General features: G+C 40.2%; 1 protein-coding gene, 1 long non-coding RNA gene and 1 other non-coding gene across 3 annotated transcripts; 2 read left to right on the forward strand and 1 right to left on the reverse strand.

Moving 5' to 3' along the window:
* Positions 1–14386: 14386 nt before the first annotated feature.
* On the forward strand, positions 14387–14458 carry TRNAD-GUC (transfer RNA aspartic acid (anticodon GUC)). Its single transcript has one exon. It is a non-coding gene; the product is annotated as a tRNA-Asp (tRNA).
* Positions 14459–16038: 1580 nt separating this feature from the next.
* Positions 16039–17880, reverse strand: LOC133817847 (probable UDP-arabinopyranose mutase 2). The gene is made up of 4 exons (XM_062250468.1): positions 17475–17880; positions 16952–17202; positions 16688–16856; positions 16039–16586 (listed from the first exon to the last, which is right to left on the reverse strand). The coding sequence occupies exons 1-4, from the start codon at positions 17799–17801 to the stop codon at positions 16251–16253; spliced, it is 1083 nt and encodes a 360-aa protein (XP_062106452.1). The 5' UTR covers positions 17802–17880; the 3' UTR covers positions 16039–16250.
* An 8372-nt stretch (positions 17881–26252) lies between these two features.
* On the forward strand, positions 26253–27174 carry LOC133816042 (uncharacterized). Its single transcript, XR_009884975.1, has 3 exons — positions 26253–26331; positions 26423–26907; positions 26982–27174. It is a non-coding gene; the product is annotated as an uncharacterized LOC133816042 (long non-coding RNA).
* Positions 27175–72089: the final 44915 nt, after the last annotated feature.

A 72089-nucleotide genomic window follows, 5' to 3' on the forward strand; every position in this document is an offset into this window, starting at 1 on the left:
TAGTAATTTTAAATAAAACACCAATGAAAATTGATAAATATTTAATTAGTGTATTTATGTTATTTTCTATTGAATCAAATAAAAAATATTAAATATTTAAATTATTAATTTAATAAATTTTATATGTTTTTATTAAAAAATGATATGTTATCTTAAAATTTTAGTCAATTTGGGCAAAAATAATATTTTATAATTTGAGGAGGAATGAAAATGTCAATCTCAATCTCATGGATTGCTAATTTCATTCCTCAATCCAAAATGGGTGTGGGGCACACATATTTCATTATTATTCTTAACAAAAAAATTAGATAAATAAACAATGGTAATGATAACTCATTCTCCATTTTTTTCCTTAATCTCGTAAGTAAACACACCAAGTGGCATTTGTGTTATTATAATTAAAATAATACTCGTTTAAAAATAAATAAATAAATAAAAATGTTAAACTATATCTTACTCTCTACGTAAACGAAAGTGATATATATATTGCTTAATTTACCTCATGGTTATGATTTTGATAATTACAGTTTTACATTTAATTGTGTTTTTTTTTCAATCTTTTTGTTAATGATTGTGGCATCATCCAATAATGAAACATGTATGTATTAGTTCTGATACAAATTATATCCACTGCAATACTTTTATTCTTAAATTTTACACTATAATATCCTAAATCATTCAATTATTTCAAACCAATATCCATGTATAAAACAATAAAATATGTGCTCACTAACAATGTATAATAAAATTTCATAACAAATCTTTTTATTGAATCATCTCTCACACTATTTTATTATGGTTGAGAAATGACAAATGTATGGGATACATTTATTCGTCATTTTGCTTTAATCGCCCAAAACAATATGAAAATTGAGTTAAGATTGTAAATACGTACAATTTTCTTTTTTTTTTTAAATGAAACGTTTTGGGTTTAGCTTTCGCAAAACGACGGAATGTTGTTGAAATTTTTACTGGCTTAATTTTTAGGGTTTATATCTTTTTGGACCCTGTGTTTTTTTTCATTACCTATTTGGACCCTGTGTTTTGAAAAATTACTTTTTAGACCCTATGTTTTGTAAAATGGTTAAAATAGAACCCTAAACTCAATTTTGATGAAGAAAAAATTGAATATAAGAGCACAGTTTTTAAACAGAATGATTTTATTTTTCTTTTGAATTGTTAGTTTGGTAAATTATTTGTGATTTTAGTTGAGAAAATATTGTCCAAAATTGGGTTTAAGGTTCTATTTTAATAATTTTACAAAACATAGGTGTTGACGCGGTTCTTCGGCAACAGATAATTAAGAGAAGAAGAGAAAGAGATTAGTACTAAAAGTAGAACCGTCACAGATAGGAAATCTTTGGGGAAAGAACTAGGTGACTCGAGACACGTTTTTAAGTGGTTCGAAGGTTAAAATCCTTCTACTCCACTAGTCAATATTATTGATATTCTCTGGGTAATTGGTTTATAAAGTATATATCTCTTCAAAGACTATTTTTTCCAACCCCTATCAACTCCCAGGGTCTCCATATTTATAGGAGAAGGCACCTGGAAGTTGGTAGGGAGGTCATCCCGTGACCTTACCATTTGTCATATCAAGTCTGTGATATTCATGATTAATTCCTAAACCTGACACATAAGTGTGGTCTAATCAGTATGGAAGGAGATAATGGGCCGCACGGCCCAACTCGTCCGTGGGTGTCTGAATACACACGTTCCTGCTGCGTGTCCGAGAAGTCAGGGGGATATCGGACACGTGATGGCGGGAATATGCACGTTTATCTTGCGTGTTGACTTCCCATAGGGTCAGAGCTTCCTGAGAAGCTCGCTACCGGAGCAGTCCATAACCCGAGCTTATCCGTCCGTGGCCGTCGGATGTTATTCCCAGCTCCTGGGGCAACAAGTGCGAGCTGGAAACAGGACCCCCTCGAGCTAGCAAGGGCCCGTCCTGGAAATAGAGCCTCTGGCCTGTGGGAGCCTCGGACTAAATCATGTTTAGTCCGAGGCTCGTCCTGCTAAACAGCCCGTGGGAAAACCAGGGTGTACATCTGCCCCCCAAGCTCCTGCTCGTGGTCCATGACGTCAGATATGGGAGACCACAGTAGGGGCTTTTAGACTTCTCCCACAACCCTTCGTATTCCATGCTTTTCGCAGGCGTCTGATATGTGGAACGCCGTGGGTGGCGACGGTACACTCTACGAGAACCGCATTAAATGGCCTAGCCTACTGTCCAGCCGTCGTTTCACATTTCGAGTGGAGGGTCTCCCAAGAGCCTTTTGCACGTGATCCTTCCCTTGTATAAAAAGGGGGTGGTCATCCCACGCACAGGCCACCTTACCATTCAAAACCTCTCAAATTTCCTCCTTTTCTCTTTGATCTTCTGAAGAACGAAACCCTCATTTCCATTGCTCTCATCTTCTCCGTTGACGAAGTTCAAGTGTACGAGTTCCTTCAAAGCCTTGGAGACCACTGTACCAACGAAGCTCCTACCAGCGCAGCAACCTCGCTCACCATCTAACCATATACTGTAAGTCTTCTGTCCCTGTTTATCTTTGAAAGCATGCCACTATAGCTTAGGTAAAAAATTTTACTGTAGCCACATGCAGAGGTTTTCTGGGTCGCGCGGATATGGAGGGTGACAGCCCTTCTTAGATTAGGGCACACTTGCCGTGGGACATCGTCTTAGAATATGGGTTCCATGGTTCTCTCTTAGGAACAATTTCTGGGTAGGATCCTTAGGAATTTTGGGTGCAAAAACCGGGTAGCTTAGGGAATACGCCTTAAAAGCGGTTTTGCCACGCCTTGCCTGTTGAAACTTTCCCCCCAAGGCAATTTTTTACTCTGAGTCCTCTGACACACGAATTCTGAGTAATCTGGGATCTGTTGAGGGCATAGGCGCGTGTTCCTTGGAACGCGTGGCACCACTCTCCACGGGCTGGGCTTACCCCAGCTCGTGTACTTAATATTTGCTTCACTCTCCTGCTTGGGTCGCCTTTTCTAAAGTGTTTTCTTTTGTTCGATAGGCGACCAGATGGCTCCAAAGAGAAATCTGCCACAGAAGAACGTGGGAAGTTCGTCTTCCCAACAGGATAAAGGAAAGGCGGTGGTGCCCAGCTCGCCAATTCCTCACTTTGGGCCCGCGGTGGAGAAGCAAGCCGAGGTGGCCCCTGACGCGTTTTTCGAGGCGGAGAGAATTGTCTCGAAGATAACCGACCAGGCAAAGATCACCAAAATCTTCCTCAACCACAACATTCCCCTGGGGGTGGCCTCCGTGATCGCCCGACCTGCTGCGGATGGGGAGCGGAGCTGCACGCCGCTCGACGAGTCGTTCGCGGCCTGGAGCGGCGAACACTTCAAGGCAGGGGCCTTCCTCCCCCTGGATCAGTATTTTGCTGATTTTTTGAACTATGTGGGGTTGGCCCCATTTCAGCTCCCCCCCAACTCATACCGTCTGCTGGCGGGATTGAGGTATTTGTTCCAAAAGCATGAGTGGGAGGTCCCCACTCCGGCTGATATTCTATATTTCTTTTGCCTCAAAGCCAGCCCGGACCAGCGGGGGCGAGGCGACGGGTTCTATTACTTAACCCGCTTCCCTAACACAGCAGCAGTCATCGAGCTACCGAGCCATCCAAACGACTTCAAAGACCAGTTTTTCATGTCAACTGGGTTTCGCAATTGCGACCATCACTACTCCAACCGTCCTCGTAAGTGATCCTTGATTTAGCTCGCTTTTTAAAGGTTATCTTGTTTTAGCTCCTCCCTTATTCCAAATCTGATTTCAACCAACCTTGCAGCCATTTACGCGAGGACCGGAAAGTCTGTGACCCTCGGGGGTCAATATGATACATTGGCGAACTTGCCCCCCAGTGAGAAAGACTACCGCGTGCTCGTGACGGACGAGACGATGGTATTCTGCAAGCTGATTTTCCCAAATCAGACTTTGAATTTAAAAAGGCCCCGGGGGCCTCCCCCAGCTCGCGACAACAGACCGATCGTCGCGGAGGAGGTCGCAGACGAAGAAGGCGAGGAGGAAGGTGAGGAAGTTCCTCTGGTGATGAACAGGAAGAGGACCTTGGAGGTCGCCCAAGGTATGGGCGAGGAGAGGGTCCAATCGGGAGCAGCCGCGGGTCCTTCAGGTCAAGGTAACCCTTACTTGTTTAAGAATGTAGATAGGGCCACTGCAGACCCCCGGCTGGTTAGGTTCAACCCTAGGCAGCTAGTCCATCGTCACCCAAGGAATCCGGACCTGGACACGCTCTTGCTTCACTGCGTTGACCAGCTCGTGCTGGACAACCAAGAGAGTCGGCCTAAGGGTACCGTAGTAGTAGATAATACCCTAGCCTTTAGGTCGGTCCTTTTTGAGGAGTACGGGACCAACTTGCGCATGTGGCCTGCGCTCCAAGGGGGCATCTATGCTCCGGGGATTAGGCAGTACGTAGGAGAGTCCAGTCCCGAGTCAGAGCCGGACCTAGAACCTGCGACAGATCGCGAGATAATCGTCTTAGGTTCCTCCAGCTCGGGGGGTAGGGCTCCCTTAGTATTTGCTTACTTATTGCCTTTGAAACTTTGGCCTCTATTTCTGCATGATTGCTACCATGTAATAACCATGTTTTTTGTTCTTAGCAGAAGAGATGTCTCAGCCCGGAAATAGTCTGCGGGGCGTTGTGTTCGGTGGGAACCCCCCAGCAGGGCCGAGGTTAAAGAGGCTCCGTGAGTCCAAGAGCTCGGCTGGGGCCTCCACCAAATCCCCGGCTAAGGAGAAGGAGAAAGCCCCGCCATCCCAGGTCGCGGGGGTGATCCTCCCTGTTACCAGGACAGGGCTCATGCACCCGCCACCCCAACGATCTCCCTTAGCCGCCCAGGACGGGGTAACAGAGGTCGGGAATCTGGCCGCGGCAGCCCCGGATGTGCGTATCCCGGTCGACCCTCGGGCTCTGGAGAAGATGCCCGAAGCATTCCGGGGTACGGTGTATGAGTCGGCTAGCTACGCCGTTAGCCATTTCTACAATATCAGGGAGAAGGAGCTCTGGGCCATCGAAACAACGAGCCCGGTCCGAGTTATAGAGTCTGCGATGGACATGACCTTAACGGTAAAGTGCCCCTTTATTCTAAGGCTTTATCACTCACACGCCGCCTTTTTCCTTCCAGTTTGTTAATTTATCATTCTTTTCTTGCAGGGCATTGCTGCCGCATACAGAGGCATTGTTAGGACCAAGGCCCAGCTCGAGGGTTTGGAAGCTGATCGCCAGACCGCCCTCCAGGAGTCTCAGGAGGCGAGGGACGCGCTGGCGGCCTCTAAAGCCGAGCTAGAGAAGATCCGCTCCGAGAACCAAGAGCTTAAAAACTCCCTGGCCGCATCGCGGACAGATCTTGAGGCGGCGAAGGCCGAAGCCCAGGCCGCCCTGAAAGCCGAGCGGGTCGTCTCGGAGCAGTCCTTACAAGACCTGTTCTATCACTGCTGGTCCCACAATCCGGACGCGGACTTTTCTTTCATGCCGCCGGACCTCTGGGCATTCTTGTTGCCGCAGCTCCAAGCCCGCCTAAATAACGAGGTTCCTCCATCGAAGATTGGAGAGGCCTCTGTCGCGGCGGAGCAGGATGAGACCGCGACCTCCAAAGGGCCAACTGATGGGGCTTAGGACACTTCTCGTCTAAGTATTTTGAATTCTCTTTCTATTGTAATTCTCTTTTTATTGTAATTCTCTTTTTTATGTGAGGCGTTTCCACCTCGAGACAATGTGCTCAGCCAGTTTGACAGATATATATATATATCTTTATGCATTTGGTTACCACTCATCTCTTTATTTTTATGAACTTAGTTCGAGTTAACTTTATTCGTATCCCGGGTTCTTTAAAGAAGAACCGCGTTCAACAAATTTTAGTTCACTTCTAAGTTTTGCGACCTGGTCAAGACCAGGAACTTATTTTTAAAAAACTTAGTTCGCGTCAACTTTTATCCGTATCCCGGGCTCTTTAAAGAAGAACCACGGTCAACAAATTTTAGTTAACTTCTAAGTTTTGTGACCTGGTTAAGACCAGGAACTTATTTTGAAAAACTTAGTTCGCGTCAACTTTTATCCGTATCCCGGGCTCTTTAAAGAAGAACCACGGTCAACAAATTTTAGTTAACTTCTAAGTTTTGTGACTTGGTTAAGACCAGGAACTTATTTTGAAAAACTTAGTTCGCGTCAACTTTTATCCGTATCCCGGGTTCTTTAAAGAAGAACCACGGTCAACAAATTTTAGTTAACTTCTAAGTTTTGTGACCTGGTTAAGACCAGGAACTTATTTTGAAAAACTTAGTTCGCGTCAACTTTTATCCGTATCCCGGGCTCTTTAAAGAAGAACCACGGTCAACAAATTTTAGTTAGCTTCTAAGTTTTTTGACCTGGTTAAGACCAGGATAGGACTTAGTTTGTGATAACTCTTATCCGTAGATAAAAATTAACACCTAAGTCGTTAAGGAGACCTGGTTATATCCAGGTACCATATGCCCCCCAAGTAACTGGGAAATGGTCTTTCGTGGTTACTTTAAAATTACACTTGCAAATAACGAGAAACATTTTATTTTTATTTATACATGGAAGGTGACCTTCTAGGCCTTACAAATGGCTCATTGATAGTATTTCTTTAGGTGGATAGCCTTCCAAGTCCGCGGGACCGCCCCTCCACCAAATCGAGCTAACTTATAAGTTCCCTCTTTGATGACTTCGATGACCTGGTATGGTCCTTCCCAACTTGGTCCCAAAACCCCATCTTTGGGATCTTTCCCGGCCAGGAAAACTCTCCTCAAGACCAAATCACCGACGCTAAAGGCACGTCTTTTGACCTTAGTGTTGAAGTAGCGAGTGATTTTCTGTTGATAATGGGCGAGCTGGAGTTGTGAATCCTCTCGCCTTTCATCCACTAAGTCTAAGGAGTGGCATAGGAGCTCGTGGTTCCCGTCTTGGTCGTAGGACCGGACCCTGTGCGACAGGACCTTCACCTCCACGGGGAGGACTGCTTCACTTCCAAAGGTTAGGGAGAAAGGAGTGTGACCCGTGGGAGTCCGATGTGAGGTCCTATAGGCCCATAGAACTTGGGGGAGCTGTTCTGGCCAGATCCCCTTTGCCTCATCTAGCCTCTTCTTGAGGCTTGCCTTCAGAGTTTTATTGACAGCCTCGACCTGGCCGTTCGCCTGGGGATAGGCCACGGACGAGAAGCTTTTCACAATTCCGTGCCTCTCGCAAAATTCGGTGAACAGATCGCTGTCAAATTGAGTACCATTGTCGGAGACGATCTTTTTAGGTAGGCCAAATCGACATACGATGCTTTTAACCACGAAGTCTAGCACCTTTTTCGATGTTATTGTCGCCAACGGTTCTGCTTTGGCCCACTTGGTGAAGTAGTCAATGGCTACCACGGCGTAACGGACCCCGCCCTTTCCGATGGGCAGGGCGCCTATTAGATCTATCCCCCAAATGGCGAAGGGCCAGGGAGACGAAATCATTTTTAGCTCGGTCGGAGGAGCTCGTGCCACAGCAGCGAACCGCTGACACTTGTCGCACTTTTTTACATATGAGATCGAGTCTTTGGACAGAGTCGGCCAGTAATAACCTTGCCGGAGGATCTTCAAGGCCAGGCTTTGCCCCCCAGTGTGATCTCCGCAGAATCTGTCATGAACTTCTTGCAGGATGGCCTTCGCTTCACTTGGAAGAACGCACCGGAGGAGAGGTAAGGAATGTCCACGTCGGTACAACACCCCCTCGACTAGCGTATACCTCGAAGCTTGATAAAGGACTCGTCGTGCGTCGTTGCGCCCTTCGGGTAACTTACCCTCGACGAGATACTCAATAAGGTGAGACATCCAGGTCGCCCTGATGTCAATCATTTCAATATCTGCTCGATCTCCATCTATGCTAGGTTTCTCCAAGAACTCAACTGGCACCAACCCCAGGGTTTCTGTCTCTCCCGAGGTGGCGAGCTTGGCGAGAGCGTCTGCGTTGGCGTTCTGCTCCCGAGGTATCTGTTCGATCGACCCCCGCCCAAACGCAGACATTTCGGACTTTACCTTTGCCAAATAGGCGGCCATCTTGGGACCCCGCGCCTGATACTCGCCTAGAACCTGATTCACCACGAGCTGGGAGTCGCTGAAGCATTGGACAGAGCTCGCCTTTAGCTCGCTAGCTATCCTAAGTCCAGCTAACAAGGCCTCGTACTCTGCCTCGTTGTTAGATGCCTTGAACCCAAACCTTAGCGCCGAGTGGAATCTATGCCCCTCTGGGGATATCAGAATGATTCCGGCCCCGGAGCCGTTCTCGTTAGATGAGCCATCAACGAAGATCTTCCATGATGAACCTGAGGAGGCGAGCTGATGTGAGTCTTCTGATGGGATCTCATGGAATCCCGCGCATTCTGCCACGAAGTCGGCCAAGGCTTGACTTTTTATGGTAGTTCAGGGAGTATAGAAAATCTCGAACTGACTGAGTTCGACCGCCCACTTTAGCAAGCGTCCTGAGGCTTCAGGCTTTTGCAAAACCTGCCTTAGAGGCTGATCGGTCATGACGTGTACAGAGTGGGAATGGAAGTATGGCCTGAGTTTTCGTGAGGCCGTGATTAGGCAGAACGCCAGTTTTTCCATCAATGGGTACCTTGACTCAGCTCCGAGGAGTCTCTTGCTGATGTAATAAACCAGTTTCTGAGTCTAGTCCTCTTCTCGCACCAGAACGGCACTAGCTGCGTCCTCAGTTACGGCCATGTAGAGGAAAAGAGGTTCTCCTACCTTAGGCTTTGACAGCACAGGTGGTTCAGCCAGGTGCATTTTTAGGTCGAGGAATGCGCCTTCGCATTCTACTGTCCATTCGAACTTCTTGTTTCCCCGGAGCAGGTTGTAGAAGGGTAAGCACTTATCAATCGATTTGGAAATGAACCGGTTCAGTGCTGCCACTCTTCCTGTGAGGCCTTGGACATCTTTCCGCGACCTGGGGGAAGGAAGCTCGAGCAGTGACCTGATCTTGTCGGGGTTTGCCTCGATTCCTCGGGTATTGACTATGAAACCCAAGAATTTCCCCGATGCGACACCGAAAGTGCACTTCTGAGGATTGAGCCTCATGCCATATTCTCGCAGTATGTTAAAGTATTCTTCCAGATCGGTGACGTGGTTGCTGGCAATCTTAGACTTGACAAGCATATCATCAACGTACACTTCAATGTTTTTCCCGATCTGGTTCGCGAACATTCTGTTTACTAGCCTTTGGTAGGTAGCTCCGGCGTTCTTCAGACCGAACGGCATGACCTTATAGCAATAGACATTAGTCGGGGTCATGAAGCTGGTATGATCCTGGTCTGCTGGATTCATCGCGATCTGATTGTAGCCCGAGTACGCGTCCATGAAGGACATAAGCTCGTGCCCCGCCGTGGCATCCACTAGCTGATCGATCCTTGGCAATGGAAAGCAATCCTTGGGGCAGGCTTTATTCAGGTCGGAAAAGTCGATACAGGTCCGCCACTTCCCATTGGGCTTTGGAACTAACACGGGATTGGCAACCCAAACAGGAAATTTGGCTTCGCGGATAAAGCCACATTTTTTGAGCCGGGCCACTTCTTCTTCAAGGGCTTCGGCTCAGGTTGTCCCTAAACGCCTCTGCTTTTGAGACTTGTCAGGGACGCTTTTGTCTATGTGGAGCGTGTGCATGATTACGCTCGGACTGATCCCTATCATGTCCTCGTGCGACCATGCGAACACGTCCAGGTTCTTCTTCAGAAACGTAGTTAGCTCCGCCTTTCTTCCATCGCAGAGGTTCTTTCCGAGCTTAACCGTCCGTGACGGGTTTTGTTCATCGATGCTTACCTCCTCGAGCTCTTCAATAGCTTGGAGCTCGGACCTGTCCTCGCCTACTCGGGGGTCAATGTCCTCGCTTAGGGCGAGCTCTTCGCCTTCGGAAATCTGAGGTTTTTCAATCTCGGGAGCCGCCTTGGGTCCCCGAGATTCCTCTTCGTCCCGAACGGCCATCGTCACCTGCCCGGGTTTAGATTTTCCCTTCATGGAAATGCTGTAGCATTCCCTGGCAGCGAGCTGATCGCCCTTGATAGTGCAGATCCCTGTTGGAGTAGGAAATTTCATGGCGAGGTGCCGGACGGAAGTGATAGCCTCGAAAGCAATGAGCGTAGGTCGGCCTAAAATGGCGTTGTAAGCAGCGGAGCAGTCAATGACTACGAATTCGAGTAGTTTGGACACTGTTCGGGACTCGTCTCCAAGGGTGATCACTAGCTCAATCGTCCCTATCGCTGCTGATCCTTCTCCTGAAAAACCATACAGCATCATCGAGGTTGCCTTAAGCTCGGAGACTGTCAGACCCATTTTTTCTAAGGTGGACCGGAATAGGAGGTTCACCGAGCTCCCATTGTCCACCAACACTCTCCTTACTCTCCGATTGGCGAGCTGGACTGCTACGACCAAGGGATCGTTATGAGGGAATTGGACATGGCTTGCGTCTTCCTCCGCGAAGATAATCGGTTGTTTCTCTAATCTTTGTTGTTTTGATTGACGCTGTTCCGGGACGAACTCCGCTCCATTGTGGGCCTTTAATTCATTCACATACCTCTTCTGGGCGCCTCTACTCATGCCAGCCATGTGTGGTCCTCCAGAGATGGTGGAAATCTCCCCCTCGACCGCGGGGGGAAGGACGTCCTGATCTTCCCGAGGTCCGGGTCGATTGACTGGGGCATCCGGAGCGGGTCGACTTGCCGGGACCCTATTCCGCGAGTATTGCGCCAATGGACCTGCTCGGATTAGAGTCTCGATTTCATCTTTGAGGTGCCTGCAGTCGTCGGTATTGTGCCCGACGTCGTTATGAAAATGGCAGAATTTGGAGGCGTCTCTCTTTCCCTTAGGGTGTTTTATTGGCTCCGGCCTTTTCCAGGGGACTCGCGTAGCGTTGGCCAGGAAAATATTCTCTCTGGTTTGGGTGAGCTTGGTATACGTTGTGAACACGGGCTTGAATTTATCCACGGACTTATTCTTCTTTTGACCGTGCTGGCTGTTTTCACCATTTCCTTTTCTTTTGCCGCCACCGGGCTGGTTACTCTGCGTGACGTCGGGAGTCGCCACTACGATCTCTGTTCCCGTCCCAGCGGGCTTCTCGAGGACCTGGCTGGTCCCTGCGGCTGAAGCTTCAGCTTCTTCCAAGTTTATCCACTCTTGGGCTCTGTTAAGGAATTCACTAACCGTGCTGACCCCCCCTCCTTTGAATATCCTTCCACAGATCTCCGCCGACTAGGATCCCGGTCCTCATAGCCATGAGTTTGGAGCTGTCGTCGGCGTCTCTGGCTCGAGCAGCGACATTTGCAAATCTGCTCAAGTAGGCTTTTAGCATCTCTCTAGGTTGCTGTCTCACGTTAGCTAGGGAGTCGGCCTGGACCCTGGCGGCCTGAGAGGCGCGGAATGCCCTCTTGAAGTCAGCCGAAAAGGTCTTCCAGGAGCTGATTGACTGCCTTTTACTTTGTTTGAACCATTGCCTGGCAGGTCCAGTTAGGGTGGAAGGAAAGATCAAGCAACGAGGCTCTGGCCCGATGTTATGAGCCATCATTAGGGTGTTGAACATCCCTAAGTGGTCAGATGGGTCTCCATCCCCGTTGAACTTTGACAAGTGAGGCATACGAAAGCCAGAAGGGTATGCCGTTGCTGCTATATTGGGGGCGAAGAGTTCCATCTCATCCCCTGAATCATATTCGTCTTTTTCTTTCTCTGACAGGAGCTTCTTCATCAGCTCCTCCATCTGAGTTAAGCGCTCTAGGGTTTTGTCCTGAGATCCTGGGTTATTCCGGGGCTGTTCAACAGCTCCGGACCCGTTGTACATATTAGGCGGGTTGTTGCCCCTCCTATCTTGAGATAGGTCATTTGGGGCATTCCCACCGTTACGTACTTCGGATCGGACCCCAACTGAGCGGGCCTGGCTACCATCCCTAACTCGATCCTCTCTGTGAGAGTTGAGGCGATCTCGAAGGTCGCTTCCCTGGGTAGTATGGTGACTTTGTGCTGAACTTAGCCGCTGGCGCAGGTCTCCTCCCGAAAGATCACTCCGTGCACTGCCGGTCCAATGACTCCTGCTGGACAGACTCGGAGTGCGTCTTTGGCGGCCACGACCTGATCCTTCCTCCAGCACCCTGTCGCGCCAGGAGGGTCCAGCTGACGGCGGGCCCCTCCTGCTATTCCCGTAGGTCAGGATGTCTCGGATGGGCTGAGGAGACGGATATCTGATGGGAGAAGGAGGATGCCTGACCGGAGAGGCGATCCTAGTGCCGTCAGGACGGACTAAATTAGGTGGGGGCCTCTCGGCCCTGCCAGCTTGCTGGTTTCGCGCTGGGCGAGCTGGACGAGGAACTGGACGTTCTTCGGGGACGGGCTGACATCTCCGGATCTCCTCGGCCCTCCTTTGGGAACTTCTTCGATCTCTTCTGGGCGTCCTCGAGGAAGGCTGAGAGCTAGGGGTTGACGTCCTAACCGAACGGCTGTACTGCTGCTATTCGGTCCGAGGCATTTCCCTGAAGTTCGCCTCTTGATGGTGTGGTGAAGGGGTGGAGTTGGCTGCAGGGAGTCTACCCGAACGGCTATGCCTGGATCGATTACTCCGGTGAGACTTAGGAGCCTCGCCTTGCCTTTCTCCAACGTTACCGTTGGTTGTGAGAGGGGGTAGTCGACTCAGAATATCCTGGATTTGCTGACCAGCTGCTGCTAGCTGGCTCCTCAGCTGAGCGTTCTCCATCTCCACCGCAGTGTAATAACATGGATTCGGATTAGGCGGTCGGGGCGCCGAACTACCAGTGTCGTCTTGGCCCGCCGGCTGCTTTCCTGGCCTCTGCTGGACTTCAGGAACTTGCTCATCGGGGAGGGCAACATGGCGGGCCTCCTGCCCATCATGCTGTTCTGTCTCGTTGCCATGTTTGGATCGAGTGGTCACCATAGTTGGGGTAGTACTAATCGGACTTGCTCTCAATGAAAGCACCAAACTGTTGACGCGGTTCTTCGGCAACAGATAATTAAGAGAAGAAGAGAAAGAGATTAGTACTAAAAGTAGAACCGTCACAGATAGGAAATCTTTGGGGAAAGAACTAGGTGACTCGAGACACGTTTTTAAGTGGTTCGAAGGTTAAAATCCTTCTACTCCACTAGTCAATATTATTGATATTCTCTGGGTAATTGGTTTACAAAGTATATATCTCTTCAAAGACTATTTTTTCCAACCCCTATCAACTCCCAGGGTCTCCATATTTATAGGAGAAGGCACCTAGAAGTTGGTAGGGAGGTCATCCCGTGACCTTACCATTTGTCATATCAAGTCTGTGATATTCATGATTAATTCCTAAACCTGACACACAAGTATGGTCTAATCAGTATGGAAGGAGATAATGGGCCGCACGGCCCAACTCGTCCGTGGGTGTCTGAATACGCAGCTGCGTGTCCGAGAAGTCAGGGGGATATCGGACACGTGATGGCGGGAATATGCACGTTTATCTTGCGTGTTGACTTCCCATAGGGTCAGAGCTTCCTGAGAAGCTCGCTACCGGAGCAGTCCATAACCCGAGCTTATCCGTCCGTGGCCGTCGGATGTTATTCCCAGCTCCTGGGGCAACAAGTGCGAGCTGGAAACGAGACCCCCTCGAGCTAGCAAGGGCCCGTCCTGGAAATAGAGCCTCTGGCCTGTGGGAGCCTCGGACTAAATCATGTTTAGTCCGAGGCTCGTCCTACTAAACAGCCCGTGGGAAAACCAGGGCGTACAATAGGGTCTAAAATGTAATTTGTCAAAATACATGGTCCAAACATGTAATGGAAAAAAACACAGGGTCCAAAAAGATATAAACCCTAATTTTTATGTTATATCTCAGCTATTTTATAAGAACTTGTATAATTTGTACAAAAGCATGAGAAATGAAATAAAAATAAAAATGTAAAAATTACACCTAGTACCCAATTTAAGTTAACCTCTTTAATTTTTACCCACTTTTTAAAACTCTTTGATTAATACCCAAACTATTAATGACTCTACCCATTATACAGTGGTCTAGTGGAACTGACAGTGGAATATTATTTAAAGAGGGAAGTAAATGACACGACAGAGGCAAAGATTGAGATTTTTACATTGGACTTCTAGTAGTGTTTTAAGGGTAATATGGAAAATGTGCTTAAAAAAGTGGGTAATATTCAACTAAATATTATTAGTAGCTATTTTTAGTTAACTAATCCTAAAACTAGGTATTTTTTAAGTTATCCCCATGAGAAATCTGTTGCCCAAGCCTATGTAGATGTTTAATTATATTATTATTTGCGACAAAATAAATAGGAAAAATAGTAAATATAATTTAAAAGAAAACAATTATATATTTATTAGGGTACAACAAAAACAACAAGGTCGTTGTAGTATAGTGGTAAGTATTCCCGCCTGTCACGCGGGTGACCCGGGTTCGATCCCCGGCAACGGCGAATTGTTCCTTTTTTTTTCGCTTTTACTGTAAATTTTATTTTCTTTTTATAAATGCATAATTATAGACACTGGATTCCCCTTCATCAACTGAAATAACATTTTTCTTAATCTTCAACTTTTTTTTTTATTATTTCTTTAACTTAAATGGATTTCTTCCTTATAAATTGTCAAATTAGAGGCCTATGATGATAAGTTTCTAAATTCACGTTTCAGTTCAAATTTTGAAAACTTGCTATAAAAAGGTTTTCTAACTAACAAAGATTATATCAAAAGATGAAATCTTTCAGAGGCAAAAGCTTTATGCCTCTCATGGGACACCTTTTGTTACTTTATATAAATCCCATCAAACGAATCAATTCTAACAATAGGAGCAAAGTGTAGATTTTTTTTTGCTCTTATTTGCTGAGCGAGCGTCATATTAAGAAACCTAACTATTTAAGTGATCTTTTAGAACCAGTTGGAGGGAAACTCATAGAATTAATTTGGGAGGTCATACACATACAAATAGGATGTGGAGAATAAATTTTAGGTTGAGAAAAACACAAGAAAAAACGAATCTTGAAGATGAATCTACAACTCAAATCTTCATCTACTCGTTTTTTTCTTTTTGTATGGCAAACCATTACTTGTGATTCTTGTTTGATATTTCTCAATAAGATTATGAACTAGATTACTCTTTCTAAGTGAAATCCTATATTTATAAATATATTTTTTTAAATCTTTATTTTTTATTGTTCTTCTTAATTGTTTATATACTAACTTTGGAATTGATTCCCTGAATTCTTAATTTTAAGTATTTCTCCAACCTTTTCTCTTTCCTTTAACTTGGATTTTTTACTTGGTAAACTATGAAAGTAGAGGCTATTATACTAAATTTTCAAGTTAATAGAACGAACAGGATATGAACAATCAAGATGCAAAGTTGGTCTAGTCAGTCAACTTAATATGTAGTATTCGAGCAACTTATTTCAAATGTAATAAGCCTATTTGTATTTTGATGCTAATTAATAATGTATTTTAATGATTAAAATTTAAAATCCTTTACATGTTTTTAGAAGTTATGATAACAGTAGTCACTAAGCCTACAGTTTATTGGGATGCACTTACTGGTATACAAAAACTCTTTTAAATTGTAAAGAAAGTTGAGACTTAAGAAAATCAAATAATGTACAAAAACTCTGTCAAATTGTACAGAAAGTTGAGACTTATGAAACGTAAATTATTACCAATCTTTCGAGCCAAACCAATTATAAAATAATTTGCTCTTTCTTTGTGTTCATTTTTTCTTGAGATTCACCGTTTGCTACTGCAGTCCTTTTCATATCAATTTGTATTTCTGTGGTTAACAGAGGCCAATGATGATAAGTTTTAAAATCCACGTTTCAGTTCAAATTTTGAAAACCAACTAAAAAAAGTTAAAACAATGATTATATCGGAAGATGAAAAGAACAATACAAAAGATCCACAATCTATCAAAGGCAAAAGCTTTGAGCCTCTCGTTGGACACCTTTTGTTACTTTAGAATTTAGATCCCATCAAACGAAGCAAATCTAACAATACGACACTAGTATTCAAAACATCATAACAACTATATATTTTTTTATTATTGCTGTAAGCTCACAAGATTGAAGCTAATAAACAAAATTACACCCCCACCAAAATGCAAATTCAATAGTTGGCCACGTGGGTCCAGTACAATATAGAAAAAAGAGATACATGACTGTGTAATAATTCAAATAAACTAATGTGAAATAAGAATGATGGGATTTAAGTTAACCAAAAACATGTCAATTATGCACTTCCATTGGCCACTTTAGCTGAATCTCCAGCTGGGTTAAGCTCATCCCAAGCCTCAATCCATGTGACCATGGCATCTGCCAGCTTGTCAAAGTAAGGATCGACCTTGCTGAGTTTCTCCTTAACCTGCTTAGACAGTTCAATGTAGCACTGTTGGACAGTGGTGCATTCTTTTGAAAGAGTAGCAGCTTGGAAGAATGGAATAATATCTTCCTGCCAGAAGATGCCCTTGTATTCCTTCTTCAGGTTAACAAATGGGTTACTCGCTTTACTGTGCCAGATGTATGGTAGACCTGTCTTCACTCCCAATCCCAAATGGTCACATATCACCTGATACAGCCATTAATCATAAGATCTATCACTGTCAGTACTTGCATAAAGAAAATCAATCTTACTTTGAATGAAGGGAAAAAAAAAGATCAGATTTCGACCTTGACACACCACCCGGCCCACATATCATCGTAACGTCCAATTGGCTGGCCATCACCCATGAGACCAAAGTACATTGCAGGGCCAATGAGCTCACGGTCGAAGGCCAAATTCATACCACACATGGGGAAAAGGGTGCCCTTTGGTATGGTAAGAACTGCATCAACGTACCTGATAAGTCAAAGCAAAACATAGAATTGAGACACAGCATTAAGTGAAAATGGATGTTATTTCGTTGGTTTTAAGAACTGTTTGTGTTTATTTACCTGGAGTTTCTCTCTCGAGGTTTCACTAGCTGAGTGGGAGCATCATAATCCGGGATGTTGAGCCAGAGGCCATGAGAAACGGCAGTAGGGACTCCTTCACGGAGACTGAAAGGGTAGCCACGAACAAAGTCTGCACCTTCCCTGTAAGGGTCATAAAGGGTGTTGTAGAAAAATGGGGTTGATGGGCAGAGAAGGTTCTTGATGTGCTGCTCAAGTGCGTTGATATCTTTGCCTGTTGGGTCTTTCGCAACCTATTTATATGTATTATAAATCAGATCCTATCAAAACAAGTTATTCATTTTCAAGAAACAATGATATGAACAAATCCGGCTCAGGCTTCGATTTAAAAAAGCAGACTAAATAACCATTGAAGCATAAACTCAAACAGAGAGAAAACTCTCGTATTCACAAATAGTCTAAATAAGGCACCTAATCATGAAACGGTGAGATCGAAACCAAGAAAACACGAAATGATCTCAAGATTTGGATCCCAAAAAAACAAGGGGAAATAAAAACAACTTACAAAGCAGTCATCGTCAATTGTGTAGATGTACTTCTTCTTGGAGACCATGTAACCAAAGCAACGACAAGCAGAGTCCTTGAAGGAAATGCAGGAGGACCTAGGACCCAGAATCCTGTTAATGTCGTTGCGGTTGTAGAGCTCGTAGTCGAAGCCTTCTGGGACATGAATGGTCTTGGTGGGATCACCATCTTGGACGATGATGAGGTGGTACTGCTCAAAGAAGGGTCTCCACATCTCAAGGAAATCAAGGTTTCTAATGGTGGGAATCACAATATCAAGCTCATCTTTCAAAAGGGGTGTTGCAGCAGTGGACGCTGCGGCAGCCATTGCAGGAGCAGAGCAAGAAAGAGAAGGAGAGAGGGTGAGAAGAGAGAAGGTGGAATGGTGTGTTTGGAGGTGGAGATTGAGAATGGGAGATGGACATATATACGGTAGAGTTCGTGGTGGCACGTGCGAATGCGGTGAGACCGGCACGAGTGAGGGTTGAGGTTAAGACGTGTCCAAAAATTGAAGGTTCACGAGACTTTTTCCAAAAAAGCTATAACCAATTAAGTTGGCACATTATCAATCAATTGTTAAATCAACGTGATATTATTTTATCCCAAAAATAATATAAAATCCATCCCAAATCCCCAAAAAAAAGAGAGAAAAAGATTTTTTTCTATTTATTTTTTATTTTTTGAAATGGTGAGGAGAAGATATTTTTTTTAGTCACTACTCTCTAGTAGGATGTAAATATATGCTTTGGGTGCAATTGGGATGGAAATATAGTATATTGATTCTTTTTAATTAGTTAATTTGGTCAGCTTCACGAAGATGGTAAATTAGGAAATAAATAAATAAAATTAAAGTATGATTGATATTGAGATTTTATTGCTGTTTGCATTAATTGTTTTTGAAAAATTAGTCTCGGATTTCGGTTACCATATTAACATACATAAATGTGTTAAAGTGAGAATGTAGCAAAGTTATAGTGCTTAAGCACGTGATAGGAAGATGTGAAAGAAACGAAAAGGTTAGATAGATCTAAAGAATTTATTAGAATACTTAGTTCTATTTTTTTATTAATTAATTTAAATAAAGTTGTTCGTTAAAGTGTTACACTTGACTGGTATAGTAGTACAATGTTAGAGAATAATAAAAATGAAGTTGTTTTTTTGTATGAATATTTTGGTGCGGAGAGAATAGCGGAGGAAGAGAAAGAAGAAAGCGTAGTGAATTAGAAAGTTACATGTGGAAATGGCACAAAGTAAGTAAAGGTAGTTTATTTTAGTTTAGTTTTTCATCTTTAGATTAGTTTAGGCTTTTTGCGATTGATACGATGCTTTTTTTGACCGTGTATGGTAATTCAACCAAACCTTAATTTCCGCAAGTGATCTTGGTCTTGGTCTTGGGGACTGCTCCACGTCCTTTTTCTCTTTGGGCCTCTACTACTCTTTCTTTGCTCAATCTGTTCTGGGCCTTAAGCCTTTCTTTGACAATAAGAACTCAACACATCTCTACATACCCTTTTCTTCCTTTTTTTTTTTTTTGAAGTTTACATAAATTTTGGGAAAAATAAACATAATTTTTATAGGGTAGTTTATATAAATATGGGAAAAATATATATAGTTTCTAAATTTATGAAAAAAATAATAATTATACAAAATATGATAAGTTTTGAAATTATTTTTTAAAATATGGTAAATAAATTATCATAAACTTAATTCTTTTATTTTTTCTTCTCTCCCTCATGATCTCTCTCTTATCATTTCTTTCTTTCTCCTCTCCCATTCAGTGTCCATCTCAGATATCTTCCGGTGATGCCACCTCCATCACTACCTCCGACGACGATGATGACGACCTGGTTTTTTTTCTTCTTCTTCATCTTCTTCTTTCTTTCTTTCCTTCTTCTTCTTCTTCTTCTTCTTCTTCTTTCTTTCTTTCTTCTTCTTCTTCTTCTTCTCTTTCTTATTCTTCTTTTTCTTTCTTCAAATCTAGTTTTATTATTCTTCTTCTTTTTCACATCTGATTTTGAACTTCATATTTGATTTTTCTGGGTTTTTTTTTTTCCAAATCTGTTTAAGTAACCAGGCACTTGACTTCATATTTGATTTGATTTAAGAAATGTACTCAATGAAAGTTGACTGCTATTATTTGGTGTAGACTAGGGTAGTATAAGAAGCTAGTTAGTTGAATATTTTAGGGTACTTTTAACATATGAAAGCTTAGGTTAGCTGATTAGTTTTTTTGTTGGAAAATGGCAAAAGTTGTCAAAAGGTTTTTCCCTGTGATGTTTAGATCAATTGGATATAGGTTTAGTAGCCAAACGTTCACCAAATAAGGTTCTAACATAAATATTTATGTGTTTATTAATTATTTAAAAAAATAGAACTAGAACGTTTGCTCAAAAAATGTATCGATAGGTTTACAAAATTTATTCAGAATACAAGTATAGGAAATAAAAAAAAAAAAACAAGCAAACAAAACTTAGAGAAGTATTCGGCCCAAATTATTATGTCATCATTCATCCTCATTATCTTTGGTCTCAAATTATTTATTTAGTACCTAGTTAATGGAGAAAATTCTGAAGCTATCGTTGGAGATTATTCCATCTAAATCTGTTGAATATTGATCGTGATCAGTCTCAAGATGGCTGTTGTTTCGAGGTATATTTGTTGTCAAACACTCCTGCAAATCAACTTCATATTTGATTTTTCTAGGTTTTTTTTTCCAAATCTGTTTAAGTAACCAGGTACCATGACGCCTGATTCATTTTATTCATATTAGATTTTTTTTAGACCTAGGTGTAACTAGTTACAATAATGATTAATTTAGATTCTGTTGTTTAGATTTGATTTTGTTTTTACACCTGAATAAGTAACCAGGTACCATAGCAATCGGTTCTTTTTTTTAGATTTGATTTTTTTTCAAACCTCGCTGTAACCAGTTACGATTATTAATAGTTTAGATTTTTTTGTTTGAATCTTATTTTTTTCCAAGTCTGGCTAAGTAATTGTTTACTATTGCAACTGTCTCTGTTTTTTTTCATTTTTTTTCAGACCTAGTTCTAAACAATTACCTTTAAGATCAATTTAGTTTATTTTTTTCATATCAGTTTTTTTTTTCTTCCAAATCTCACTAAGTAGCCAGTTACAATTCAGTTGATATTTTGATAATGGTACATTACTTAAAAAAATAAAAATTATTTGTATAGTTGTAACCAGTTACTACAATACCTCTTAAATAATAAAACTGATTTTTATTGCTGTAACCGGTTACCACACATCATTAAAAAAAATGGACAGTGGCATACGGTTATTATCACAAAAAAAATCAAAATTATTTTGATAATGGTAACCAGTTACTGTGGATAAAATGTTAATTAAAGAAGATAAAAAATGGAAGAAAAGAAGAAATGAGAAAAAAAAGTAACTGGTTACACCTAGGTCTAAAAAAAATCAGATATGAATAAAATGAATCATGCATCATGGTACCTGGTTACTTAAACAGATTTGGAAAAAAAAACCTAAAAAATCAAATATGAAGTTCAAAATCAGATGTGAAAGAACAAAACTAGATTTGAGCTTTACAAACTTCCATCATTTTCAACATGTACTTCAAGATCCCATCTTAAGCTCTTGACATCTTCTTCCTCCGAGCTTGCTCCTGGGATTGACGCTGCTTTGCATTGTCGACTCCTTGCTTTCCCTTGCTCTGCTCTTTCAGTCGCCTCAGTAACATCATGTCCCTCCACATCCACCTCTCTAGCTCATCCACATCCATCTCTTTAAGAAGCACTTCTTTAACTTGCGTTGAGGACGGTGAGATAGTGAAAGTTGCTGTCAAACAACTAAAAGAAAAGTATCACTGAGGCATGCAATGAAGTGAATAAAATTATGTAATTGTTATAATCAGAGAGGGAACCATACCAGTAGACCTGTTTGGTCATTTCTGAAAGGGAAACCAACTTCAATACTTTTTTGTATAGATGTTATAACTGTTGGCAACAGTTCAACAGTCATTCTTGAATATCTGTTACACAAAATAGCAATAAGTAAAGATAGGATTTAGTGAAAATATAAAAAAGCAGGATAAAGCAGGAAGTCACTTTGATTAAAGAAGATAAAAAAAGGGTAGAAAAGAAGAAGAAATGAGAATAAAAAGTATGGTGATGAATGTCTCAGTTTTTTCTTTCAAAGAATAATGTAAAAAAAATATTTTATCAAATATAAATGATAAAAATTAACACAAATAGATTAAAATTAAAAAAATAATCTCAAAATAATAAAAAATAGGTACTAAAAAAGTATAAAAGATAAAATATGATATACACATAAAGTTTTACAAATATATGGGAAAAAAACTCCCATAAAAATGTAAACAAAAAAAATATGCCATAAAAAACTTTAAAAAAAAAACGGCCATATTTTCAAAGTTTATAAAAAAATTCCATATTTGGTGTAATTTCCTCATTTTTATATGAGAAATTGGTGGAAATAAACCATTTTTATAGTACATTTTGCACAATAACCTACTTTCAAAACATTTTAGCTAAATGACCTCTTTTTTAAAGGGAAATTTCAGTTTGCATGCTTGATAAATGCTATAATTTTAAAAAAATGTTATGCATATTAAAGATTTCAAAATAATACTACTTTTTGGCACTTTACCCAAAATACCCTTACTATTTCTCCCCTCACTTTTCACTTCCCATTTCTATCTTCTCTCTTCCCTCTCTCTCTCTCTCTCTCTCTCTCTCTTATTTCACTCTCTCTCACCTCACAGCACCACCAACACCACCACCACACTAAATATTGTATTTCGAACGGATCTGGGCATGATTTTTGAGTTTTTTTTGCGATTTTTTTTCAGATCTGAAACTCTGAAATTTGCAGAAAATTGACCTTATTCGATGGTGCTCGATGGGACCTTCAAAATCATGATTTTTCATGAAAAAATGACTTTGCTCGATGGTGGTTCGATGATAGCTCGATAGTGGCTCGATGGTGCTCGATGCAATTCTTGCAAGAGACATAATTTTTTACTCGGGTGTTCGTTTGGGGTGATTTTTTTTATTTTGGGTATTTTTTCAAGATCTACACATTTGACATGTTCATATGCACATTTGTGAAGTGTAACACTTGTAAAAAATACAAAAGTGCAAACATACCTCATGTTTAAGACATCTTTTGGTATATTTTTAAGTTTTAAACTTCCCAAATGTGTATATGAGTATGTTAAACGTGTAGATCTTGAAAAAAATACCCAAAATAAAAAAAAATCACCCCAAACGGAGACCCAAGTGAAAAATGATGTCTCTTGCAAGAATCACATCGAGCATCATCGAGCACCATCTAGCCATAATCGAACCACCATCGAGCAAAGTCGTTTTTTTATGAACAATCTCAATTTTGAAGGCCCCATCGAGCTAGCATCGAGCAATATCGAGCAACCATTCGTTGGGGCCTTCAAGATTGAGATTTTCACGAAAAAACGACTTTGCTCGATAGTGGTTCGATGGTGCTCGATGATGCTTGATGGTGCTCGATGCGATTCTTGCAAGAGACATAATTTTTCACTCGGGTGTCCGTTTGGGGTGATTTTTTTTATTTATTTTGGGCATTTTTTAAAGATCTACACGTTTGATATGCTTATATGGACATTTGAGAAATTTAAAACTTGAAAATATACCAAAAGATGTCGTAAACATGAGGTATGTTTGCACTTTTGTATTTTTTACAAGTGTTACAGTTTACAAATGTGCATATGAACATGTCAAACGTGTAGATCTTGAAAAAATACCAAAAATAAAAAAAAAACACCCCGAACGGACACCTGAGTGAAAAATTATGTCTATTGCAAGAATCGCATCGAGCCACTATCGAGCTACCATCGAACCACTATCGAGCAAAGTCATTTTTTCATGAAAAATCATGATTTTGAAGGTCCCATCGAGCTGGCATCGAGCACCATCGAACCACCATCGAGCAATGTCGATTTTCTGCAGATTTTAGAGTTTTAGATCTGAAAAAAATCGCAAAAAAAAAAAATCTAAAAATCATGCCCAAATCTAAAAATACAATATTTAGTGTGGTGGTGGTGTTGTGAGGTGAAATAAGAGAAATAGAGAGAGAGGGAAGAGAGAAGAGAGAAGAGAGAAGAGAGAAGAGAGAAGTAAGAAGGAAATGGTAAGAACATTTTAGGTAAAGTACCAAAAAATAATATTATTTTGAAATCTTTAATATACCTAGCATCTTTTTTAATTTTAGCATTTATCAAGCATCGAATTGAAATTTCCCTTTTTAAATAAGTAGGTATAATTTTACCCATTTCCTCTTTCATTTACTTTGAGAGAAAAAAGCCTAAAACAAAAATCCCTTCTCCTGCACGGTTACTCACGCACGGCTCCTTCTCCCTCACGGCGGCACCGTCTCCTTCACGGTCACTCACGGAGGCTCACGGCGGCTCCTTCATGCATGACTCCTTCTCCTTCAGGGTCACTCACGGCGACGCAGCTCGGCTCATCACCGGCCTGCTCTGCTCATGGCGCCGACCCAAGTATGCGACCCATCCCTCCACCTCTTCTCTTTGTTCTCTCACTGACCCGAGCCACCCATCCCTCCCTCTCCTTTGTTCTTTGTTTTGCCCGACCTTCATCTTCTCCCTCACTCACGGCAAGCCACCCGACCCTACTCTTCTCCCTCCCTCCCGTCTCTCTATTACTCTCTCTATATATATATGTGTGTGTTTATGTATTTTTTTTTTAATTTATGTTTTGTTTTCCTAAGTGCATAGATGGAAGTCTAAAAACTCAGATTTTACAGTAGCACTATCCAATGATTACATAGAAATATGAAATGTGATAATTGACAACAGTAGTATATAATAGATAAGAGAGAATCGATCAATCAAGAGAGATAAGAGTACTAGGAAAAGAAAATCCTTGGCAGCCAAAAAGAAATATACAAGAACAAGGTTGATGCAAAATGTTTGATAAAATGACTGAGAGAAGCATAGTATTAGATTGGTTGTCAAAAGACTAACGAGGTACATATTAATTTCCTCCATTGACTAATGATGGTGATATATGTATATATATACCCAAATTTTCAATACACATATACAATAAAGAATGTTACTCAATTAGGAAATTATCATAATATATGATTAAGATGACGATGAAGATGATGAGGCAACTATTATGGGTGACTTTACGCTTATTCTGTCTTGTTCTTATTCTCTTCCAATATCCCTCCTTTGCTCAACGCGGTCCCTCATCGTATGTCTTTGATCTATTTAGAAAATTAACAAATTAATCATAATTGTAATTGTAATTGTAATTAGTCCATAAGATCATATAGTGATTTAAATATTATTATTGTGTTCATAAAATTAATACTTCAACATGAATATATATATTTATATATACATCCATCTTTATTTTGTTAAGAACTAATATGTGATCACTCTTAAGTTTGCGTTATTAATGTCTGATTTCTTCTTTCCAACAATTATAATATGATATGTTTTGACCACTACTTTCAAACCCTTCGAGTTGTTTTATATATAGATTTTCTCATCAAGTTTTTTCCATGTAGAAAGGTTATCCTCACTTCCATTTTATTCACCTCAAGATCAAATCTAGCTACCTTTGAGATTATATATAATTCAGATCGATTAATGTTTGCTTAACCATATAAGAAAATATGCATGTTAAGGTGATCACATTTTGGAGCATGATGACCAGGGCACTTTTCTTGAGTGTCGAAAAATCCAATCCTGTCTAATAGAATTATATTCATTCTCTTTGCTAGGCCGTTCTGTTGAAGTGTACTTGTACTTGCTATTGTATAATGCTTTCCAATACCTTCCTTGCTACAATAATCATTGAATTTCTTCAAGCAAAATTCTAAGCTTTTTGATTCTCTTAATTTCCTACATATTTGTATTAAGTCAGTTTCTTAACCAATTAAATTACAGATAGACCCTTATCATTAAAGTCTACTGTTACATAATAAGGATAATGTTTTCTAAACTAATATTTTCTTAAATGATATTATTTGCAAATGAAACTTATTTTAATAAATTATTTATAAAACGACAACAAAGTATCGAGTGTGTTAAAAAAATAAAGATTTTCCAAAAAAAATTATTAATATAGACTATTGTTCTCTCTAAAATATTATATTAAGATTTTTAATTTTACTAATTACTCTTTATAATAAGATTTTTTTTGTTAGTTGTAAATTGTTTGTCTCATTTTTTTGTAATAGGTATTTAGTTTTGGACTGTCAAATTGTAAATTACTTGTCCTCAATATTTTTACAGGAAGTATTATTACAAGGAAAATGGTGTCTGGATGTTCAAGCACTTCATTAGTGGCATCTCCTAAAAAACAATCAATAAAAGAAGTAACAGAAAAATCTCCAATGACATCAACCTCTCTAACTCAAGCAATAGAAGAAGCAATTAGAAAGTCTCCCCAGATATCATCTTCTCTTCCAATACATACAAGACGAGACAAATGAAAAATATTCATTAAAACCATCACCGCTATTATCTAAGGTATATAAATAAATAATAGAATAATATCATTGTTGGATAAGTAAGAAAATTTAGAAAATGTGAAGGGTTCAAAGTTGATCCATTTCGTAAGACTGACGAGCACAAGGAAAAGACTTTTATGAAGTGGTTCAATAAGAACAACACAAGGCACTTTAATTTATTATTTTTCCTTGCATTATGATTGTCTTTACACGCCTAACACAATTTTAAAATTGATGTGTGCAACATGTTAATTAACTGTGGAACCGATAGCTACCAAAGGAAATACTTCGAACAATTATTTACCCCAGCAACATGGTTGTCTACTGATGTTAGTATAATTGTCTTTTAATTTTACTTGTTCAAATATTATAAATGAAAGTTTGCTTACGCTACCCTTTATAATGATATTACTAATGCAGCATATAGATGAGGCTTTATGGGGCATGAGAAAAAGGTCACAAAAGTATCATGACCTCTTTGATCAAAATGTTGCCATTCTTCATGAATTATTTTCTCAGTGGCTTAGCGGACATTGGGAGAAGTTCAATTTAGGTAACAATTACAAGGAGTTTGTATTTGATGATGTTTTTATTAAGTATGTTAATGGTGAGAAACCACTTAAAGGAAAGACTTGAGAGAATGTTTGCGCACTTTACACACCACTAAATATCGAAGGCAAACATTGGGTGTCTTTGGCAGTTAAGTTGGAGAAGTGGGAGATTGTAGTGTTCGATAGTATTATAAACCTCACATCTGATCGAAAATTGGCCAAACACTTGGAGCCTTTCTAGTGCATGCTACCGTACTTGCTTCGTTAAAGTGGTAAGTTTATGGGTCGTCTTCAAAAAATTCCTGAGCCAGTTACTTGTCGAAGGTTGTGCGACATTCCTCAAGACCAATCCAGGTACTTCATCCGAACATTTGTGTGTGGTTTGATTAATTTTGAACAAGTTATATAATTGTAATTGCTTTATGCAGCGGAGATTGTGGAATATTTTCCATCAAGCATATCGAGTTCGACATGTGCGGGCTAAACATGTATTATGTTCATGATGACAATATTGTCTTCTTTCGAATAAAAATGTCATGTGAAATCTACAATAGAGATTGAGATCCATAGTAAAGGAAAATATGGAATAGTATTTTGTTTATGTATCAAACTCTTATAGAATGACTTGTATTGGATATTTATTAGCAAATGCAATTGAATGGTATTTTGTTTATGTATCAAACTCTTATAGTATGACTTGCATTGGTTATTTATTAGCAAAGGCAATTGAATGGTATTTTATTTATGTATAAAATTGTTCTGGTATACCACAAACTGTTATAAACTATTTGCGTTGGATGTTTCTATTTTAGATCTCTTTGTGTTATATTTTGACAGCCTGTCTAAAACTTTCGACAGCTAGTATCGAATTTTGACGGCCTGTCTAAAACTTTCGACAGCTAGTTTAAAATTTCGACTGCCTGTCTAAAACTTTTGACAGTTAGTCTAAAATTTCGATTGCCTGTCTAAAAATTTCGACAGCTAGTCTAAAATTTTGACTGCCTGTCTAAAACTTTCGACAGCTAGTCTTAAATTTCGATAGGTTGTCTAAAATGTTTGAAATGTCTAAAAATGTTCTAATAACACAATAAAAGAACATATATCTCAATTATCATTTTATAAAGTTAAACAAAACTTAATTTTTATGAGATTATGATGATTACAGATTGAGTGGTACATATTTCAATCAAACTACTATGATGATCAAGTATTGAGTGGTAGATAATCTATTGATGTACTATTATGATGATTATGTTTATAGTATAAGAACAACACTTTATCATGTAGAATTTGATCTTAATTCATTATACCTTTTTGAGAATTAGCCATGAGTTTCGACAACTTTTCTAACATTTTATAAAGTTAAACAAAACTTAATCTTTATGAGATTATGATGATTACAGATTGAGTGGTACAATTTTCAATCAAACTAATATGGTGATCAAAGATTGAGTGGTAGATAATCTATTGAGGTACTATTATGATGATTATGTTTATAGTATTAGAACAACACTTTATCATGTGGAATTTGATCTTAACTCATTATACCTTTTTGACAATTAGCCATGAGTTTCAACAACTTGTCATAAATTTTGACGACCTGTCTAAAACTTTCGACAGCTAGTCTAAAATTTCGACTGCCTGCCTAAAACTTTCGACAACTAGTCTAAAATTTTGTCTGCCTGTCTAAAAATTTTGATAGCTAGTCTCAAATTTGACTGTCTGTTTAAAACTTTTGACAACTAGTCTTAAATATCGACAACCTGTCTAAAACTTTTGACAGCTAGTCTCAAATTTTGACAACCCGTCAAAAACGTTCGACACCTCATCTGAAATTTTGACAGATTGTCTGAAATGTTTGAAATGTCCAAAAAGGTTCTAATAACACAATAAAGCAGCATAGTTAAAACTATCAACAACCAGTTTCAATACTCGAACAACCTAGTTAAAACATTACATATCAAACAAAGTCCAAAATATGAAATCACACAATATTATCAAAACATTAAACAACAAGCCAAGTCCAAAATAAATCGAAAAATAATCACTTCTTGCATGTGGTTTTGTTGTGCCCATAACATCCACAATTAGAACACTTCTGCTGCTTTTTCACCCATCAACATCAGAAACCATACCCTTTACTTTCTTTGATGACGATTCAGGTGAAAAATTACTCTTCTCCTTGGGAAACTCTCCTCTCGGAGGAATTCGTTTATTCTTTGGTCTCCCTGGGAGAATTAACTTAACTGGTTTGATAACGACTTGAGACTTAACCTCTTCTGGAAGAAGTCATTCTATTTCAGGTGGTAAAAGGTAAATAGATTCTGCATAAGCCATCCTCCAAAATTCAGTCGTGTAGAATTTGAGCTTGGTGTACTACTAACATCTTCATCAATACTTGTTGCATTTGAGCTTGGTGTACTACTAACATGACTTCTTTCATTACAATGATCACTAGGGGATACACGAGGAAGTGGTAAATGATTATCTTCAAGAGTGTGAGGTGCATAACTAGCATCAAGAACATTACATATGTATGCATCGTCAAAGTAATCATCAAAAGTTCTATTTACAGGACATGGGACATTCAAATTTACCTCAACAAAATCATCATCAATATTGTTTCTTTCCCCCTCTTCATCGTCACTATCTTTGTCATCATCATCATCATCATCATCATCATCATCTTCTTCTTCGTCGTTGTCGTCGTCGTCATCATCTAAATCAACATTGTTATCATTGTTTAAACCAGCATCATCAAAATCATCATCAGTAGAAATGTTTGCAATAGAATTAACATTTGTAGTAGAATCAATATTAGTAACAAGTTTATCCTTAATGGTTATATTTTCCATCTTCTTGATCAAACCCACACATAATGGAACCAAATCACGCTCTTGCCATGTAAAGAAACTAACAATGTCTCTACTATTTTTTATTGCAATTGGTTCAATCTCCACCATTGTTGTTATCTTGTAAGTTAATTCTATATTGAAGAGGTTGCGATCGGTTTCTGTAACTTCATAAATATGTTCAACTAACTCCTCATAAGTTAGGTTAGTTTGTACCAAACTTGATCTTGATCGTGAGCCATTTGAAATCCATTTCCACGAGTCCTCATTCTTTTTCCACATTCCATCACATAATATTACAATATTTTTGAATGACATCTAAAAAAATAATACAATAAACAAATATAAATTATTGGTATTACTTTGATTAAAAAGTTATATAAAAAAATGAAAAATCAAGTTGAAAATCTAGAAATTCGACAACCTGTCTAAAAATTAGACAACATGTCTGAAAATTAGACATCCTGTCTGATAATTCGACAACTCGTCTAAAAATTCAACAGGTGGTTGAAAATATATGACGACTTGTCTAAAAATTAGACTACCTGTCTAAATTTGACAGATGGTCTAAAATTTAGACAGGTGGTCGAAAAAATACGACTATTGGTCTGAAATTTAGACAACTGGTCTGAAATTTAGACTCCTTGTCGAAAAATTAGACAAGCTGTCAAAAAATTATGGATTTCTCTATCTCGAAAATAGCCAAAACCACCATTAATTTTTTCATATTTTCAAGCTTTAACCTCCATAAAACTCCAGAAATAAACCTAAATCCTTACTTATACTTTCAATATACTAAAACAATCATTTTGCATTTCAAATCTACAAAAACAATATAAAAAATCTCATATTTTATATATAAAAAAAGCTTTATAAACCAACCTTTTGAATGAGTAGTGGCCAGATTTGTGGAGAAATGGCGGCAGCCGGTGATGAGTAGTGTTCGCCGGCGATAGGGGGCAGTGGTCGCCGGTGGTGGTGGTGGCGGCGGCGAGGGATGATAGTAGGTGGTTGTGGATGGGTGAGAGAAAGAAGATGATAGTTATTATGGTTTTTGTTTTAATTTATTATTATTTTATTTTAAGGGTAAAATGGGTAATACAAAAAATTCATTAATAAAAGATGCCATTTAGCTAAAAACTATTGAAACTAGGCCAAAGTGCAAATTGCACTATAAAAAGATGTCATTTTTCCAAGGACCCCTTTTTATATTTATAGAAAAAAAATATACAAAATATAATAAGTTTTGTAAAAAAAAAAATTAAATATGGTAATTCTATATAATATAAAAAATAGATTACCATAATCATAAATACACAAAATTCTCTCTCACCCTCTCTTTTATTTCCCTCACGATATATCTCTCTCTTTTCTCTTTTCTTCCTCTCTGCTCCCCCATTTGGTTTTTTCATCTAAGCCCTCTGCCGATGATGCTACCTCCGCCCTCCCCCCTCTGGTCCTTCTTCTTCTTGTTCTTCTTATTCTTCAGATCTAATTTTATTTTTATTTTATTTGTTCTTCTTCTCCTTCTTTTTCACATCTGGTTTTGTTATTTCAAATATGTTTTTGCACTTCATTTTTAATTTTTTTTTCCTTCTAAACGTGACTGTAACCGGTTACAGTCACGATCTGTTCTGATTTCTGGGTTTTTTTTTTCGGGTCTGTTTAAGTAACCGGGCACAATGACGTCTGATTGATTTTATTCATATATGATTTTTTTAGATATAGCTGTAACCAGTTACAATAAAGATTAATTTAGATTTGTTTGTTTAGATCTCATTTTGTTTTCACACCTAACTAAGTAACCAGGTATCACGACGATTAATTTTTTTTAGATATGAATCTGTAACCAGTTACGATTATGATCAATTTAACTTTTTTGTTTGTAATCCTATTTGTTTCCAAGTTTGGCAAAGTAACCGGTTACCATCACAACTGAGTTTTTTTTCATATCTATTTTGTTTTTCAGACCTAGTTGTAACCAGTTACCTTAATTATCAATTTAGTTTATTTTTTTCATGTCAGATTTTTTTTCTTTCCAAATCTCATTAAGTAACCAGTTACAATTCAGTTGATATTTTGATAATGGTCTATTACTAAAAAAAATTAAAATTATTTTTATAGTTGTAACTAGTTACTACAACACCACTTAAAAAATAAAACTGATTTTCATTGTTATAACCAGTTACCACACGTCACTAAAAAAAATGACAGTGATACAAGATTACTATCACAAAAAAAAATCAAAATTATTTTGATAGTGGATACTAGTTAATGTGGATAAAATATTGATTGAAGAAGATAAGAAATGGAAGAAATGAGAATAAAAAAATATGGTGATGAAGGTCTCATATTTTTTTCTTCAATGAATTATGTAAAAAAAATATTTTATAAAATATGAATGATAAAAAATAATACAAATAGATTAAAATTATAAAAATAATCTCAAAGCATATCAAAACTAACTACTAAAAATATATAAAAGATCAAATATGGTATACAAATATATGAGAAAAAAACTCCAATAAAAATGTAAAAAAAATATGTCATAAAAAACTTAAGGAAAAAAAACTATCATATTTTTCAAAGTTTAAGATAAAATCTCATATTTGGTGTAATTTCTTTTTTTTTTTTAGAAATTTACAAAAAGGGTATTTTCATAAATATGGAAGAAAAAAACAATACGCATTTCAAAATATATAAAATAAAAAAACAGTATAGGATTTTTTTTTTTTTTGAAAAAAAGCATCCACTTTTTATATGGGATTTCTTTCTTAAAAAAATATCATATTCCCATAAACATTAGCTTTAAAAAAAAGAGTCAAGAAAGGATAACCATCAAATCATCATCCCCTCTATCCACTCTCCATCAAAATCTAACTCATTCTCGTCTTCCTCTCTTTATATAGTAGCTCAAATAAACTGATATACATACAAGACTTAGCTTAAAATCCACAAGATTTATCCACAATTTCAATTTATAGGTGGAATCTTGCATATAAAATTATTTTTTTACGAAATTTGAAAAATTCTATAACAATAACTAGTTACCACTTTTCTCAGTTTTGGAGAAGTACTTATTACTAATTTGTAGCAAAATAATAAATCATAATCCAACATGAAGTCAAGTAATAGTAACAACAAATTTCGTCGATCTTTTCATTTGTTATGTCCATAACTGAGGTAAAAGTCTCACTCCATAGTTCCAATAGCTTAAAGAATGGAATTCACAAGATTTAGCTTTGAATTCATAATTATGATCGATTTTGTGTTAGTAAATTAATCAATGTGCAATTCCAATAAAATAATTGAGACTCACAATCGATTTCTATTTTCAAATAGAATATGAAAATAATTTTTCCAAAATATGTAAATCACTTAAAATAACCACTTACCAGTTTTCTCTTTTTCAAAGGGGTTATCAATTTTTTTTGCTACAAAGTGGTAACAGCTAATAGTCTGTAAAACGAAAAAGAACTTGTGGTTACTAATTAACTAATAACATAATAGTAACCAATTACTAATATTTTTAGTAATAAGACAGTAGCTAGTTTCTATTTTTGTATATAGTAATAATACAGTAGCATGTTAGTAATTTGATAACCATATTTCAATTAGTAACATGTAACTTCCTAGAAATGGAAAATATTAGTATCCAGTTACTAAACAACAAACCAAAAACTAGAAAAAATCAAAACATGCTTGCAACAATATACTAAATCATTGACATGATAGTAACTAGGTACTAATTTTTTTAGTAATATGATAGCAATTAGCTACTAAACCAGAAACAAAAAACTAGGATAAAAATAAAAAACATGACAGCCATTTAATAAACAAAATAATTAGTGACGAGACTCTAAGCATAGCCAAACAACATGAAGTAAAACAAAAAAACCACTAAAATTAAGTAAAATCTAGCAAAATAAGTAACTAGTTACCAAACCAAAGCAAACTACGCTAGTAACACCAGTAACTAAACCAAATTTGAAGATCAAGCACAAAATCCTTAAGGAACAAGATTCAAAGTATGTTAAGTAAAAAAAAAGTATGTTAAGTAAAAAAGAAAAGGAAAATAACTAACCAGAAACAAAATATTAAAAAGTTACATAAAAAATATTAGTTGAAAATGGATAGCAAATTCAAAATAAATAGAAGGATGAGGAGAAGAAGAAGAAGAAGAAAAGAAAAAATATAATATTAAAGAAAGCAAATATATTTTTTTAAAAAATTAAAAAATATTATAATTAAAGATGTTAATAAATATTAAAAAAATAATTCTTGAAAATATAATTACAAAATAACCAAATGCAACTCTTAAGTAAAAAGAATAAAAAAAGGCTTATTTTAAAAAGTTTACATTTATGCGGGATTAATAATTTCATAAGTTTGATTTAACATTAAAGATCCCATGAAAATTTATATGATAAAATTCAACCTAACTTAGTTGGTAAAATTGAAATATATACATAAATATATAAAATATGATATATTTAGATTTACACGAACTACATTTATAACATTTCAAATCACAAATGTCACAGAAATGCTCGGTCTATAAATATACAACCCATATAAAAAAAATTCAAATCGCATAGTGCAGTGCAAGTTGGTTTGATACGGGCAGTTTGATAGATTTTTTAACAATTCAAAATGCTAGGAACTACAGAATTATAATTGCGAGATCCATATAAAAATTTATTATTATCGTGACTACAATTATTATTAATGTATATTGTTCAATACTACAAGTATCCCATAGTAATATTGTAAAGTATATATTTTTGAAAAAGAAATGAGATATTTTTAGTAGTATTTAGAAATTGGTGTTTTTTAGTAAATAACAAAATTGTTCTATATTTTAAAAGTACTAAAGATAAACCAGAACACAATTATACATTGTATAGCTCAAATAACTACAAACATAAATTTGGTAATGTTATCATTATTATTTAAGATAGGATAAATGATGGAATAAATATCCATTGGTTTTACTTTGTTGTAGTTATATATCAATTCTTTTTGTTAGCGACAAAAATTACATAATGTTATCAAATCAATGATTTTGTTACTACTTCTTCCATTTTTATGTTATTTGCTAGTTCGTGTCAACTCATAATTGGAATTAATAAAGAGACACGTATTAATAAGAAACTGACATATGTCCACTAAGTTAACAATTAATAAAGAAAAACAAAAGAAATAGTAACTTTTGGTAAAATTGGTTATTTTTACAAAATATCAAAATAAAATGGATATATAACTATAACATAGTGCAAAACGTTGAGAATTTATGCTACCAATTACTCTTTAAGATATGATGTTTGCAGTATTGCAAAATTTCAGGTACTTTTATTTAGTAATAAACCCAAACCAATCTCCTCGGAATTGGTATAAATAAATGAGGAAATTACATCATATGAGATTTTTTTTAACTTTGAAAAATATGGCAGTTTTTTTTCCTTGAGTTTTTTATGGCATTTTTTTTTGTTTACATTTTTATAGGAGTTTTTTTCTCGATATATTTGTAATATTTTATTTGTAGCTAGTTTTAATATGTTTTGAGGTTATTTTTATAATTTTAATTTATTTGTATTTTTTTAATCATTCATATTTTATAAAACATTTTTTTACATTATTTTTGAAGAAAAAAACTGAGATCTTCATCACCATGCTTTTTATGTCTTCTTCTTTTCTTCAATTTTTTTTATCTTTTTCAATCAATATTTTCTTTGCAGTAATCGGTTACTACTTATTTTGATTTTTTTTTGTGGTAGTAATCGTATGCCACTGTCAACTTGTTTTTAGTGATATGTGGTAACTGATTACAACTATAAAAATCAGTTTTATTTTTTATGTGGTGTTGTAGTAACTGGTTATAACTATAAAAATAATTTTGAATGTTTTAGTAATGTACCATTATCAAAATACCAACTGGATTGTAACTGGTTACTGGTTTGGAAGAAAAAAAAATAATATGAGAAAAATATACTAAATTGATCGTGAAAGTAACTGGTTACAGCTAAGTCTGAAAAAAAAAATATAAAAAAAGAACTAATTGCGATCGTAATCGGTTACTTAGCCAAACCTGGAAACAAATACGATCCAAACAAAAACTCTAAAATTATTACAATCGTAACTAGTTACAGCTAGGTTTGAAAAAAAAAATAGATTTTAAAAAAAATAGAACCAATCGTCATGGTACCTGGTTACTTAGTTATGTGTGAAAATAAAATAAAATCTAAACAAAAAAGTCTAAATTAATGGTTATTGTAACTGGTTACAGCTAGGCCTAAAAAAAACATATTTGAATAAATAGAATCAAACGTCATTGTACCTGATTACTTAAACAGATTTGGAAAAAAAAAAAAAATCAGAACAGATCGTGACTGTAACCGGTTACAGTTAGGTTTAGAAAAAAAATATATGAAGTGAAAAATCGTATTTGTAATGACAAAATCAGATGTGAAAAAGAAGAAGAACAAAGAGAATAAGAATAAAACCAGATCTGAAGAAGAAGAAGAATAAGAACTAGAGGAGCAGAGGTAGACCACCATCAGGGGCAGGGGCGGAGGCGTGTCGTCGTCGGGGGCGGGGGCGGAGGTAGCATCGTCGGCAGAGGGTTGAAATGAGAAAACCAAATGGGGGAGGAGAGAGGAAGAAAGGAGAAAATAGAGGGATATATCATGAGGGAGAAATGAGAGAGAGAAAGAATTTTGAGTATTTATGATTATGGTAATTTATTTTTTATATTCTATGGAATTATCATATTTCAATTTTTTTTTTCAAAACTTACCATATTTTGTATAATTTTTTTTTCCACTAAATATAGAGAGTATATTTATTTTCTTATATTTATGTAAACTTCTCTAAAGAAATTGGTAATTACTATTATGATATTGTTTATTTTTTATAAAAAAAATCTCTATATTTTTTGTCGACTTAGTTTTAAAGGAACAATGGTTCAAGATTGAATTAAGACCAAGCTTCTGAAAGCACCATCTCTGTCTCGGTTTGAAGCTCACATAAATATATATTTTTTAAAAATGGAGAATAATCTCTACATTCCTCTTTTGAAATGTTTTTCCAAAGAGAAGGAAATTGTGAGATTCGGAGCATGATGGGTGACTCAGGCCGGAGGAAGAGACGGGGGGTTTGGGGGCGCCACTGGCTGAACTTCAGCTATTACCCTGACCTTGGGCGTAGCTACGGTGGCCGGGGTCGGGCTTTGAGCGGCCGAGGCTGGAGGGACCACCTCGGATATCTTGGCCACTTTAGAGGGGCGCGCCCCGCTCTTTCAGACACCTTTTGGAGTTTACTTGCCTTGGCCCCCGAAGGATGATTAAGCACGTTTTCGAGGTCGGAGTCCATGTCGCCTGCAAAAACACACAAGTTAAAATTTAGTGATCGAGCCTAAGCCACTAAAAGAAGCAAGACTGAGGTTAAAAGAAACCTAACTGGTACACTCAACCGAGCTTGAGCTCAGCGACCAAGAAATTCCCCTATCTTTTGAGGACGCTGGGGGAGTCCCTTCTCTATAAGTAGGAGATAGCCTCGAAATGTCTCTATATATGTTGGTTCCATATTGGACAACAACCCCATCCCATACCTCGTTCAAACTATACATAGTTTGATATTGACCTAACCAGCTATCAAACCTACGCACTCTATGATCTACCCATGACCATGTTGGGTTTTATGCCCTTATAAAACCATGTCGGACATGTAGCATGTTTTCATATTATCAATAAAAGTAGTAGAAATCATTTAGTTTGACAACCGTGTTGCTTGCTTGTTTTATTACATGATTATTGAAATAATACAAACATTTATAAAATCCCGAACATATGGATAGTTACAATTATAGTGACTAGGTCACAGTGGATTATAGTTGTAATTATATGTTCAAAAGAACGAGTCCTAAGATTAGATCAGTGCATTGGATTTTCACTGATTAGGCAATTTACGATATGATCTACTTACACATTCAGGGTGTGATGTCTTGTCCAAGGCATCGACCAAGTAGATAAGATCGGATGTATTTAGTTACATCGGACTAGGACCGATATTGATTATTGATTGATAAATAAGTATCGTTGTTATCAAATATAATCAATGTCACAACGTTGACCATATATTAAGCCGATCTTAATTCTGAGTGATAATATTCAGCTAATTATATTATTTAAATCTTTTGACTTGTTCGTTACCAGCTTACCCTACGGTCTAGCCCATACTTACATCTTGAAGATTTATTAGTGTAATTGAGTGGGAGTATTATTCATAGATACGAAATCTATAACTTCTGTATGAGAAGTGAAAAGATGATTTCCTTAATTGCGTTGTTCAAAAGGTTAAATGATTGAGATCTCATTTCTGTGATTAAGTTCACGGAAATATCATTTATAAGGAACTTAGTGGGAGTTAAGGATAAAATACTGATGAGGGGTAAAACGGTAATTTGCACCCAGCTCGTTAGTAAGTCATCGATAGAGGATTGACTGATTGTAATGGTTATAACAATGGATAACGCATTTATGGTTTTGAAAATACGTTCTATGAATTCAAGAGTTCAATTCCGAGTCTATAGTGGAGTCACGAGGAATTAATAAGGTAGTGAAATTATTCGTAAATAAATTCACGGTAACTTGTTGGAGCTTGATTTCATGGATCCATGGTCCCCGCATCACCTTTGAGTAAATCATCTAGAATGTCTCAATTAATTGATTTAATTATCAATTAGGATTTTTAAAGTTGACTAGGTCAATTTTGGAAAATTTACAGAGATATGAGATTTAGAGAATAAAAGAGAATATTTGGGTAAATTTATTAATATTGATAAATTTGTATCAATATAAATAAATAATATTAAATCAAGTTTCAAATTATAATTAGTTAATTTGAATAAGGATTTAATTAATTAATTAAAAAAAAAAAAATGTTTTGAATTTAGGCCCAGTTGGGATTTAAATTCAAAATAAAGAGATTGGGCCCAAGTTCATTTATGGCAGCCCAAGGCTTTTAGTTTTGTTTATTATTTTTAATTAATTTAAATTTAAATAAATCCCATTAAGTTGCCTATATAAGGAATATGATATCTAGGGTTTTTAGAAGCAAGTCAGTCTCAGTTGATTTGGGTAAGTGAAAACCTAGACACTCTAATCCTTTCTTAGCCACAATCTCTTCTTCTTTTCTAGATCTCTATCTCATGTGTTGAGAGTCAGCCCACACTAGTTCTAGGTTGATCAAAGGCTTGGTGAGGAAGACTGTGTTGCTGATCTTGTTCAATCTCTTGATAATACTCTGCTACAGAATGGAATCAAGGGTTAGAGAGATTGAAGGATGGAGTTGTTCCAGTTCCGCTGCGTAATGTAAGTTTTTACTTTACTTTGTATTTGTATCAATTTCATAGGAGCATGTTATAGGAATTTGCATGTTTGTGTTGATAATATGTAAATTGCATGAAAATAAATAAAGATCCTGCAATTAGTTTTTCCTACAGACCACACATAAAAAGTGTCCCTAGGATTCGGGAAGAGGATCAATACATCAGGTTTGTCCTTAAGTAAAGAGGGGGAGCACATGGAGGAGCTAAGCACTAATTTACCTCCACCACTTGAGCTCGGCGAAGCTTCGTCTTAGGCTTTGTTTCCCGAGGCAGGCCGGTTGTGTCGGTGAGCTACAAGGGGACGGACCCGCGAGCTCGAAGACCTCCTCCTGGGTGGAAGTCTGTCAGTGGGAAGTGGCACGAGGTCCCACCTCGAGTACTTGCGATAGGCTGAGTCATCCATCGATTGGACTTGCTCTAGGAGGCCGCAGGCTCGAAGCTGATCTTCATGGAGAAGATAAGATAGAGACCATCGACCATAAGGCAGTTGGAGTAGGGCTGCCTTATGCTCCACCATCGAGTCAGAAGGGGTGGGACGGTGGTAATTGGCTATAGAAACAACTACATATCAGTATTCAGAGCTTTATTATTTAGTGAAAAGGAAAAGGGGATAAGTGTGGAGGTACTTACGGATCCGCTGGAAGGAGTAAAATTTGGAACGAGAGAGGCCATCTGTCCAGAAGAATGCGAGCTTAAAGTTCGGAGGATGATTTGGTATGTCCTCAAAAAGCTTCTTCTCCTTTGGATAGCTCGATAAGTAATAAAAGCCACCCCTCCCCAAGCTCGAAAGGGGTTGCTTTTGAGGCAAAAGAGATATAAAATCTCTTGAGGTGAGGGTCCTTCCCACTTCAGCTCGTGATATAACGACTTAAGGGCAGAGAGAACCCTGTAGGAATTAGTCTGGAGTTGGAAGGGAGCAAGTCCAACAAAATCCAGAAAATCCTTGAAGTAGGATTTCAGGGGTAGCAGGGCCCCTGCCTTCATGTGCTCACGACTCCAGGCAGCGAGCTTAATTTTACTGTTGGGATTTCCATCTCCCGAGGCGAAGCAGCTCCGCTCGCTCGGAGTTCCAGGCTGACACATTAGGGTGCCAAAAAGCCTCAGGCCATGATAAGCTAGCAGCTCGGATATATGGCCTGTGGATGTGACTAAGCTCCAATAATGCTCAGCCTTGAAGAAACCCTCTTGAAAGGATGGAATGGAAGCAGTTTGTGAGGTGGAGGGGCATTTGAAGAATCCTCCATCAATGAGAATGAAAGGGCACCGGGCTTGAAGGCAATGGTGACTCTGAGTTTAGGTTCAAGTGGGACAGGTTTGATCTCGGGGTCCGGATCTGGGTAAATTGCGACCTAGAGTATTTTCCTCTTTCTCTCCTCAACCTCTTCAATCTGACATCGAAAAAGATCTCGGATGTCTTTTTGTTCGCACCTTTCTCGATGCTCGCGTATCAGGCACTCGTTTCGAGTGAAGGGTGATTCCGGACTGGGAGTTGATGGGGCATAAGGGATAGCGAGCTCTGACCCCCACCGATTCTCAGAGTTTTGCGACATCTAACAAGAAAGAAAAGGGTGAGGGCTAGGCATGTAGGAAATCACAGAAAATGTAGTTTTTGTTATTCGAGCTCGAAAGTCTGAGATCAAAAATTTACCTCAATCGAGACTGAGGTCTCGAAAGGGTAAGATGAACTTGAAGTTGAACCCCGACCTATTGTAAAGGTTGGGTTTCGAGCGTGTACTCACGCGAGAGAGTGGGGAAGTGGATATCAATTTTAAGGATCCCAGATTTTCATGGATAAAGTTGACAATTACCCAAAAAGGTGATATTTTTGGGATTTGTGCAGTTAAAACCCTAAATCGAAACCCCTATTTCTTGGCTTACATGAAATATTATCCTTAATCTGAAAAACCATATTTTTTCATTTTTTGCACTAAATCTGGGTTTGAGAACCGTGGTTTCAAAAATTATGAATAAAAAGTTTGTGTAACATCAGATAAACTACTTTGCAAAAGTTGAAACTAGTAAACACATTCATATAGCAGAAAAGTACGTGAAAACGTATGAAAAACAAAATATGAGAGTCAAGAACAGAAACTTGTTGGTTTTTATTGATCAAATCAGAGATTATACACAGCGGAACAACAATCAAATTGTTAGATTAATCCCATAAGATTTCTAGATCTACTTCTTCACATGCATATATATATTGAATTAAGGACATGAACAGAAAAATTACCTCAGGTCCTTCCTAGCTGCTATCTTTTCGTATGGCTGAATCCTTGAGATCTCACACCAAGATCTTCCAAAATGTTCTCAGGCACACAAAGAACGAGTGTGGGCTTGCTATACAAATAATAGGCAATAAACTATTTATCAGATGTTCTCAACACATGAGATCTGATAAAGTTTTGGACCTAGGTTTTGTGAAGAACAATGACTTTTGTTTATGTCATTGTTCTTTTTCTCTGAGAGAGATTCCTAGATATTTTTCTATCCCTGAAAAGTTACGTTCTGTAAACTGATATCCTATATTTAATATATCCAATATATTAAAATATTTGTTATTTTAAACAAATTCAAAATAGCTGATCAGTTATCAGATAACTAAAATAATAATTATTTTAATCATATTAAAATATATAATTATTTATTTAATATTTAAATAACTAAAATTGTGGAATCAAGAGACTAAACACACTCTCTTATGCGTTTAGCACAGTGACTGTGCACTGTGCTACACGTGTACCACATGCCTGTGATGGCATGTGATTTTTCCCAATTTTTATTATTATTTAAATACCAAATATCCAAAAAATAAATTAATTCAAAATTAATTATATTTTTGTTAAATCAAATAATTAATTAATTCTCAATTAATTAATTACACATAATCAAACAATAATTATGTTTGATACATAAAAAAATATTTTACTTATCACATAAGTCCTTTTTGCCCATTTTTTGTGTTTACCTTTGTCAATGTTTGTTTGAGTCATTTCGGGGACCATGGACCTATAACATTAAGCTCCAATAAATAAACTAAATAATTAAACTCTTTAATTATAATAGTTAATTTATTAATTCTGATATTACTCCACTATAAATTCAGAATTGCACTCTTTATGTTATAGATATACTTTTACAGAAATCTTTTCTTAAGTCGTCCATTGATATAACCATCTTTCAATAGTTCAACCCTCTAATTAATTAGTTCATAAATTAGAATGAAAGAATTACCATTTTACCTTTCTAATTTACTTCTTATTCCTTAAGTACCATTAATTCACTAGTGAATAATTAATCTATAATCTAATTATAGATTTGAGCTCAAAATCATTCAATTCCAGAATTAACCCTTAAGGGAACTAATATAAGATCCGTTAGGAAAGATTAGATTCCGTATTATTGATACATGTTCCTAGCCATCCATGATATTAAATCTCCAAAACAAAAGCCATTAGCCTCATTCTTTGAAGAGACCTTAACGAATGAATCAAAAGATTTAATGTTATCCAAAAAACTGGCATAGATGACGTGGCAAGTGATTCCTGGACACGTGGCTGACACTTGGAGGAACTCTGCTAGGATATCGACCAGAAGACACATTATAAGCAGTAGGCGGCCTAGTCTTACCTGCGACCAGTCTGGTCGATGGTTCCGCATGCAACATGATGTTTCTATAAAGATCTTTGTAAATCCCGAAATTGACTCCCACAATCTCCTGAGTATCCGATTATTTAGGAGAGAATATCTGTAACAAATTCATGTAATCCCCCTTGAGCCTATAAATAGAGAAAGATAGCTCAAGGAAGGGACTTTTGGCTTTTGAATTATTTGAGACTAGAGTAATTCTGTATGAGATATTGTATTGTTCTTCAGAGGTTAGTGAAACTCATTGAACCCTAGTTCTTTGATCACTCCTTTGACTCTCACATCAATAACAATCTAAGTGGACGTAGGTTATTACCAGATCCTGGGGCCGAACCACTATAAAATATCGTGTTCTTATTATTTTCGTCATCACGTTCTTTTCAACGCATTCATTCACGTCAAGCGAATTTTGACTCCGTGTCAGTTGACCAAAATCAGGGTCAACATTCTGGTGCTTTCATTGAGAGCTTGATATATCACCGTTGAAAAAACCAATGGCGAAAACTGCAAGGAAAACTGGACAGGCGGCCGCTGCTGCACCATAAAACCCGCCTCCTCCTCCTCCTCCTGCAAGCGTGGCTGAGGATGAGCCACATTTGGACTTTGAGGAGGAAGAAATGGATGACGTGACGCTGAAGAGTACTCTAGGGGCGTTGCACGAAGAACTGGCCAATCTGAGGGCCAGTCAGGAAAGTGCTGCCGAAATCATGGCGCGACAGAAGCAAGAGATTGAACGGCAGCGCGCAGAGTTAAGTGAGAGGCAGGCGAAGATGGACCGTCGCCAGAGCGAAGCCATGGCAGCCCTCAAGGCAGCCTTGCAATTGGCTAGGAATCAGGCTGTACCTGTCTCGCAGCCTGATCAACCTGGGAATGGGCCACCCCACAGGGGTCCCAATCCTAGCCCGCCTATCCAACCCTCGAGCCCGCAAAGGCCCGAGCAGCCTCAGGTGCCTCATGATGATATCCCACTAGACCCTAAGGCACAGCCTCCATCCCAAGCTTGTCGCGGAAATCCCCCGCATCAGAGGCAAAATAGAACCGAGCATCAGCCTCGCAATCCTAGACGTCATAGGGGCGATGAGCTGAATCTTCCGAACAGAGGTCAGAATCCTCCTGGTAACAGGAGGAACTCAGAGTTAGGCTCTGCGGTCCGGGGTCCCCCACGGCATGATAATGCACGGGGACACAACGACCAGCGCAGGCCACCCTCTAACGCTCGGGATGCTTCAGCCCGGGATGGAAATCGAGGGAACAGTCGATCCCACCATAGCCAATCAAGATTCAGAGATGGCCATGGGTATAATGAAGCCGACTCAGGAAAAGGAAATGCCGGTCGGAGGAATGAAGAAAGAGGTGGAGGCAGGAGCCAGATACCTCAAGATGACCAACCCAATAGACGGGGGGAGGCTGGGGGGCAGCCCAGGCAAAATAATGTCTTCAACCGGCTTGGAACTAGCGAGCAGCGGAGAAGAGATGAGGACTTGAGAGATGTACTCAACGATCGCCGCGAGCGACATGGCGGGAACATCCCCCTAGCGACAGAGGCCACGACGATTCCTGTCGCTGTGCAGGCCTAGATAGATGCCCTCAACCAGGCGGTACAACAGCTGGTCGGGGGAAGAACATCTCATATCGACCACGACAGGAGGAAAGGCACTCCTTTCGTCCAGAGGATAGCTATGGCAGAGACTCCTAGCAAGTTTAAAATGCCTACGCTTCCGAACTTTGATGGGTACGGTGACCCGGTATCTCACGTCAATAAGTTTGAGATACAAATGGACATTCAGAAAGTGTCCGAAGATGCTCGGTGCAGGATCTTCCCTGCAACACTTTCTGATGCCGCACAAGAGTGGTTTTTTAAGTTCCCTCCTGCAAGCATAGTTTCCTGGGAGATGTTCGTAAGGGAGTTTTACGGACCATTCTACGCAGGTCGTGTGCATCCGACCGAGGCAAACTAGCTGGTTGAAATTTGCTAGCAGGATGGAGAATCACTGAAGGACTACATCCAGCGCTTTATGCAAGCCGCAGCTGGAGCGAAAACAGTGGGGGACGAAGGTAAAATGATGGCCATAACCGCAGGGGTTAGGCGTCGCTCCCCCCTCTGGAAGAGCCTCCGCAAAGATGGAGTTAGAACTACCCAGGAATTCTTGGACCGGGCTGATTGTTACATCAAGCTCGAAGATGCCATTGCCGACGATGGAAAGCCTTCAGGCAAGGATAAGAAAGTACCCGAGCTCGCCAAAGCCGCCAATGGGTCCAAACCTAACGGCAACGGCAAAGGCAACGGGAACGGTAACAACAATGGAAAGAATGGTGGAAAACGGCCACACAATGAGCCTTCCACCTCCGACAATAAACGAGCCAAGGGTAATCGTTATGAACCTCGGTTCACTAACTACACTGCCCTTGTTGAGTCTCGGGGAGGGGTTTATCAAGCCACGAGTTCCAGTGTGCCTTATAAGAAGCCTGCCCCCATTCGAAAGGATATTTCGAAAAGAGACACTACCAAGTTCTGTCGTTATCATAACGACTACGGACATGACACCAACGAATGCAACCAGTTGAAAGACGAAATTGAGTTCCTTATTAGACAAGGACACTTGAGAAGATACGTATGGGCCTCGGGAAATTCCCAACGAGAAACTCCAGGTGGCAACGAGCAAGCGCCCGCACGCCAACGCTCGCCACCTTTGCAGCCTGCCCCCGTGACTGGCACACTGTTAACCATTTGTGGAGGCCCGCATCTTGCGGGAAATAACGGAAAGGCCAGGGAGCGATACGCTCGGACTCTGCGCCACGACCAGGGCATCGAGATGATGACTGTGGAGGACTGCACGCCAAAAAAGTCTCGATCAGAAGAGGGTGAGATAACCTTCTCTGATAGCAATGCCCAGCATGTCCGGTTCCCACATTCTGATCCGCTGGTCGTGGATATCCAAATGGCCAACATGATGGTGAAGAGAGTGCTGGTCGATACAGGAAGTTCGGTGAATATCCTGTATAAGTCTTCGCTGGAACGCATGAAATTGTCCGTTAAGGACCTGGAGCCTTGCAACCAAACAATATACGGCTTCTCTGGTGAGGGACTCGCCCCCGCCGGATCAATCAGACTACCAGTGACGACAGGTACATCGCCTTCTACCAGGACATTACTCGCTACTTTTGTAGTAGTCGATTGTCCTTCGGTGTACAATGCCGTCATTGGGAGGCCTATACTGGTTGATCTACGGGCCGTCATCTCTATGTGGCACTTAGCCATGAAGTTCCCGACAGACGCAGGGGTAGGACGCGTGTTGGGGAGCCAGAGGGAAGCCAGATAGTGCTATAACGCCTCAGTCACGAAGGCGAAAAAGGGAACATCAAAGAGCACTACCTCAGATAGGTTGCATATGGCAATTGATACACAAGCCCAATCCGGTGATGAGGTCACCAAATAGGGTGTTGCCCAAAGTGAGGATAGAAATCTAGATCCTTGCTTTGGGGATTTTGAAGAGAACGTTGGACCCGTCGAGGACCGGGAAGAGGTCCAACTCGACGAAAAAGACCCGACCAGAGTCGTGAAGGTCGGGAAAAACCTAGAGCAAAGCATATAAGCGATAGAAGCCAGTATGGAAATTCGAATGGAGGATACATGGATGGAACCCTACTTGGAGTATCTGACAAACGGTGTGCTACCAACAAATAGAAACAAAGCCAGAACTCTACAAAGGCAGGCCGCTAGGTACATACTGGTCGATGGTGTTATGTACCGGAGAGGGTATTCAATGCCACTACTCAGATGCGTTATGCCAGAAAAAGTTAAGGAACTAATGAAAGAGGTGCATGAAGGCTTCTGCGGGGATCACGCTGGGGGGCAGAGTTTGGCAAAGAAGATTCTAAGGCAAGGCTACTTCTGGCCAACTATGAATGAAGATTCAATGGAGTTTGTACGAAGATGCGATAAATGTCAAAGGTTCTCCAAAATTGTACGAGCAGCTCCAAACGAGTTGAAACAGATGCAGAGTCCGTGGCCTTTTGCAGTATGGGGGATAGATTTGATTGGATCCCTGCCCACGGGAAAAGGTGGTGTGAAGTACACAATTGTGGCAGTCGACTACTTCACCAAATGGGCCGAAGCTGAACCACTCGCTACCATAACGACCAAGAAAGTTCTTGACTTTGTCATCAAGAACATTGTTTTCCGGTATGGTTTGCCCCGAAAGATCGTTTCAGACAATGAAACCCAATTTGACAGTGACTTATTCACCGACTTCTGCGAAAGGCACGGAGTTATTAAAATCTTTTCGTCAGTTGCGCATCCCCAAGCAAACGGGCAGGTCGAGGCCGTGAATAAAACTCTTAAGGACACCCTGAAAAAGAGGCTTGAAGACGCTAAAGGAGCATGGCCAGAGCAGCTGCCTGAAGTCCTCTGGTCGTATAGAACGTCTCACCAAACAGCGACAGGTCATACCCCATTTCCCTTAGCCTACGGATATGAGGCTATGTTACCTATCGAGTTAGATCCCCCCTCACATCGATGCATAACATACGACCAGGACCAGAATAGCCAACTGATGATGGAGTCCCTAGACTCAATTGAAGAGATACAGGAGAAAGCCCAACTCCGAGTTGCTGCGTACCAGCAAAAGGTCGCCCGGTACTTTAACTCAAAAGTAAAAGAAAGAAAATTCAACGTCGGTGACTTGGTGCTACGACGAGTTTTCTTAAATACCCGCGACCCCACTGCTGGAGTACTTGGACCTAATTGGGAAGGACCTTACCAGATTGAAGAAGTCCTTCATCCGGGCACCTACAAACTTGCACGCCTAAATGGAGATCTTGTTCCACGTTATTGGAATGGAGAACACCTGCGCAAGTATTATCAGTGAACAGTCCTTTTTAAAGGACTGGCTTGTATTAAATTTTACTTTTTACAAGTTTCGCAAAAAGGGTTAGCCACGTTGTATGGCTAATCACTTATATATGTAAGATCCTTTTTTTAGGATCACCCGTAAAGACATGTTTAGTCAATTTTTAATACGAGATTATAAGGGACTGTACGCAGCTAGTCATTTTTGCCAACCTTTGTAAATTTATGTTTACAAGTATTTGTTCATTACGTGTGTTGTTTTGCTGTATTACAAGTATTGCATTTCCAACCGAACAGAAATGTTCGAATAGGTCATGGTCAAGGCAAGTGACCAAGGACCTAAAGCTCCTCGATCACTTGGGGGGCATATAAGGCACATCGATAGCAAAGCATACCATGAGGTATGTAAACACATTAACAAAATAAGTGAAAGCATGCTAAGGTACTTAGAGTATTTTTCAAAATTCATATTTTGTTAAATCAAGCCAAAGTACTATGCTAAGTTCGGTCATACGGACAGATGTTATAGTAAATGAAAATATTATAACATTGTAATGCAGTCTTTTACATCGCAAGCATCACTGCTTGGATGTAACTGTTCAAATAAAAGGAAAGTTTACTGCCCATGCAGCAAATTTAAAAAAAAAAGAAAAGATAGATAGTCTTTACATCACGACCTGTGGGTCGTGTAATTGAAGAAAAATATAAAGAAAATAAATTTAAGGAGCAGTAGGAGCAGGAGGGTCTTGCCTCAGCAGTCTGGTTGGCCGCATCCTCAACAACTCCTCCTTCCTCTGTGCCAGCGGCCGGCTGGATGCTTGGGGAAGCAGGGATCCTTGCTCTTTCCTCTTCTTCGGCCAATTGAGCAGTGCAACGGGCCAGCTCAACATTCCTGACATCTTCTGAATGGTAGTCAAAGTTGGCGCCCTGGTTGTGTTTCCAGAAGTCATAAAAGCACCGGAACGTCGCATTCTTGTACCTTTCCAGATCTTTGGCATTGGTAAGCTTCGGCTGCTCTATTTGGCTCTCAAGATCAGCCATGGCCTTGTCCTTGGCAAGATTCTCCTCTTTGAGTCTCTTGCATTCGCGGTATTGGACTCAGCTGGCCTCCTGGTACTCCTCCCTCTGTTTCCTCAAAGCTGCCTTCGAAGCTTCGACCTCCGCCAGCTTTGCCACCACAGCATCCCTCTGCTGGGTGACCGCCTCCAACTCCCCCACATGCCTAGCTTCTGCAGCCTGGAGCTCCTCAGCACCTTTCGCCTGGTACCTCTTAATGGCCTTTGTTCGAGCCTAGTCGATGGTAGCTTGGGCACGGGTACGAGCAGCAGTTGCAGTCAGCAAAGCCTGTGAAACAAAGGATAAAGTCAGAGCCTGTTGCAAAGAATGAAAGACGAAGGCCAAAGAGATAAGAAATGCTTACGCTGGCCATTTCATTTAGGGCCCTGTTCAGAATTTGGTCGACCCCCATATTCTCTGCCTCAGCCATTGCATCCTTGCAACGGTCGTACCTCACGATGTGTGCAAGGCAGTCCTTGGATGCTCGTAAGGCGCGATTCGAGAGTTTGGCCCCAAGAGCTTCGTCCCGCTGGGTTTGTTCTTTGGCAGCTGTAGGCGGAGGGTTCGTCGTAGCAGGCGGGGTTTCCTTCTCAATAGGAATTGAAGGCTAGGCAGAAGCTTGCCCAGTTGGCACATCCTTGGAAGGATCTTCTGTTCGACCCTTCTTGGCAGGAGCTCCTTGGCTTGATTCGCCGTTATGCCTCCTGGACGTCTTTCGCCGAACCAGAGGAACTTCTACTTCCTCCTCAGTCTGGTATAAATCGAAGACGTTGGGAGTGGCCATATCTGCACATAAGTAAACATATGCAAATGATAAGATAAAGGCAGATAAAAACTCTTTATAAAATAGAAAAGAGGTCACAAAGTTTAATACCCGAGCTACAACTATTGGTCGCTATACTATTGACTCTATTAGTCACACACTCACTATCTGGCACGAAGAAGTCTGGCCCTAGATTTGGAGTATACGTAAAGTTTCCCTTCCCGTCAAACAAGTGACAGGGAATTGGCAAGCTATTTAAAAGCAAAATAACTGTACCGTTTTCATCGGAGGATTCCCCCAAGTTCACAATAGATTCTGTTGCCTTTTGCTTCCCCTTGCCTTGGGGTGCAGAAGGCCTTTCTGTGGAAGGATTACCTATGGGTTCCCTGATTGTAACCCCCGTCGGCTTCCTTCGCGGAGGGGATGCAGGGGGTTGCTACTCGGCAACCCCCTCGGCAGTGGCATCTGCTACCACGGGTCCTCTTGTTTCATGGCGAGGAGCCAGGAGGCCAGATAGCCTCAAATTTTCATCAGTAACCAGGGACTTGACGCTTTTTTCTGTGTCTGTCATCCTGGCCAATGAGGTGGACCTCAACACCATGTTTGGTGTTGGGGTCGGACGTAACCATGGGCCTGAAAGACAAAGTGTACTTTAAGAAAAGTGAAAGGAAATTCGCTGATGAAAAGTATCGACCAGTAAAAACAACACTTACCTTCTCGGGCGAAGGCCAGGTTGTTACTGGTCATGTCCGGAGTAAGGAAGTACTCCTTGTTGTACTGCCCCACGTTGGATATGTGCGTGGTGTCACTCAGGAACGTCCGGTTTGTCTCCTGGTGACAAAGATGGAAGAAGCCCGTCCCATACTGTTGAGGGTTGGACTTGAGGTCGAAGAGATAATTGACCTCATGGGGGGTAGGTTCTGGCCATTTTTTAAGTTTGTACAGGATATAGAGCGCGACCAGCATTCTATATCCATTCGGAGTAATTTGGAAGGGGGCGACACCAAAATAGTTGGCCACCCCCTGATAAAAAGGATGTAGAGGGAGGGTAGCCCCCGCCTCTATATGATACCTAGACCAAGCACTGTATACACCTCCGGGAAGGTTAGCCCTTTGGTCTGCAGCAAGAATCTTGAGATTGACCCCTGTGAGAGGATACTTCCTGAGGTAGTTGACAAGAATCCGAGGAGTGACTTGGCTGGTCGGGGAGAGATACCACTCGACATCAGGAAGATTTTGATGACGAGGGTGGGCTCTGATTTGGATATTAGGGTCGGGAGCAGGATTTTCTCGACCACTGGTCGAAGGAACCCTAGCCTGTGAGTCAGGCTGGGCAGGAGAGTTTGGACTATCTTCGAAGTCAGGTCTTTTGTTGCCTAAGGATTTAGAACGGGCCATTTGAGGAGGTGATGGACGAGGTCTAGGAGAAGATCGTGAAAAAGGGATCTCGTGAATTCTGTCGGTCGGTTGTTCTTCGCCTTTGAGTAGCTGGGCAAGAAGATCGTCGTCGATAGGCTGTTCACCTCCCCACAAATCTGGCATTAAAGTCTGCAAACAGAAGAATGGGGAGGTGAGGATAGAGAATTTTTAAGACTTTTTAGAATAACACTGTTCGAGTATAAAAGTTAAGCTTTTATACAGCAGCATTCTAACAAAAGCTAAAATTTTCCACGTGAACAGTTTGAGAAACAGATCAAAGGGTGAAAGCAAAAAGTTTTTCACAAAAGCTTTTTCAACTCCCCTTAGGGCGGGAAAAACCTATTTTTTCGGCTGGCCTAAAAATTGAACTTTTGCTTCGGTTTTACGTCATAAAAAGTATGATCTCAACTATCAAACTAACTCGTAACTTTTTTCACCCACAAGACATTCTACTGACAAGCATCTCAACCCAGAAGTAGATAAACTCAACAGTCAACATACAGAAACATGCATTACAAGAATATGAAGCGTAACGGGTCAAAGACTTACCAGAGAGAAGGTCGTGGAGATTGGTAAGAATTTTCGTGTAATGACCCACTAATCTAGACTTTTGGACCATTAACGAAACTATACATACAATCCTTAATAGAACTTACATTTACGAAAATACCATAATTTTATTAAGTAACTTGTAAAAATAAGAGTTACTTACAAAATAAATACCAAGAAGGATATGGGATCCCATTGTCTTTAAAAACAAAACATGATTTAAAATTAAAAGATATTACATAAATAGTGCGGAAAATACATGTAAAAGACATAAAACCAAACTACATCCTCGAATCGAATAACGCTCGGCTCCTTGACTCCATTCACCATCGATACACATTCTCTAAGCGTCCACAAATCTTACCGCCTCTTAGGCTATTTTCCTGCACATAAAATAAAAAGGAATGAGCCTAATGCCCAGCAAGGAAAATCTAACACATAGTCATAAACATAATTTCATAATAAGCATAAAGACATATCATATCACTTATTACATACACTTATTATAATGGCCATTGTTACTTGGGGTCCCATAGACTAAACAAGTCATATGCCCATGGGATTAATGGGGTCCTACTAGCTAAGTAGGTCATATGCCCATAACCCATTTGGGGTCTTGTTAGTCATATGGGTCATATGCCCAAGCCTACAAACATACACATATACATATCATAATACATTTGATAACATAAAACATAAGATAACATAAACATATAACATATTGATTCTAGCCTATTTTCCTTACCAAAATTACCGAGACATGAGGACAGAATAGAGACTTTGGAACACTCTTAAAAACCATTTGTGAAAGGGTGAGTCTATTGATATTGAAGAAAAAGGGATGAAGGAACTATACATATTAAAACATACTTACCAAAAACCTTGTGCTTAAGAACTTGGATTTCCTAACCAAGAATAGGAATAAGGTTAGAAGGCTGAGTAGAAGACTATGAGAACTTTAAAGAAAATAAAATAATATCAATGAACTAGAGTGTGGAAATACCTTGAACACTTGTAAGACCAATCTAAACCTTTAACCGAAATGCTATAAGACCTTACTTCCCAAGTGTTTGGTAAGCTTATAGTGATCAAGCTTATAATCCCCAACCCAAGTGTTTACACTCTCACAATAACCTAGCAACTTGCAGCCTCTGAACTTAGCTTGATGAATGAATGAAAATGCTTGGTGCTAGGTGCTATTTATAGAGTTATAGGAATAAAAATCTTCTTTTTGGCTTTGAATAAAAAAAATAAATTTAATTGAAAATATTTGAATATCCTTCAGCCAAAGGCTTAGGAATTTTTCAAATTTTTCAGAGAGATTTAAGGATTCAAAGCTTGATTTTAAAATAATAAAAACAAATAGAATCCTAACTTCTAACTCCCTAAATCTCGTAACTCTAAACTCCCCTTCAGTAAAATCAACATATCTGGAGTTTTAGAACTCAGATTTGGACTCTCTTTATACCGTTAGAAAGATAATTAAATTATCTACAAATTTTTAGAAATACTATTTTTCGAAATTCCTAATATAACTGGGTCAAAAACAGGTCGGAAGTTACAGTACCCTAAAGTTACGAAAAATCTATTTAATTATCTAAATATCAACCTAATCCACAAATAAATAAAATTGTGATAAATGTCATGCTCCTATCAGATTTTGGTGAAGACTAAGTCTTATATTTCTCTTATTTTATCATTAAAATAATAATTTCTTAATAATCATACATATGATAAGTGTTACTATCTTATTGGGTCTATCTAAACCTTATAATATAATAAATATTATTCTTAATATCAGCTATATAATCAAACCTTAGGTTAAAATTAATATTCTTAAACTATAGATTAAACTTAGAAAGTCTATAAGTACTACTATGAGTGTCCAAATAATTCCCGGTCTGAACCAAAAATCCACAGTAACAAAGATAATACTATACATACTATAATACTATTAAATAATTAGCTAAGTAAAGTTCTTAGACTCTACATTTCGGAGATCAGGGAAATCTCGGGCTGAGTCTTGAAAATGCAGAAGAACGGTCTCTAGAAGAAGATGGAAGCTCTGGTTTTAGGGTTTCTTGAAAGAGTAATGGCGTGCGTAAAAAGAAAAAGAGGACTTCAGAGATGTTATATATAAGTTTTGTCTGTGGCATTAAAAGGGATTAATCATCAGCTTCCCCTTTTTCGAAGTATGGGGAAGCGAGATAGCCGTCGAATTATTACTGGGGAAGTTAAAAGTCATGATTAGACAAGAGTAGGTTGCTTTTTCCAAGAACACACGAAGGGTTCTGACACGTATGGCGGGGTCACCGAAGGGTTGTTTCCTCAAAAGTTTATTTATTGCTCGTAATAAATAAACTTGGGGGGCAAATGTTATCCAAAAAAATGACATAGATGACGTGGCAAGTGATTCCTGGACACGTGGCTGACACTTGGAGGAACTCTGCTAGGATATCGACCAGAAGACACATTATAAGCAGTAGGCGGCCTAGTCTTACCTGCGACCAGTCTGGTCGATGGTTCCGCATTCAACATGATGTTTCTATAAAGATCTTTGTAAATCCCGAAATTGATTCCCACAATCTCCTGAGTATTCGATTATTTAGGAGAGAATATCTGTAACAAATTCATGTAATCCCCCTTGAGCCTATAAATAGAGAAAGATAGCTCAAGGAAGGGACTTTTGGCTTTCGAATTATTTGAGACTAGAGTAATTCAATCTGAGATATTGTATTGTTCTTCAGAGGTTAGTGAAACTCATTGAACCCTAGTTCTTTGATCACTCCTTTGACTCTCACATCAATAACAATCTAAGTGGACGTAGGTTATTACCAGATCCTGGGGCCGAACCACTATAAAATATCGTGTTCTTATTATTTTCGTCATCACGTTCTTTTCAACGCATTCATCCACGTCAAGCGTATTTTGACTCCGTGTCAGTTGACCAAAATCAGGGTGAACATTTAATAAACATGAACAGGAGTTCATGAACACTCAGGATTTAGGTTGATCTAAAAATGATCATCAGTTATGATATGAATTACAAGTCTTTATTATTAAATGGTTTTTCGATAAAGACTTTAATTCATATCGGTCCATGTCATATATAATCATATTATATAAAGCACCTTTACCGAGATGTCTTTCCACATCAATAATCCGAATCTAGATTATTTGTATCATTATGATACTCAGAAAATCGTACTTACAACTCCAATTAAAGAATTCCATAACTTTAATTTGTTGTTGTTGACTATTTTTATTCATTCACGTGATCTTAATTCTCTCGTACTAATACAAGATCACATCCTTAATAATGAATATGGAATTTTTCTGATATTTACAAAATTATTCAAGCAATAATTTAACAATCTAAATATGACAATAATAATAAACCATTGTATTTATTTATTCACAGAAAAAACAAATGTCTTTACATGCTTTTAGGACACACTCCTAACAAAACTTACACACAGAAGTTTGTGGGAACAGAGAAATCGACGACTGGAATGTTGGTCGCAAGAAGGATGTCACATAATCAAATATGTTGGAGGTAGAGTGTTTCCTTGGTTTGGAGAACATGCAATGATAATTTGATATAAATAAATGAGGCTCTGTTTCTCTGGTGCGAGCTTTTTCTATGAAGAGTGTAAAAGTAAAATGAGGAAGACGAAGTGGGCATATTTATAGACCCTAGGGGATGTTAAGGGTCAGACTAATCTGGGTTGTTGATTTGATTCGAAGTTTGATCCAATGGCTGGGGTGTAAATATGGTAATGGCAGCAAAAAGGAGATATGAAAAGATGTGGGAAGATGTAAAAGGTACTCAAGTACTTTGACTACGCATTCCTTGGCTGACGCGTGTCCACACTCGAGTGTGGTAGGTGGCCCGATTTTCGAAAGTGGCAATTCAAAAGTTTCTTTCTCATAGGATTCGAACTTTCAAGAATAGAAGTTACACCCAAATTTTGAGGGGGCAAAATGTTACACCCAAATTTCGAGAATAAACGTTTTCATCTCGAAAGTTAGGCTCGTAAGGTGTGAGCTCAAAATATGCAAATTAGTCAGGAGATCAGCATTAATGAGAATCAAATTTGATAGTCTCATTCAATATTAAAACGACGATGTCGTAGGTGGTAAGCTCGGAACCACATGATCTCGAAGGTTCGAGCCAAGCTTGAAGTTACAGTGACATGGGTTCAACACTTGTTTAGTTTTCCTGGTTTGTTTGTATTTGCATCAATCAAGAAGGTTCGAGCATGAATATTGCAAGCTCGAAGGGGACGAATTCGATAAGGATACTTAATCAGACCGAAGGGAAGTCGAGTTGGCAAGCTCGTGATGATTTGCTTATCTTGAAGAAATGTAAGTCGAACGTGTGAGATCGATGGCTAAGTGTGGACACGGTCACTATTTAAAAATCCCTATATCTAAGGGATTTGTTGTAATCTGTTAAAGAATCCCGAATATCATGGGATTTATGCGCGTATTATATATTTATATGCCTTTAATTGTATTTATTTTGAGATTTGAATCATAACTCCCCGAAATGTGAGGGAAGATATTCTGTAAACTAGTCTATAAATTGTTACACCTAAATTTTGAGAATATAAATTTTGATCTCGAAAGTCAGGCTCGTAAAGTGCTAGCTCGAAATAAGCAGGTTTGTCATAATCGCCTTTAATGAAAATATCAAGAACATCCTCGTTGTGCAGTAAAGTACGACAACATCAGAATTGGTTAGCTCGAAAAACTACGTGGTCTCGAAGGTGTTCTGAGAATATATGTCAAGCTCAAAGCTACAATGACAAAGGTCCAACACTTGTATAAATTCCCTGATTCCTTTCCTACCATCAAACAAGACGGTTTGAGCTCGGGCATTGTGAGCTGAAAAAGGATGATCTGAACAATGTTACTTGTTAAAAGTCGAGGTGAACTGAGGTAGCGAGCTCGTGATGGTTGATCGGTCTCAAAGGTGTGTGAATTGAATGTTCAAGGTCGCAAGCTGAGTGTGAACATTTTAATTGTTATAAAATCCTTATGTTTAAGGGATTGGTTGTAATTTGTTGTTAAATCCCAAATATCATGGGATTTATACGCGTACGTAGTAACTATATTCATTTAATTGCATTTATTTAATTGATTTGTATAATAACTCCCTGAAATATGAGGGGAGATATTCTATAAACCACTCTATAAATAGTGTGGAAAAATTCATTTGTAAGGATGTTGAAATTTGTATTGGGAAGACTCTATAAAATTGCTTCCAAAAAGCTTTGAGAGAATTCCATAAAGTGAATAACACAGACTTGTGGACTAGGCAGATTTTAACTGCTGAACCACGTAAAAATCGTGCTATTATTGTTTATTTACTCTGGTATTTTGTTTAATTTCTCTACATTTCTAAGTTAACGAAAAATGACATCAACAGTTTGGTGCTTTCATTGAGAACCATTAAATAAGATGTGAGCCTGTTCAATCAGAAAACATTCTGAATCATCAATGGCCGCTGCAAGCAACCCCAGTACTGGTGGGTGATCATTGCCTCAGATACCCGAGGAATATCCCCGACGACCTGGAAAGCAGCCTATGGTGGATTCGGACTCTGAGGAGAGGAGTAATTCATCCAACTCTCGGGGGCCACCTACCCCTAGGCCTGACGAGGATTTGTATTACAATCCTCAGAGATATGTTCCTATCGGGGAACTTGAAAATCGCCAACTGTGCAAATAGTTGGCAGAGGTGACAAAATGCAATGAGGAATTAGCCAGACAGGCAGCTGACGCCCAGGCACCTCCCCGGAGGCCTAGAGGACGGCCCCGTGGAAGCACGGCCACCAGGAGGGTGGAACAAGTATCACAGCCGAATCAGCCAAGGCCCCGGAGGAGTACCCGGGGTGAGGCCAGTGCCAACCATACTGCAGACTTGTCTACAGGAATGGGTAATAACCGAGCCCCTCCAGTGGCTTAAAACCCGAATCCTGATACTGCAGAAACAACCTGGAGCCTGTCCGGGCAAACTCTGGGCCATTCAGGCCTGACAATGGGAGACAACCCCCGTCACCCATAAGGCATCCACCATCACCAATAAGGCACCTCTCGCCACTCCGAGAGGTCCCATGAACTGCACCACGGAGGCCATCTTGCAACGACAGTCAAGATGGAAACTATCATGCTAGGCCTGGACAAGGGAATGAAAGAGAGGCTACTCGAGATCGTAGGGCTCCTCAGCCATCGAGAAGACAAATGTCGAGATCACAAACTGCTGGAACAAGAAGGCCAGCAGGGGACCCACCTCGTAATCACCGGGCCACACATCTAGGGAGGGCTACAAGTTACGTAAGTGAAAGCTTAGACTACACTCAGCCCATAAGCATTTATAACACCAAGCCAAGGAATACAGGGAATCGAGGGAATCACATTGATCTACAGGATCATCTAAACCATAATCGAGGGTGAGATAATCCCTTGAATCCTAATCTGCATGACCATCTGAATGGCCGTAAACAGTCAGCAAATAACCCTATACAAAGTTAGGGAGTTGGAGTTTTTATTAACGATAACCAACCCCCCAGGTCCAGGCTCGACCCCTAGTGGATTTAGTCCAGGAAATGATTGACTAGTTAGAAAGAGCATTCTGGCTCCTGCAAGATGAGCGTAACAGGAACAAAGCTGAAGAGTCCGATGAGGAACTCGAGCCATTTGCCCCGCATATCTCCACCACTCCGTTTCCTCAGGGATTCAGAATACCGCATGTCCCGCCATTTGATGGAAACTCAGACCCATGTAGTCATCTGAGTACCTTCAACACCATCATGCGAGCCAGTGATGCGTGTCGTATACCACAACAAATTTAACAATGATTTTTCTTTCAATACTTCCAATTATTTTAGTATAATAGCAAGCACAGGTCGAACCCACGAGGACTATCGTTCACTTTATTATTCAATAGTTAACACTAAAACTTAAAAGGGGGATTTAGATTTTGAACTCAAAATTAAATAACATAAACTAAAAAGAAAATAAAAATTGATATTACGATATTAAAAAACAGTTAAAGGTTAATCTCCACCCTCAACAATCATTCATAATCACTAATAATAAATATTATTCCAATTTCTCAATTAAACTATTAACCCCGCAGATAATGTTGAAGCAGACAATTATCACAGTCTCCCTATTATAAGTAATCAAGGCGAAGCGCTCAATAATTAACTCTTTTAGCTAAGCAATAAATCTATGAAGCATACAATCTATTTAACTTAGATAAAGCATTAAGTCCTATGGAGAAAAGTTAATCTAGGCAATAAATTAATGAAGCATATAATTCATTTAACCTAGGTTCTATTTTTCATCTCAGTCAACAATTCTTTTGACATCACTTGTAACGACCCAAATTCACTAATAAGGCTTAAGGGCCTTGATTAGTGTGCCTGGAGGGCATAATGGGAATTATATGTGATTCTAATGATTAAGATGCATGATTATGATTTAAGCATGTTATATGACTATTTGAATATTTGAGATGCATGACTATGTGTATTAGTATGCATGTAGGCCCTGATTAGGTTAGAAGGGCATAGTCGTAATTTTGGCCATTATGGGCATAACTGCTTTGATATATGTGATAATTGTCGAGACCACATTATTATGTGGATATATCTGTGATTTGTGACTCGAGACGATTCTAGTGAGCAAAGTAGCGAAAAAGTCATGGCGGGGATTTATACCCGGCTCGGGGCGAGCTTAGGGGTATGAGTGGGAATTTAGTGAATATACTGGAGTCTATCGTGACATTGAGGAATATTATTGGTGATTAATTAGGTATCGGGAATTAAGCGGGAAATATTAGAGACACTCGAGGAGTTAGCGGGAATTGGGTAAAATGACTAGAATGCCCTTAAGTGGATTAAAGGGGTTTAGATTTAATACGGAGGGCATACTAGTCATTTGGCTTACAGGAGTTAAGTATTACCAAGGCTTTATGTTAGTGGGAATTTTAGAAAGTTATAGAAGTCTGAAAGAGAGAAAAGAAGGAAAAAGAAAGAAAGGAGAAAAGGAAGGGAAAAACAGAGTTGCACTTGCTTGGGTCGGTTTGTGGTTCTCTCACCACCTTTCTTGAGGATTTCTGGAGCAAATCTCAGGAGAGAGATGGGATAGGTTGAACATCAAGGATCCTAAGCTAGGGTTCAGGAACTGGTAGAGGTTTAGCAAGAGGTCACTAATACTTGAGGTAAGACTTTAGAGTTCTTCAGTTTCTGTTTCTGGTTTTGAGCTATGGTGTTTAAGTTGAATTGGATGGAAACTTTAGGGAATTCAGGCCTAAGGCTGAGGAGGAGCAATCCAAGGAAGTCTTGAGGAAACTTGTGGTCGAAATTCCACCAAAGGTATAAACCCTTAACTTTAACTTTGTTGTTCATTTGGTTTCTACTGAGTTTCATTGTCTGGAAGTGGCTATGGTGAATTTTGAGTTTTGGGATGCATGTGTTTGAGTTCTAGGTATTTGGGGTGCTTGGGATGAGTGGAGTATGGTCATAAAGTTGTTTTTGAGTTTGGGAAAGATTTGGAGGAGTTTTGGTTGAGGTTGGTTCGAGGAAATCGCAGGAGGGAAAATCTGGTGTTAGTCTGCCTGTGACTAGCGCTACAGTGCTAGCCTTTGGGCGCTGTAGCGCTAGGCAAGCTTGCTGATGGGGTTTTGCTTCTGTTTGTAGCGTTGCAGCGCCCTCCCATGAGCGCTGTAGCGCTACCCTACCTTCTGAAGGGGATTTTAGGGTTATTTGCAAGGGCTTTTGACCTAGGGTTTGGGGTTTGATTCCACCACCTTGTTTGGTGGAACTAGGACTTCCCGGGGGCTTGGGATTGGCCCCGAGGCTAGGTTTTGAACTTGAGGATTGATAATGACTTTGGCCCATGATCATGTTTAGGTGAGTGCTAGGGCTCGAGGGGGATCGTGCTCAAGGAGTCGAGGGATCAAAGCTAGTAATTGAAAGGTAAGAAAACTGCACCTAGTTATATGTTTGTGATGGGACTAAGTGCTCCCAAGGATTATACCTTGTCAATGATGGTATTACGCCATGGGACATGTAAAAGTGGCCTAAGAGTGCCGTATATAGTATTTGCGCACAGGGCGCGGCTTGGCCACTGGTAGCCGAGAATATTCACTGAGCTCGGCCTAAGCGGGCCGGAGTCAGTGGGATAATGGAGTGAGTAGCCTGAGAGCGCTAGCCCTAGTTATCATTTGTGCAGTGATATGTGATATGTATTGATATGCTTAGTGTGTTGAATACTTAGTCATACTGAATGATTATATGTTTGAGAACTTGTGATGCAATGTGAGATATGGATTTGTCTATTGATTGCTTATGCTCTGTTGTTGTGTTTTCTTGCTGGGCCTTGGCTCACGGGTGCTACGTGGTGCAGGTAAAGGCAAAGGCAGATTGGACCAAGCCTGACATGGAGAGCTCCGAGGTGGAATGTACATAGCCCGCTGTTCGATCGCCATGGTCGAGGAGTGGATCAGGACAGGGATTACCTAATTGTCTGTTTTGCCTTAATATGGCCTGATATTGTGTATAAACCTTGTGTCTTTTGTAAACGGTCTTTAAACTTGTATCTTTTTGGGATCCCATGTAAATAGATAATGCTTCTTAATGAAAATGTGGCTTTTGAGACCAAACCATTTTAAACCCTAGTTCCTTTATAGTTTCAGTAACACGATTTTAATTAAACGACTTGATTAGCAAGTCTGGCACTTTATAAACACACAGTGTAACGGTCTTGGCTATCCAGGGCATTACATCACTATCAATTGCAATTTGTCACATACACTTAGAATCCTAAACTATTAGGTGAGTAATAATTCTAAGATGACAATTGAACAATGTAAAACCTTAATTAGTTGGCCACCTAACAAGAAATCACAAAATTCATAACATTCAATTGGAAAAATAGAAACAATTTAACATTGAGAGAAATTAAAGAATAATACTCATTATCAACAATCAAGAATTCATGTCTTGGGTTTTGAATTAACCCTTAATCTAAAAAGAACCTACTCCATAATAGTAATCATAATCACACACATAATTATAATTAAGATTAAAGAGATTAAGGGAAGAAAAGAAACTAGATTGATGAACAATAGTGTTGTAGTCTTCTCTCTAGCCCTTTCTGAGTCTTTTTCTCTCCTAAACCATCATAAAAACTTCTCTCAAATTAACCCTAATAATCTTTTATAGTCTCAATTAAATTATAATTAAAAATTAATTAAAAATATGAAAACGACGTCGCAGGCTGCGGCCTAGAAAATGCGTGCCGTGGCCTAAAACAAAATATGTGCAGAAATTGGTCACGCAGGCAGCGGCCTAAAAAAACTGGGCAGTGGCTTGTCTCACTAGGTAGCGGCCTGAAAAAACTGGGTAGCGGCCTGTCTGGAACAAAAAAAAAAAATCTGAAAAGCCAATTCCATTTAAAGTGCCGCGGCCTGAATTTTATATGCCGCTACCTATCTTCAATTTATTCATTTCTCAACCTTAGAAAGCTTGTACGCTTCCGCCACTTCAATATTTCAATCCCGAAAGCCTAGAATGCTTCAAAAACTTCATTTTAACCTTATCTCAGCGAGTCTTTTTCAACCTATGATTCATAAACTACACTTGCCATCAAAATGTCACATTTATCATCATAAAATGCATTGTAGAAAATATGTTGTAGAGACATGAAATGAAGTTAAAACTACTAAAAATGCTATCATAACACAATCCAAGCATAGAAAAACTTAACAAATATTAATACAAAAATGACCTTATCAGCCAACAATGTTGGCTACGAGCTCATATGTATGCTGTTCCTAGCCACACTTACAGGACCAGTAAAAAACTGGTTTGAGAAGTTTAGAAGACATTCGATCTCGTCCTGGGATCAATTATCTAGAGACTTTAAGAAGCAGTTTAAGGCTATGATTGGCATCAAGCCTGAGGCCTCGGCCTTAACCAATGTCCAACAACAGCAAAATGAGTCATTAAAGAGTTACCTCACGAGGTTTAACCTAAAAGTGGCCCTAGCTTGGGATGTCAATGATAGCGGTCACCTGATGGCCATTAGAGCGGGTATTCTGCCAAGAAGTCCCCTTTGGGAAGATTTACAAAGGAAACTTATTAGGTCGCTAACCGAGTTCAATCAGAGGGCCCAGAGGTTTGTCAATGTAGAAGAGACGAGGTTAGAGATGAACATGACCTTTTAATCCATAACTACAATGACAAATGTGAACTCTGCCTCAACCTCGGTGGCCCCATCGACTTCAAAACCCTCCGGGGATAACCCTTCTAAAAGGAAGAAAAACAAAGGGAATAACCCCGAGCTTGATGGAGGTAAAAAGAAGAAAGGGGATGTATACTTCTCCGTATACAAGGTGTATACCGAGCTCAATGAGTCTCGGGAGAATATTTACCTGGCCAATGAAAACCAGGTCCCGTTCAGACGACCTGATCCCATGAGGAATCAAAAGGCAAAAAAAGACTCAAGTAAATACTGTAGATTCCATAGAGATATCAGACACACAACCGATGAATGTTGAAAATTGAAAGATGAGATTGAAGGTTTGTTCTCAAGGGGATATTTCAGACAGTATGTCAGAAACTGAAATCCCATTCAAGCATCAACAAGTCAGAGGGAAACAGCCGCGCAACTTGCCCAACACAATAACTCCCGAGCTCGGAAGGATGAGAGACCCCCTCCAACTGATGGAGAGGATGTAGTAACCATCTCGGGGGGACCTCATATCACAAGTTTGGGAAGGAACGCCCATAAAAGATACGTAAATGAGCTCAAGACTGGAGACGGTTCTCCCTACAAACCCGAACAACGAGCTCCAAAACAACAGAGGGTTGAGACTCAACCCATAACGTTTACTGAAGAAGATGCATCACTCATCCAGTTTCCTCATAACGACCCCCTGGTCATAACTCTCCAACTCTCGAACAAGAGGGTACGTTGAGTCCTGATTGATAACAGGAGCTCGATGAATATCCTTTATAAATCCACTCTAGAAAATATGGGACTCGCGCTTTGCAATTTGAAAGCATGTGCAACAACATTGTATGGTTTTTTGGGAGAAGGGATTACATGTATGTGATCCATTTAGCTCCCTGTAACCTTGGGAGACTACCCAATCTCAGTAACCAAGATGATGGAGTTTGTAGTGGTGGACCTCCCATCGACCTACAACGTACTGCTCAGAAGACCCACACTGGTTAGGCTGGGGGCAGTCTCGTCCATTAGGCATTTGGCCATCAAGTTCCCGACTTCTAGTGGCATCGGGACGTTGAAGGGGGATCATTTCGCAGGAAGGGAGTGCTACAACATTTCCATAAGAGGAAAAAGTCAGATGAGTGTGCAGGCTCTAGTAATTATCCAAGAAATAAATGGAACCATTTTTGAAATTGATGAGGAAATCGATCCTAGAGTAGAAGAGCGGGCTGACCTTGAACCTCTAGAAGAGCTCGAGGAGGTCAGGCTCGATGAAGTAGATGTTACAAAGGTGGTGAAGGTGGGAAAAAATATTTCTCAAGATGTGAGAAAGCAATTAATTTGTTTCTTAAAAGAAAACTAGGATGTGTTCGCATGGTCACACTCGGACATGGTAGGAATCAGTCCGAATGTCATAAGCCACGCACTTAACATTGACAAAAGCTTCCCCCCGAAGCAACAAAAGCGAAGACTCTTGGATGATGATCAAAAGAAGGCTCTGAAGGAGGAGGTCGACAGGTTAAAGGCAAATTGATTCATACGAGATGCCTTTTATCCTGATTGGATTGCCAATCCAGTGTGGGTCCCGAAACCCAACGACAAATGGCGAACCTGTATCGACTACTCAAACCTTAACAAGGCATGCCCTAAAGACTGTTTCCCCTTACCTCGGATAGATCATCTCGTAGATGCCACTGCAAGTCATGGCATCATGTCATTCATGGACGCTTATTTTTTATATAACTAGATCGCCATGCATGCACCAGATCAGGAACATATGAGCTTCGTAACTGATAAAGAGTTGTATTGCTACAATATCATGCCTTTCGGGCTCAAAAATGCTGGGGCCACGTACCAAAGGCTCTTGAACAAGATGTTTTTCGAGCAGATTGGAAATAACATGGAAGTTTATGTTGACGATTTGTTAGTAAAATCGAAACATAACGATAACCATGTCAATGATCTCGCAGAATGCTTTACTGTACTATAGAAGTATAACATGAAACTTAAACCACAAAAGTGCTCTTTCAGAGTGTCTTCAGGAAAGTTTCTTGGGTTTATAGTAAATGCACGAGGGATAGAGGTTAATCTAGACAAGATTAAGGCGTTGATATACCCTCACCTCAGAAGCACAAGGATGTCCAGAGCTTAACTGGACGGATGGTGGCATTGAGTAGGTTTATCCAAAATCTACAGATCATTGTCTTCCTTTTTTCAACCTTTTGAGAGGGGCAAAAAATTCGAGTGGTTAGAGGAGTGCGAGCTCGCGTTTCAGAACCTTAAGAAGCACCTCGCCGAACCACCAATATAGTCGAAACCTGTCACGGGAGAGGTTTGTATTTATACCTCGCGACAACCGAACACACCATTAGTGCATTGCTCGTCCGAGAAGAGAAGAAAGTTCAAAAGCCTATGTACTATGTCAGGAAAAGGTTACTAGGGGCAGAATCAAGAAACCCGTTAATGGAAAAACTAGCTCTTAACCTGATACATTCATCTCGAAAGCTCCGACCCTACTTCCAAGCACATCCTATTCATGTGCTAACTGACCAACCACTACGACAAGTTTTTTCCACACCAGAGGCATCTAGAAGATTGATGAAGTGGGTTGTCGAACTCGGACAATTCGAGATCACATACCACCCAAGAACAACCATCAAGGGACAGGCCCTGGCGGATTTTGTTGTCGAGTGTACTGGAATTTCGAATGATGAAGTTGTAACCCCAACCCGCGAGTTGTGGAAACTTTATGTCTACGGATCCTCCAACGAAAACAGATTGGGGGCAGGCATTATATTGAATACCCCAATAGGAAATTGATTCCACTCAGCCTTATGGTTCAACTTCGAGGCATCGAATAATGAGGCTGAATACGATGCATTACTAGTAGGACTTCGAATAGCCAAAGAACTCAAAGCAAAGGCTATACACTACTATAGTGACTCACAGCTGGTGGTCAACCAAGTTTTGGGGGAATATTAGGCTCAGAGCATAAGAATGGCCGCGTACCTAGAGAAAGCAAAAACTGCGCTCGGACAGTTTGAATTCTACGCTATAGAGCAAGTCCCCCGAGAGCAAAATTCAAATGCAAATGCGTTGGCCAGGCTCGCTGTAATGGCCCGAATTCTCTGATGTGTTTAATGGCGTGAATAGTAGGCCGGGAGGGCCATACTTGCTTAATTATGTTATTAATTGATAAAATGCATGTATATGTTGATTATATTATAATATGATGTGAAATGCATGCATGTGAGTCCATATTTTTAATTACAGGGGTGTGATGGTAATTTGGCCCGTTGAGGGTAAATTGTATATTTGTACGCATGTTGGTGATATATTTTGAGACCACATTATGATGTGGGTTTGTTCGAGCCATTCGGCGTGAGACGATCATGGTATGTAAATTAGCGGCCTGGTCATAACAGGGTTGAGTTCGAGGCTCGGGAGGAGTCTCAGGGTGTTTTAATGATTAGAGCGTTACCGGGAATTATAGGGTAACGGGATATGAATTATTGGTGTTTGAGAATATTGAGATTAGCGGGCATTGGAGAGCGTTAATTATAATTAACGAGATAGGTGGAGGGTACCGATTTTGCCCTTGGAATGACTTAAGAAGCCTTAAATGACCTAGGGGCATTTAGGTCATTTGGTTTGGATGTATACGAGACTTTAGATGGCTGTAGAAAACATAACAAAAAATAGAGCAAGAAATTCCCTTCCCGTACATCCATTTCTCTCCTTCTTCCTTTGAAGTTTTTGGTCCCAATTTGAAGATACAAGCTAGGAAATCAAAGCTTGGAAGTTGTAGACTCGGTTCATCCATTGAAAAGGACTTTAATCCCATTTGAGGTAAGAATTCATCCATGAAAACAAGCCATACTCTGTATTTCTTTATAGTTTTCAGCTTATAGTTTTGATGTGGATAGTTAGAATCAATGGGAGTTTCTGTGTAAGATTGATTGGGTTTTGATGAGGGTATGATATAGACGAAGTTTAGGGGTTGAATTGGGTGTTTTGGTAAGGTTTTGGATTGGTGTGGAGGGTTGGTTTCAAGAGAAATTGCAAGGAAGAAGAACCAAAAAGTTTCTGGTCTGTAATTGGCGCAGCAGCGCCATTCAGGGCGCAGCAGCGCTAGGCAGGGCTGAGAGCTGGGCTCTCTGACTTAGAAATAGGGCTGCAGCACCACTTGATAGGGCTGCAACGCCACTTGATAGGGCTGCAGCGCCATTTAATAGGGCTGCATCGCTGGTCCATTTTTTCAGCAAACCTATTTTAGGGCTCGGAATGATCCTTAAGGCTCGGGGTTTGGTTCCTTTGCCCTGTTTGAGTATATTAAGAATCCCGAGAGTGGGGGATTGATCCCGGGAGTGTGGTTTTAGATTGTGAACCATTTATTAATTTATTTTATTAATGGATTATAATTGGTTATGATTAGGTAATCGCTAAGGAATCTAAAGGTTGATCGTTCTCAAGGGTCGTTCTTTTATTCATTCTAGCTCGAACCAGAGGTAAGAAAACTGCACCCCAAATGTGACATGCATGGTTACTCATGAGGCATGTTGGTTGTATAAATGTGGACATGAATTGATTATGGAATACTTAGCAAATGTTGCTCACTTGTGCATGGTACTGACTCATTAGTCAGATTTGGAAAAGGTGCTAGTATCAACTGTGAAGCTGTGACTCATTAGTCAGGTTTGGCAGTGGTACTGGGCACTGGTCACGTTGCACTGACTCATCAGTCAGAATTGGCAAAGGTGTTAGTGTCAACTATGAAGCTGTGACTCATTAGTCAGGTTCGGCAGTGGTACTGGACACTGGTCACATAGCGCTGACTCATTAGTCAGAACGGCCTTAGCGTGTATCACGCAAGCCATCAAAGATTAGATCTAATCGACCATCAGCATTGAATGACTCAAAGAGCATTAATGCCAGACCGACCTCAAGGGTCGATGAACATTTGAATTAGTGACCTGCTTGTCAGTCACTCAGCATGGTTTATCGGAACCTCAAGTGATATACACTCATTTGTTTGAAAGCTTTATGCTCAGTGTGATTATAATGATAATCATTTGATAATGTTTACGTATAGTGTTATGTTTTATTGCTGGGCTTTGGCTCATGGGTGCTATGTGGTGCAGGTAAAGGAAAAGAAAGGCTCACCTAGCCTTGAGTGGAGAGCTTAGGTGGTGATGTGTACATATGCGGCCGCTTGACCACCACGGCCAAGGAGTTCTCAGAGGAACTAGGGGGTTTACCTTATTTTTGCTGCTTAGGTCGGCGGGATTGTAAATTTAAAACAGTAATGACCATTTGGTACTGAGAACAACTTGTAAATGTTTTGATTAGCTCTGCAGAGCAGTTTGTAATGAAAATATCCATTTCCTTTTTATTGGTTTTATACCTTAACCTGTTAATTACACTTAGAGCACGTTTTTGACCAAAGGACTCGGGTAGCGAGTCAAATTTCCGGTCCACCGTTCACCGTAACTGTTCTGGGGTAACCAGGGCGTTACACTCGCTACAACCAGTGAGGCTGATACATTGAACGTGGTAGAGTTTCTTTCGACCCCGAGTATTAGCGAGCCTGACGAAGAGGACGTATGCATGGTTGATTCTTAACCTACCTGGATGACCCCTGTTGACGCGGTTCTTCGACAACAGATAATTTTATGAATAAATGGGATGGATTAGTGCTAAATGATGAACCGTAATATGTGAATAATCTCAAAGGAAGGTTATAACTCGTTTACTATTTTTAGGTGGTTCGAAGGTTAAAATCCCTCTAGTCCACTAGTCCATATTATTGATATATCTCTGATATTCCTTACAGGGTGTTTCTTTACAAATTAGAAGCCAACCCTTTGCAACACCCAGGGTCTCCATATTTATAGGGAGAGGACACCTGGGTGTTGGCAAAGGGGGTCATCCCGTGACCTTCTTACCCATCATGTCACTTCTGCGACATTCATGATTAATTCCTAAAACTGACAATGAAGTGTGGTCTAATCAATAGGTAAGGGGGATAATGGGCCGCATGACCCAAGCCAGTCATGGGGTGCTTGAACACGTACGTTTATGCTGCGTGTCCAAGATTTCAGGACTGGAAAAGACACGCGATGTATGATATGTGCACGTTTACATTGTGTGGTTGACTTTATAAAGGGTCGGATGTGTCAGCTCTAGGTCTTACCTCGAGCTAAAGAGGTAGAGACTCGTAACAGCAGCTTCGGGTAGGTGGCTTCCACGTGGCAGGTAGGATTATGCCCTTTTCCAGCTCGCTAATAACCTGTAGATATTTAGGGCGTACATTTTCCCCACAAGCCCCTGCTCGTGGCATATGCCGTCACCTGTGGCCACAGTGGGGGCTTTTAGGCTTCCTTGTTGACTCTTCATGTTCCGCCCATTGCGCTGGTATCAGATACGTGGAGCATCGTGGTTTGAGACGGTTCGTCTTCCGAGAACCGTATTAAATGGCCTAGCCTATCTTCGGCCGTCGTTTCGTCTTTCGAGTTGTGATCCTCGTATCCCACATCAAGACGATCGAACGACCCTCACTCTTTTGCCTTTTACGTATATATAAGGTTGGCCACCTTTCGCATGAGCCACCTTTTTATTTGAATTTTTTTCTCATCTTCTTTCTTCTCTCTTCTCAGTTTCAAAACCCCTTTTTTTTTTCTTCCCGTCACTGTTCCAGACGTTCCTGAGTTCCAGGCACGAGGGTTTTTCGTGACTCCGGCTCCAAAGATTCCACCAGGATTCCAACTCCTAAGCTCTTTTCAGTCCTTACGCAGCAAAAAACTTCTGTAAGTCCTCTGTCTGTTGTATGCTTTAAATGTTTCCATTTTTCTTTGCTTAGGTAAACTTCCTTTTTAGCCGCATACTGTAGGTTGTTTTTCTTTGCTGGTATTTTGTGCGTAGGTTTTTATCCTAGGGGTATTGACCGTAGGAAAGAGAATGCTTAGGAACATGACTCATAGGACAAAATTATGGGGTAATTTTTCTGGGTTATCTTTTTAAGTGCTTGTTTGGAGAGGGGAAGGCAACAAGTTTCTGGGGTGCAAAAACTGGGTAGCTTAGGGGACACGCTTCACAGGCGGTTTTTCCTTTCGAAACTTTCCCTCCAAGGCAAAATTTATCCTGACCCTCCTGACACACGGATCCCGAGCAATCGGGGACCCGTTGGGAGCATAGGCACGTGTTCATAGAACCGCGTGGTCTCACTCGCCGCGGGTTGAGATTACCTCAGCCCGTGTAAAGGAAACCATCCTTCGTGCTAGATTATTTCTTATGCTCAGGTCGCCTTTTCTAAACTTTCTTCATCTTTGTTCGTTAGGAGACCAGATGGGACCCAAGAAGAATATGCCCAAGAAGAGTGCCTGAAGCTCGTCCTCCCAGCGGACCAGCAAGGGGAAAGAGGTGGCAACAGACTCCCCAATCCCCCACTTCGGTCCCACCGTGGAGAAGAAGGTCGAGGTGGGACCTGATGCCTTCTTCGAGGCCAAGAAGATTGCCTTGAAGGTTACAACCCAGGGGAAAGTCAATAATATCATGCTTTCCCACAACATCGAGATAGGGAAGGGCGCCCTGGTTGTCCGTCCTCCCCTTGAGGGCAAGCGGAGCTACGCACCGCTCAATGAGGAGTTCGCGACCTGGAGCGACGAACACCTCAAGGCTGGGGCCTTTCTCCCCCTGGACTAGTATTTCATGGATTTCCTGAATTTCTTGAAGCTGGCCCCCTTCCAACTCCCCCCTAACTCCTACCATCTGTTAGCGGGGTTGAAGTACTTGTTCCTGAAGCAGGAATGGGAGATCCCCACACCAGCAGACATCCTCTACTCTTTCTGCCTCAAAGCCAGCCCAGACCAACAGGGGCGAGGTGACGGGTTCTACTACCTGACCCGCTTTCCCAACTTGGCCACGGTCATCGAGCTGCCCAGCCACCCCAATGACTTCAAGGATCAATTCTTCATGTCAACGGGGTTTCGCAACTGTGAATACCATTACTTCAACCATCCTCGTAAGTTCCTTCTAACTTTATCTCGCAAGATCGTCGCTGGTTAGTTTCTTCCTATTCGTTGTTGACTTGAAAACTATCGTGCAGCTATTTTTCCGAGGACGGCTAAGTCGGTGACCCTTGGGGGTCAGTACGAAACCTTGGCAGGGCTCCCCCCAAGTGAAAAAGACTACCGCCAGCTCGTGTCAGATGAGACGATGCTGGCGTGTAAGTTAATTTCTCTGGGCCAGACTCTGGCCTTGAGGAGGCCGCGGAACATCCCCGCAGCTCGCGAGATGGCGCCCATCCCACGAGGAGGAGGCCGCGGATGAGGACGAGGACGAGGTACCCTTCGTGCGCCGAAAGCGGGCTCTTGAGGTCGCCCAGGAGGTCAACGCAGAGCGGACCCAGTCCGGGGCAGCAGTCGGCCCCTTCGGCCAAGGTAACCTTTACTTGTTTAGGGATTTAGACAGGGCCACCATAGACCTACGAATTGCTAGGTTTAACCCCAGCCAACTCGTTCACCACCACCAAAACGACCTAGATCGCAGCATCACTCTACTCCAGTGTGTTGACCAGCTAGTGTTGCGTTATGACATGGGCCGCCCTAGGGGTACTATAGTAGTAGATAATACCCTGGCCTTTAGGTCGGCCTTTTTTGAGGAGTACGGGACCAACCTTAGGTCGTGGCCCTCCCTTCTGGAGGGTGTAGTAGCTCCGGGTCTTAGGTAGTATGTAGAGGAGTCCAGTCCTGAGGCGGATCCAGACCCAGAGCCTCCTCTCACTCGTGAAGTCATTATCTTAGACTCCCCCGTAGAAGCTTCGGGGCCGGAGGTCCTGACAATAGATTCCTCCTATAGCTCGGAGGGTAGGACCTTTTTCAATACATACTTTAGATTTTTTGTTATCAAAGTATTTTTACATGCATACTAATGATTCACTGTCTTTATTTCAGACGAGGAGATGTCGCAGCCTGGGGAAAACGTTCTACGGTCTATGTTCCAGGGGGGGAATCCCTCCTTCGGGTCGTCTGGACCCTTGGTGAAGAGGCTCTGGGTGACCAAGAAAACACCTCCCCCCAGGAACAGCTCCAAGTCTCCTGCCAAGGGGAAAAACCAGGGTCCTACTGCCATAGAGAAGGTGCCCCCACCCCCTCCTGCAGTGGAGAAGATGGCTCCTCCTCCCCCGCGACCTCCTGTCCCTAATCGGGAACATGAGGTACCAATCGGGACCTTGTCAGCCCTGACTCCCAGCGTGCGCGTCCCGGTCAATCCTCAAGCCTTGGAGAAAATCCCCGAGGTCTTTGGGGGGACGGTTTACGAAACCGCGACCTACATGGTGGACCACTGCTACAACGCCACCTCGAGGGACTTGCGGGAGATCGAGATGAGGAGCCCCGAGCATGTGATGGAGTCTTCACTGGGGATGACCCTCACGGTAAGTTTGCTTTACCACTGGTTCTTTATGTTGTTTTTTTTTTCAAGGCACTTGCCTTATTATCTTTTTGTCTTGCAGGTGGCTTTGGCTCTCCACCGGAGCATATCTCGGTCCAGGGCCAGGATTGACGAGATCCGGGGTGAGCACCAGGTTGCCCAGGCCGCCCTCGCGTCTGCTCGACAACAGGAGTAAGATGCCAAAGCTGCCTTGGCGACTGCTCGGGAAAATGAGAAGGTCGCGCAGGCCGCCTCAGTTGCTGCGAAAGCCGACCGGAGGCATCTCGGGCCAAGCTGCTGGAGGCCGAGGCTACTAAGGTCGCCCTGGACGCTG

Source organism: Humulus lupulus, chromosome 2 (genome assembly GCF_963169125.1).
Source record: "Humulus lupulus chromosome 2, drHumLupu1.1, whole genome shotgun sequence".
NCBI classification, from domain to species: Eukaryota; Viridiplantae; Streptophyta; class Magnoliopsida; order Rosales; family Cannabaceae; genus Humulus; species Humulus lupulus.

Coding starts and splice junctions, on each gene's coding strand:
- LOC133817847 (XM_062250468.1), bottom strand. CDS start 17,801: ATGGCTGCCGCAGCGTCCACTGCTGCAACACCCCTTTTGAAAGATGAG. Junction 16,857..16,951: donor CCTCGAGAGAGAAACTCCAG/GTAAATAAACAC, acceptor TTGACTTATCAG/GTACGTTGATGCAGTTCTTA. Junction 16,587..16,687: donor GGGCCGGGTGGTGTGTCAAG/GTCGAAATCTGA, acceptor TGGCTGTATCAG/GTGATATGTGACCATTTGGG.